Raw genomic sequence first — 65,004 nt, 5'->3', positions numbered from 1 at the left:
AGCACCGCCCAGAACCGCAAAGCCCTGCAAAAGGTGGTGCGAACTGCCAGACACATCATCGGAGGTGAGCTTCCCTCCCTCCAGGACATATATACCAGGCGGTGTGTGAAAAAAGCTCGGAGGATCATCAGAGACTCCAGCCACCCGAGCCATGTGCTGCTCTCAATGCTACCATCAGGCAGGCGGTATCGCAGCATCAGGACCCGCACCAGCTGACTACATGACAGCTTCTTCCCCCAAGCAATCAGACTTTTGAACTCTTGATCTCTCTCGATCAAAATTACAGTAAATTTCGTATCTCCTGTCGAAGCCTAATGTACAGGTTTCTGCCCTCCTCTGCATCCAATGGAGGATGAAGCTGAAGCTCCTCCATTAGCAGGCAACAAAGTTCAAACACCGTCTCATCACATGGGTACGTCATCATGTGACACTCCTCCTGGCAGTTCTGAACATCTAAAGCATCACACTGGAAAAGATAGTCATCTGATCCATAAAGATGAGTGGCCACATACATTATGGCTGGACGCCCACAAGGTGCCATCATGTTCCCTTGCGGTCGGATTCTGTGCGCGTTCCACATCTGGACAAATCTATCAAGTACATCCTTAAAAACAATGACAAAGGCACATACGAATAGATTGCTTTTAAAGTCCTCCCATAAAATTCGTCCAAATACATCATTGTACAAATACATGACTTCTACAGATAACATTTCTTGCTAATATTTTAGCGAATAAATGTATGATATATCCAACCCAGTACAGCATATCAGCCACCGCTGAAAGATGAATAGGTGGATAAACATGCTTACCTGTACAAGTGCTGTAAAGCAGAACTGCACGATTGATTTGTCAAGGAAGTCCCCGTTGAAATGGTCTTCTTTTAAAGCCTAAAAAAAGTTCAGTCAAAACTGAATATTTTCTTTCCGAAGTATGCTCCAAAAGCTTTCGATTCTTTGGTTGTGATTGCTTGAACCATATAAGAAACTCTGGTGAAACGCAAATTTATCAGTAGCGTCTCGTCGAAGAAAGATCTGCATCTGCTCCAGAGCAACGTTTTCAGTACCACGATCAGCATGGATCCTTCTAGGACAGCCACCTCTATTTTTTACTGTCTCAATAAAATATGCTGCAATGATTTTCGGGTCACTATTGGTGAAATACACTTTCAACCACATCACATTACGTGAGAATCCATCAACACACCCATTAATGCAGAGGCCATATGGTTTAAGCATGTCGTATGAGTCAACGTGCCACATGAAGTTTGGACCGGGATTGTGGTATCTTCTCCGGCGAAGCCTTCGTGCCCGTCTATATGCAACACCATCAGGGTCGAGAACACTTAAGAGTAGCCGTACGGTCTCTCTCTTCACCGTAAATCCTTCATGGATACATTTTAAATGCATCATTCTGTATCCAATCATTTGGCCGGATGCCACGATTTCTTGATATATAAAGATGGCTACCTCCACTCAGTCTGAAAAGTGTTTTCACCTGTAAAGTTTATTCCGGCCAAGTATATTTTGTAACGTTCTAAGACAAACCGTATTGCCATGTTGGCAGGTTAGCGCCTGTAGAATTTCTTTCTGTTGAAAGGCCAGATAAAAGTAAAAAGATACTATGATGTTTAGATCAGATAATTTAGACATCAGATAATGAGCGTCGTCTTCCTCTGTTAAACTACGGAAGCTCTGTGGGCTTGCGTCTCACTGTTTTAAGCGTCTCGGATCGCCATGTCATGACACCGTGTCACGCTAAATGATTTTAAACTTTTTAAAACGTCTCACGAGACACACGTATTCTGTTCTATTTGTTGCGCTGTGTCTAGCTTTTTTAACGTATACGAATGCGTTCAGTCTTAACTTGCCATAGACAACATTTTATCTGACCTGTTAGTCATGATCTTGCCATAATTAAAATTTTATTTTTTCATGATCACGATTTATTTATTAATTTTCTTGAGATAAAAGCCATTGTCCCTTTCATAAGGCACTTCATTGTAAATAACTGATGTATTTATTATTTATGTGTTTTGCGCTTATAGCCTAATGGTTATTTTAAAGATATTTTTGTTTGTTTGTTTGTTTATCGTGTAGTCTGATTTATATTATCATAAAATTCTTCTATATACGTCCCGTCACAAAACTATACACGGATAAATCAGATCATGAAACAAATACAGTACATTCGTGAGTAGTGAAGGGTTTCTTGCACAATGATATGGTATTGAAAAGAAGAATATGTTTAAAACAAAACACCACTGTTTAGTATGATCTCAGTATGTAATAATGATAATAAAACGATTCCTTACTATTTCATCGATGAATGTATGATCATGAAAGTGCGCGCACATCCCTTACAGTAAAGGACGTAATTCTATGCGTGATCATAGGCGCCAGGTAAAATACACGCTATAAATAACGTATAATCTAATTTTACATTTTGTGGTTTTAATTATTAGTAGTTTACCAACTTGATTCATTCACACAAGAAGTGACCTCAATACAATATGTAAACATCTTAATTGTTTCACCTTAAACATTTCATTTTGATAAACTGGGCGGAAAATGTATTAATGTGATACAATTATATTTAAAAACATATTTTCTTAAAAGTCTCTTTCAATCCCTGAAAGTATCTCCCGTTATATCTCCATTGCAGTCGTCCGGAACCCGGGGAGTGATACTATAGGTGATTCCTCACACCTCACCAATTTGTTTGGGATGAGTATTTTACATGGGCGTAACTGTCTAGTTCATGTTTAGACAGACCAACAATATTTGGATATTTATTTGACATTCTTCATCTGGAACTCTTCACTTCTGCAGTAGACAGTGTGTTTCAAAAGCATAGACAACTTGTTATATTAAAATATATTATTATAATTAAATTCCACCATGAAAGTCTGCACATGACATCCCCGTTCAGTCGCGAGGATTTCATTTATAAATGATCTTTTCGTTTAGAAACTAGATTACTTACAACAATATTAACATTACCATTTCAAAAGGACAGACATAATAATAATTTCCCCATGTTTCCCATTTTCTTCAATACATTCCTTCGCTTCCACCATGTAACACTGAGCAAAAGAACTCCAGTTGTTACACGACAACGAATGCCATATCAAACATATGTAACCTGATTTTGTCTTGATTAAGGTTTGCAAACCCATAAATAAATAATAAATGTATTATTCAGCTATATAGCAACAGAGAAAGCATTAAAAGCATAAGATTACATGTTTACTGATAGTGGCACCTGGTGGCCAAGGTTGATACCACATGCATTTTTTGGAAGAGAGAAAAATGTAAAAAAATTTGAAGAGAGAAAAAAAATGTAAGACTTAGGAAGGAACTGGGACACTGTTTTTCTTTTATTTATTTATTTTTTTTCACTCATATTTTTTTTTTCCACCTTGCAGTTCAGAGCTTCCATAGCTGGGGAACTCTCACTCACACCTACAGGGCAATTTAGAGTCTCCAATTCACTTAACCTTCATGTTTTTTGACTTGTGGGGGAAACCGAAGCACCCGGAGGAAACCCATACAAACACGGGAAGAAAGGCCCAGTTGAGCCAGGACTCGAACCCGGGACCTTCTCGCTGTGAGGCGACAGTGCTAGAACTTTGTAAATAACTCTGTTGGGATATATCAGAAAATATGCACATGTATCATTTTGGCTGAAGATAAAACAATTAAGAATGAAAACGTATAAACTTTTTGTCTGATATTTAGCAGTGGACGACTGATATTCTAGATGAAACCCATATAGATCAGAGTAACCAAATGGCGGGGAAAGTCAGTATACTGTATAGGAGATAATACAATATATTGATAGCTAATAAGACGTCCAAAGAAGCTGCTGAATTTAAATCAACACTTATTTTGTATCTATTATTTACTCAAATAAATTATAAATATAAATATTTAAAAACAGAAAATGTCCATTGACCAGGATGATCGTGGAAGTAAAACAAAAACACTTCTTTTAATTAGCCAATCAGGCACAGTTATTTGACAATACCAATAATCTCAAAATTGCAGAATATCAAACGATTAAGCATCCTAGTCAACTAAAACCACAGGAAATAATGACTTTTATGTTGGATAATATTATAAATCTACATTGCATTGCCTTTTTTCTTGTTTGTTTGTTTATGACACTACAGCTCCAATCTACAATTTGAAATGCATTTTTAAAATTTTTATTTTTTGCTTCAAGGATCGGCCAATTTAGACTTAAATTAAGATTTAATAATAATAATTTAAAGAAACATCTGTACATTATCCTTATATCTAACCATGGCTTTCTAGCGGATGATCCAACATTGTTTTCTTATTTTCATTTACATTTATTCATTTGGCAGACGCTTTTATCCAAAGATACTTACAAAAGTGGAATAATACATCATAAACGATTTATCTTGAGGAGACAGCAGTACGAAAAGTGCTGCGTAACACAGGTATGTGTTGTGGAGTGTTAGGCTAAGGTGCTACTCCTTGTTTATACACGTTTTAATGTTAGTTTCTCTTTTGCGTTAGCACCTGTTCATGAGTATATTGTATGTTTTCATTGTCTTCACAGAGCATCACTGAGCATTGTTGGCTGCAGCTTGTATGTTCCGACTGAGCATGGCTGAGTGCTGCCTTCCAGGTGCGTTGGGTAAATATTTGCTACATGCTGTGTTTATGCGTTTAGTTCGTTCATGTGATTTATGTTTCAGCCGATTGCGTTTGTTTGCTGATGAACTAATGACTGCGTCTCCGCATTCCAGTTGTGTGTTTCCCGACAAACTGATGACTGTGTCTCCACATTCCCGGTATGTACAACTTATTAGTAGTATTGCGATTTTGAAATGTGTGCAGTTTCAGCACTTTTTTAAAAGTTTTTTTACATGTTTGCAGGGTTGCTGATCATTATCTCCCTGCCCTTCATATTCTTATTTTGTTTGTTAATTTGATATGAGTATTTGTTATGTTTGTTTCTGTTTGAGCTCTGTGTCCCCTGTAACAGTGCCCAGAGTTCTGTTATATTATGTCATGAACATTATTTTCATTGTTTTTGGTTCTGTTGTTGATTTGAGTCTCTGTGTTTGTTTCAGAAGCTGAAGGTCCCATAGTAGGGAGGACAGCCATTTCCCCATTTTTGGTGGTGGTCTGCCCTTCATGGAGTGCTGTGTTGCTACATTCACATCTGATTCATCGTTGTGTGCGTGTGTAAATGATGCTGTGCACTTGTGGGTGATGTGTATGGTATTTTAGGAGGATCAGTGTGGCTTTGGCTAGCCTGCCCTCTACTGGTAGGCCTCAGCTCTGTGCATTTAAATGTTTATTTATTATTTCATGTGGTTGTGTTTGTGTGTGGGTTTTTTTCGTTTGTTTTTTTTTTTTTTTTTTTTTTGGGACACATAAGAACAGTTTAACTGTCCTGTAGCCTGTATCTGACATTTCTCAACCAACTGATTGTGTACTAATTGTCTTTTTAAACTGACTTTCTTACACATTGCTGTAGTTTCTATTTCTGGTTTAAGAGAGTCAGTAATCTTGAATCTTGCCCTGCTTATTGGAAACTTGAACATGTGTGCCCTTTTTGAGTTGGGTTATTTCCCTATGTATGTTTGAGGTTTGAGGGTGGCGTAGTCAGTTATTTAAAAGTCTTTAGATCTATCAAGTGACATTTGTCTCCCCTCCCCATTCTTGCTTTTGTCACAATTTATTTATTTTTATTTATTTATTTTTTTTGAGTGCATGGTTAAGTGCTCATGGAAAAGATGTGTTTTTAACTGTTTTTTGAAAACGGCAATTGAGTCCGCTTCATGGATGGAGTTGGGAAGGTCATTCCACCAATGAGGTACAGTGAAACCAAAAGTCCGGGAAAGTGTTTTGGTGCCACTTTGTGTTGGTACAACAAGGTACCGCTCATTAGCCGACCGCAGGCTTCTGGTGGGAACATAGCTCTGCAGAAATGATTATAGGTATGCTGGAGCAGACCCAGTGACTGTTCTGTATGCTAGCATCAGAGTCTTGAATTTGATACATGCATCAACCAGCAGCCAGTGAAGAGAGACAAGGAGTGGTGTAACATGCACTCTGTTTCATTAAAGACCAGATGCGCTGCTGCATTCTGGATCATTTGCAGGGGCCTAATTGCGCATGCAGGGAGGCCTGCAATGAGAGCGTTACAGTAGTCCAGTCTAGTTATGACAAGTGACTGAACAAGAAGTTGTGTGGCATGTTCAGAGAGAAAGGATATTATTTTCCTGATATTGAAGAGTGTAAATCTATATGATTGTGCTTTTCTTCTTTTTTTTCTTCTTTGTAGTCTCTTGTTCTGACGGAGTGCTGTAATAATTATTCTCTGATTCAATTCAGGATAGTACTCCTTTTGTACTCCTTGTCTACAAAAATGACTGTGACGTTTTGTCTTGGTCTTTCTGATGCCATGTTTCTTCTTGGCAGTTTTGATGGTGTGTCTCTTGCCAACTGCCTGTTATCGTGTGAATAAATAAGTACCTTGCGTTGATGGACTGTGAAGTTTTTTGGATTGATCAGTTTCTCTACCACAGGAGCAGAAATGTTGTAGTGGTAATGAGAGCATTAAACGACAAACTCTCAGCCTGGCTTCCTGCTGATTTGTCTTTCGCCATAGAGATGTACAGTGGCAAGAAAAAGTATTTGAACCATTTGGAATTACCTGCATTTATGTATAAATTTGTCTAAAATCTAGTTTAATCTAAGTAAAAAATAATGTAAAACAAACCTGGCATCCAATTAATGAAACAAGATTGGAGGTGTGGGTTAGAGCTACTTTGACTGTACTGTCCTCCAATTGGTGTTCTTAACCAAAATTAGACAGCCAGCCAAACTCCAGTCATGAATGACATGGGATTCAGGAAATAGCGTTCTAACTCCATTTTAATAAAGACTCTTGTAGAGCATGTAGACATGAGCAGGGAGTGAAAACTGAAAATATAAACACACATCAATACACAACCGTGAGATCGAAGCTCAGACATAGATATATAAATATCAGCAATCAAATAAACTCAAATTGCAATATAAAGAATTGTTCTTGTACTCATTAATTCACAATTAAAGTTTAGTGTGTTTACAGCTTTAAATCAACATGAATTCGACATAAGTTTTATAATAACAAGTCTACAACAATTACTGAAACAAATAACTTACAGGCAATGATTACAAAGGGCAAATCAAGTGAGGACAGAGGATTTTGGCACAGCTGAAGCAAACTCTCATGTGTTTCTACTCCCATACATAAACTACTTCCTGTATGAAAGGCTGCAATGCCTAACTTAACCACTAGATGTCCTCAGCACTGTATTAAGAATAAATGTCCAAAGAACGGAACACTCCCCACTTGGTGTTAACAACACCACTATATTTGTACTCTTTTCTTTAACTTTGAATGACCTTTTTATTACTTTGAGGTAGGAGAGTAACAACTTCTGTAATAGGTCTAGAGAATGTCTTTGGGGTACCTTGAGCAGTGGATCTTATGACAACTGTCTCATCCTGACTAGGAATGGCAGAAGTGACTACTGCCATAGACCACATATTACGGGCAGCTTGATTGTCCTTCATTAGAACAACATCACCTTCTACTAAGTTTTGGCGTCTTTCATTCCATTTTTTATGACTCTGTAGTATGGGTAGGTACTCCATTTTCCATCTGAGCCAGAAATTGTTTGCGAGGGCCACTGACTGAGAAGAAGATCCCTGTCTCCAAACTCCCCTGGAGGAGGCGGAACTCCTCCCTTCTGAGTAAGTAGCTTTGCTGGAGTTAGGATGAATGGGAACTGTGGGTCACTTGATACAGGGATGAGAGGCCTGGCGTTAATGATAGCAGAAATTTCTGCCATAAGGGTACACAGAACTTCATGTGTGAGGGGTGCATGCTCTTTTAGCAGGATGTAATCAAGGATTCTATGAGCCACTCCAATCATTTGTTCCCAGGAACCTCCCACGTGCAAAGAATGAGGTGGGTTAAACTCCCACGAACAGCCCTGCTCGCTTAAGTATCTAAGAATCCTATCTTCCTGTTGAAGCTTGTTCACTCCAAGCTCTTTGCTTGCTCCCATAAAATTTGTACTACAATCAGACCTTAGTTGCTTTGCAGGTCCTCTTATGGCGAAGAATCTCCTCAGAGCGTTGATGCAACTAGAAGCATCCATCAATTAGATAATCTCAATATGCACTGCTCTTGTGCTCATACAAGTAAAAAAGATAGCCCAGCGCTTGCTCTCAGCATGCCCACCTCTTGTGCGTCTTGCTGTGACTGTCCAAGGCCCAAAGACATCTAACCCCACGTAAGTAAAAGGGGGACTTACACTTAGACGTCCGGGAGGCAGGTCTGCCATAATTTGTTCCTCCATTTTTCCATGGAGTTTTATGGCAGGTGACACAATTGTGCAAGACAGAACTGATCTGTCTTATCCCCCGATGATCCAGAGGCCAGCACTCCTCAGGGCTCCCTCCGTAATATAACGGCCTTGATGCTTCACTTGCTGGTGGTAGTGATGCACTAACAACGTAGTGATGTGGTTGTGTTTGGGTAGAACCAAGGGGTTCTTTTCACTCAAGATTAATGGAGCATTACTAAGTCTTTCTCCGATTCTGATAAGCCCTTCATTAACTACAGGACCTAGTCTGAAAATGGGACTGTTCTTTGGTAAGGCTTTCCTTTCAGGGAGAGCTGAGTATTCCACTGGGAAACTTTCTTGTTGGGCCGCCCTCACAATGACGTTCTAGGCTGCTGAATACTCATGAGGGGTAAGCAGCTTAGTGCACTGATACCGTCTTTTACATTCCTTACGACTTTCCTTAGATTTGAATGATCAAGCTATATGAATGAGGAAGGCAACAGCTCTTAACAGAGACTTCCATGTGGATAAGCACTTGAACCTTTCTGTGCTTAGGCCAATTAGTTCAATTTGAGCATGATAACTTGTGACCTTGTGCCTTATTTCGACATCATGTTCTGGACAGATAAGATCAAAGGAGTCAATCTCCTCGTGTGAGCTCATGTATGGTTTGTAGAGGAACGCTGGTCCTTTCAGCCATATTGTGCTTTAAGGCAGGACGCAGCAACTGCTCGAGAGGCATGATCAGCTGGATTACACTGAAAGGACATAGAACCATTGCTCTGGCGTGGTGGACTGACCAATTCTTTGAACCCTATTATGTACATACACATAGAAGCATCTTGTCTCATTGTGAATGTACCCTAAGACTACTTTGCTATCACAATAGAACTTCACAGCATGCAGTTCAAGGTCTATCTCTTGGAGAATTAGATTGGCCACCTCCATTGCCAACACTGCGGTGCAAAGTTAGAGTCGTGGAATGGTTGGCTCATTTTTTGGAGCTAGCTTGGCTTTACCCAAGACAAATCCAACATTGCTGTTTCCATTATCTTCAATGGATCTGAGGTAAGCCACAGCACTGATTACCTTAGTGGAGGTGTCTTGAGAACATACATAGTTCTAAAAGCTTGGCTTTAGAGAGAGAGACTGAGGTATAGGTTCTAGGGATGTGCAGCTGTTTCAAGTCTTGGAGAGAATCTTACCAGACTTTCCACTCAACTTGTTTTTCCTCAGGAAGAGGAGCATCCCATTTGGTGGTGCAATTGGTGAGCTCTTGTAGTAAAGCCCTACCTTGTATGGTGACAGGAGATACCATTCCAAGTGGGTCAAAAAGGCTGTTCACAGTGGACAACACCCCACGTTTTGTGAATGGGTTGTTGACGGATGACACATCGTAAGTGAAGGTGTCGCCTGCTACCTCCCAAAACAATCCAAGACTGTGTTGTACAGACGGGATTTCCTCATTAAGATCCAGATACTTTATGCCTTTAGCATGTTCATCTGGAGGAAAGGCCTGCATAACAGCTGGACTATTTGAAGCAATCTTGTGCAGGTGAAGGTTTGACTCAGCTAAAGAAGCTTGTGTTCTCTGAAGAAGACGGATCGCTTTTAGGCAAGGAAGAAGAAATGCCTTTCCACAAATTGTAGAGTATCAGAGCCATGTTCCTTTTCACCCTCTTTAGCAGCTCGCCTTAGCCAATAGATGGTGACGGCAGGCGAAGGGCTATTGCCAAACACATGTACGTTCATTCGGTACTCAATGACATCTTTTTTCGGGTCGTTGTCTCTGAACCAGAGGAATCTAAGAAAATTGCGATGGTCCTCTCTTACTTTGAAACAATGAAACATTTGTTCAATGTCAGCCGTGACTGCTGTCAATTCTTTACGGAAATGAAGGAGAACTCCCAGCAAGCTATTATTCGAATCTGGACCTTTCATCAAGACATTGTTGAGGGAAATGCCATACTGTTGTGCGCTGGAATCAAAAACCGTTCTGATTTGATCAGGCTTTTTTGGATGATAGACTCCAAAGACTGGCAGGAACCAACATTCCTCTCCATCCATAAGTGGTGCTGCAGGTTCCGCATGGTCTTTCTCTAGGATCTTTTCCATGAAAAAGACAAACTGCTTTTTCATCTCTGTTTTTATATTGAGGGTGTTTTGCAGAGAATGAAACCGATTGAGAGCTTGCTCATAGTTATTTGGAAGTTGCTGTCTTGACACTCTGAAGGGCAATGGTGCAACCCAGCTGTTCCCCTCATCTTTGTAGACATTGGAATCCATCATCTTTAAGAATGCTATGTCTTCGATTGATGGAGCGAGACCGTTGTCACTCTCAATTCTCTGGAACACATTGCAGCCAAGATTGAGTTCCGTATTCTTATACATGCTATCTTTGCATTTTTTAGGGGTGCAATCTTGAGGCTCCCTGCTGTGAAGGGCTTTCTCTTTCAGGTCTATGAAACTGGTGCAGGGTGAAAGGAAAGTGGTGTGACCATTTTCTAGCATAGTGGTCTTGAAGGTGCTCACACTTGGAATATGGGTGTTCCCCAAGCACACCTCTCCGATTACGACCCAGCCAAAGTCTAACCTTTGAGCAAAGGGAGCGTCATGCGGGCCATTAATTTGTTGTCTGACTTTATGCACACAAACAATGTCTCTCCCTAGTAGGAGGAGAATCTGGGCATTGGGGTCCAGCTTGGGAATATAGCTTGCGAATGACTTTAAGTGAGGGTAATTCAGAGCTACCTTTGGAGTGGGTATACTCTATGAGTGGTGGGAGAGTGAAGGAAATTCCTCCATCAGCTGGTTCGATCAGAAAGCCTTCAGCTTTCCTACCAGACATGTTGACAACTCCAGCACATGTTCAAAGTGAATAAGGGGTGGAGTTGCTCTCTACGTCGAATAGTTTGAAGAAATCTGACTTTGCCAATGAGCAATTACTCTGATCATCTAACACAGCATACATTTTGACAGCCTTGTCAGGCCGATTACACACACTAAACATATCTTGGCATCATCGCCACCTTCTTCTCCACAATCCACTTGAAGAATGGTTGTTTTGGACATTTGGGGAGGTGGACCGGGATGCATGCTGTAATGTGCCAATTGCTTTTACACTTGTTGCAGGTGACAGCTACTTTAAAATCCTTGGCTAAATGTGTTATAGATATGCAACATTTGTAGCAATTCCATTCTCGCAAAGAAAGGCTTCCCTGTCTTGAATGGTTATAACTCTGAAAATGCTGCATTTCCTTAAAGAGTGAGGACTGTTGTGTATTGGACAGTTCTTTCCTGGATTTTCTACACTCCTTTGGGAGGTGTTTGTATTGAGATTAGTGTCACTGGAAACATCTGTCTTGCGAGCTAACAATGGAATTTTCGCCATTCTGGGAATTGGTCTTTCTCTATAAGGAGCGTCGCTGCTGCGGGAAAGCGAGAAACTAGGGTCATTTCTGATTAGCGCCTCATAGCAAATTAACTCCACGAAGAATGAGAAAGGGGGAAAGAGGCCGTTATGTTCTACTTTGAACCTGGAGCCCTGATTGATCCATTTCTCTTGTAGACAGTGTGGAAGTTTGGCTACAATAGGATTAATACCCTGAGCAGTGTCCAGAAAAGCCAACCCAGGCAAGTATCCATCCTCTTTTGCAGATAGAATTTCTATAAGGAGATCTCCCAGCTCCCTAAGTCTCACCGAGTCATTATTGTAAATTTTGATGAACATGTCCAACTTCTTGAACAGAGCATCCTCGATAACCTTGGGTGAATTATAACATATGGTCAGCCTTTCCCATGCTTTCCTGAGGGCTACTTGGGGTTTTTTAATGTGCATCAGGCGTACTGTTGACGTAATGGCTCGATTCTTTGCCTAGCCACTTGGTTAGGAGAGCCAACTCCTCACTAGCTGACATCTAGACTTCTGATAGCATTTTGGAATGAAGACTGCCAAGCTCTGAAACTTTCTGGTCTGTCATCGAATTGACTGAGCCCCATTGTCACCAGTTTGCGACGTGCTAAGAATTTCACAAATTCTGTCATAGGAGGACTTTTATTTGCATCCTCAGTAATATATTGCTGGGCAAAATAAGGTTGAGCCATAGGATTTGTTGTATGGGCCCCTATATGAGTGTGTGACCACTGTTCGCTACAAGGACTTAATTTGAGAGGCAAATAGGAATCAGACACTGTGGTGTATTCTTCGGGCAGTATGACATTTCCTTGAGGATGGAGGATGAGTGGTTACAGTTCAAATGGTGTGTCCCATGTGATTAAGCTTTGCTGTTCCTTGGTATGTGTGATGTCGTTATAGTGAAAATTGTTTTGTAACTCGGCCAGCTGAATGACATAGTCACTTGTACGTTGTGCACTTTCTCCATTTAACGACGATTTAATACTTCTGTCGTCAGGAATTTTCATCTGTTCCTCAGTTGCCTCTAATATCTCTGCCTGTGCTATGGCTGCAGCAGCCTCCCTTTGCAGAGTCAACGCACCCAATTCAGCTGTGAGTCTTGCTTTCTCTAGAAGCGCTTTTGCTTCCCCTTTTGCTTGCTCAATTTTTAATTTAGTCTCTTTTTCAGCGAAGGATGCACAAACTTTTGCTGCTTCTGCCCTTGCACGGTCTCTAGCCGCTGCACTGGCCGATGATGCTGACGTGTGGTTACTACTTGAGCTTGACTGAGAGGCTCTGTCACTTTCTTTGTGTTTGTCCATGATACTGATTCAAACTTTGTGCTTAATCTATGTCGTAGTTGATGTTGCTCCAACCAATCTGCCTTTTTCACTGTACTGTCCTCCAATTGGTGTTCTTAACCAAAATTAGACAGCCAGCCAAACTCCAGTCATGAATGACACGAGAGTCTGGAAATAGCATTCTAACTCCATTTTAATAAAGACTCTTGTAGAGCATGTAGACATGAGCACGGAGTGAAAACTGAAAATATAAACACACATTGATACACAAATGTGAGATCGAAGCTCAAACATAGTTATATAAATATCAGCAATCAAATAAGCTCAAATTGCAATATAAAGCATTGTTCTTGTACTCATTAATTCACAATTAAATTTAGTGTGTTTACAGCTTTAAATCCACATGAATTTGACATAAGTTTTATAATAATAAGTCTACAACAATTACTGAAACAAATAACTTACAAGCAATGCTTGTAAAGGGGCAAATCAAGTGAGGACGGAGGATTTTGGCACAGCTGAAGCAAACTCTCATGTGCTTCTACTCCCATACATAAACTACTTCCTGTATGAAAGGCTGCAATACCTAATTTAACCACTAGATGTCCTCTGCTATATAAAGAATAAATGTCCAAAGAACGGAACATTGACCACATAAGAAGCATCTGCTGACATGGACCATGCCTCACAAAAAAGAGATTTTAGAGGACCTAGGATGAATAATTGTTGCTATGCATAAAGCTGGAAAGGGTTACAAAGTTATCTTATTCATCTGTCCACAGTTAGACAAATTGTCTGTTAATGGAGATGATTTTGTACTGTGGATACGCTCCCCAGAAGTGGCCGTCCAGCCAAGATGACTCAAAGGGCACACCGCAGAATGCTCAATGAGGTAAAAATGAACCCTAGAGTGACAGCTAAATACTTGAAGGAATCGTGGGAGCTTGTTAACATACTTTCCTTGCCACTGTATTTGTAATTCGAACTTGTGCATCAACACAGCTTTTTTGTGGAGGCCTCTCTCAGATACAGGCTCTGGGAGGTTTTGTCACAGTTCTGGTGAGCCCGCGGGTTTGTTTTGTTTGTTTTGTCATTTTCTGTCCCTTGTGTTTCGCAGGCATGCTCGACTGGCATGATCGTTTTTTCCACGGGAACTTTCATTGTTCTGAGGGTGGCGCTGATCCTGCCACTGATTAGCTTGTCGAGCAACACCTGTTCCAGCCTGATTTCACTCCCTACATATGCCCTCATGCTTCTCTGTTTCTTTGCCAGATTGTTATACTAAGTTGAGGACTAACCTCGCTCTCCTTGTTTAGCTAGTCCTGTCTTGTCACTTTGTTGGTTGCCCGCGTTGTTCAGGTTGTGGTTTGCCTTCCAGTCTTAGCTGAGTTCAGCCTGGTAATCCATGAAGGAATTCCGGTCTATGCCCGTGTGCCGGGAATCTACACTTCTGCTGTTGCTCGCATTGTTCGCTTGACATCTCTCTCAATGCCTAGCTTCTATGGAGGATTCTGCCAAGTTTCTCCTGACTTCCACGACTCACACACTCCACTGACGCACACACTAATCTCTACTCTGCATGGTGGCACATTACTGACTTTGTGAATAAATATTTTGGACCTGTTACCTCTGCTCCTGGGTCATTCTGTCCAGCACCTACATGTTACAGGTTTTCTCTGAGTTTTCAGCAGAATATGAGTCAGAGCAGAGAGGAGAGTAAAGGATGCAGCGACAGTAACTGGAACACTGAAGTAAACCCTACTGTATGTAACTGAATTTTAATGGCTGTACAGACTAAAAATCCATGTGAACTGGATGGATCTATCTTGTAGTGACTCTATTATGACATCATAAAGTCACCATTTATGACACCATATAGGCCCCATTATGACATCATAGATCCACCGTTATGACATTATAAGGACCCCATTATGACCTCATTGAGGCCCAGTATGATATCATAGAATCATCATTATGCCATCATAAGGAACCCAAAATGACATCATTAAGACTGTGTTATGACCTGATTCAGATATCATAGAGGCACCTTTATGACATCGTAGATCCCCCATTATGACATCATAACAGTAACAGTTCTGTGTTCATGGGAATAAAGAAGCATGTATTTTTGAAAGTTGAGTTCTTTGAAAAATTATCTTGAAGCTTACCAAGACAGTAACAGATTTGCTTTATTTGCTGACTATACTAAAGTATCTGGTTTGTTCACCTGAAAAAAAAAAAAAAACTCTCATTTATTCACCCACATGCCATCCCAGATGTGTATGACTTTCTTCTGCTGAACACAAACGAAGAATATTTCATCTCTGTAGGTCGTCACAATGCAAGTGAATGGGTAACAAATCTTTTAAGCTCCAAAAGGACATAAAAGCAGCATAAAAGTAATCCATAAGACTCCAGTGGTTAAATCTACTGTCAGAAGCGATTTGCATTCTTTGTGCATATTGCCACCTACTGGGCAAGGAGGAGAATTTATAGTAAAAAAGGACTTAAATATTGATCTGTTTCTCACCCACACCTGTCATATAACATCTGAAGACATATTTTAAACCACTAGAGTCTTCTGGATTAATTTTATGTTGCCTTAATGTGCATTTTAGAGCTCCAAAATTTTGGTACCCATTCACTTGCATTGTGAGGACCTACAGAGATGAAATATTCTTCTAAACATTTTCATTTGTGTTCAGCAAAAGAAAGAAAGTCATACACATCTGGGATGGCATGAGGGTGAGTAAATTATGAGAGAATTACATTTTTGGGTAAACTATCTCTTTAAACAATGCCTTGATTTTGAGATTGTCAGCCTCCTTAATCCTTAAATGCATGGTCATTTTTCCAAACACACTTACATATTCGGGTCTTTAGAGACCCGGCACTAATATCTATAAAAATTGGATGTACAAAATGCCCAGACAGTGTCAAATTTTCTAAGACAATTAGAAAATAATAAAAATAAAATATATATTTTGATGTTTTATTTTTCTTAAATCAAAGAGATAATGCAACAAATCAGGACAAATATAGAACAGGATTCATTATTTTCACACTGAAATTTCATGAGATGCAACTGGCTGTCAAACACATATTGAGCTACACATAATCTACACATAAGATACACATCAATTACACCTAAGTTACACATACGTTACAGATATGTATTTTCTAAGGCACTTACTAAGTCTAAATAGATGAACAACTTACATTATTTCAGTAGTACACCCAAATTACAACAGTCATATCATACTGTTCATGTGTTACACTGGCTATAGTTTATTCAGTATTGTTTCTACGTCAGCTTGCAATGTCAAATGTAAATCAAATCAATCACTGAAGCATCAGCAACACCTTGAGTAATAAAGTAGCCGATGTACAGTATGTGTACAAGCATAGGGGATACTAAATCACAATTATTGATAACTCCTTGCACAAAAAAATGAACGTGATTTAGTATTTATTTGTATGAGTACTAATTTATCTTGTAATAAACAAAGAAACAGATATGCTGTCATAGTAAACTTAAACAGATTTAAAATTATTATAAAAATATTATTTATGGAAACTTTTTTTGTGTTACGTTATTTATAAGAGATAGAATGAGGAATACTAAAGAGTTTTGGGCACAACTTAAAAAAATGGAGGAAAAGACCCGAGGTAGGCTCTGCGTTTAAGGGTTAAAAGCCGCCTTTTCACTGCATCCGACAAATGACAGACGATAGACCGGAAATCATTCATTTCCAATGGAGAGTAGCACGGGGGCTGCATGAGGTTCCGAACGTCCCTGGATAAGACATTTTCGGATCCGATTTGAACCTTGGCTGCGTTAAAATATTTCAACACGTGCGACTAGACCGTATATGCTACCGCCCGACCGGAAGTGATGTATTCATTGCAAAACTACCAGCGCGAAGTGAGAAATATCAATAGATTTTGTCCTGAACTTTTTTCTAAACGCCTGCTACTTCTGAATTATTAATGTAGAAGTCAGAAATTATTTTGGAATTACAGTAAATGTGTGATTAAATGTGTACAGGTGTCATTTATTTTTGCACACGCAAAACATACATATTTAAAATCACATCTATGAATTTGATTAATATTTGCTGAATTAGGGTTGTTGTTGCTGTTAAATGTCATAATATTAACTGTAAAAACAGTAATAATGATAAATAATACTATTAATAATAAATACTGAGTGAATATTAGTCCTGAATTTTATTGAATTAATTCATCTGCTCAACAAAATCACACACAGTAATGTCATTCTGAGGTAAACTTTTGGTAGCTTCTCCTTCAATGAACAAAATCCATTGCGAGCAAAATGACAGTTCATCTCGACTGCCACTAGAGGGAGAAATATGACAGTCAATATGCGAATGTCAGAGACAGTGAAAAGGCGGCTAAAGGGTTAACACATCCACACACACACACACACACACACACACACACACACACACACACACACACACACACACAAAATTCTGTCTTCATTGAATCACCTTCATATTGTTCCAAACCTGTATGACTTTAATGCGTGGAACACAAAAGGAGATTTTGGACAGAATGTTAGCCTCAGTCACCATTCATTTTTATTTTATGGAAAAATAAAAGAAAGATGCAATAAAAGCGAATGTGACTGAGCATGTCAATTGCTAACGTCCTTTTGTGTTCCATGGATGGAAGAAACTCGTGAAACCTAAAAGAGTTAACTTAACAGTCATTCTGTCTTCTTCTGTTATAGATAAAAAAAAAACAGGAGAAGAATTTAGGTAAACAGAACAAAACCTCACTTTATTAACATTATCACAACCAAAAAAGATTTTTACATTTTCTGGGTGACTATCAGGGTGTTCCTTTGCATTTTCTATGGTGTTGTCAGTGTTATTCAGCACATTGCTATGTGGTTGCTAGAGTGTTCTGGCCTGGGAGGTTGCCAGGGCATTGCTATGTAGTTGCCAAGGTGCTCTGTGTTTTTTGTTTTTTTTTACCTCATTGGTTGTTAGTGTTTGCTTACTGGCCCAAGTGAAAAGAGCTCACCCCAAAGTCTCTGTGACATTCTGGTCACTAAATATGGCTCAGGTCTCTTCTTCAATATTCCATTGTGTTGTGGACTTGTTTAGCTGATTTGTGTGTGTGTGTGTGTGTGTGTGTGTGTGTGTGTGCATTCACAACATTACCAGACAATATCAAAACCACATACACACATTAACAGTAGCCTAATACTATACTATTTCAGGTCTGTTGTGGCTCAGTTCATTTTCTTGGCTTTATTTATTTTGTTTTGTGCACCAGATGGCCACTGACTACTTGAGTCAATTTGTCCACAAAAAAAGTAAAGCTGGAAACTTTCGCATGATATTCGATAGTCAAATGATAGAAAGGACATGACATGTAGGCTACTTTTTACCACAAAGTAGGCTACTTATAACAAACTCCATAACAGAAGTGAATTAGCCCAGAACAGTAGTTACACAGTTATAGTTATGCAACTTTACAGCTCAAATAAAACATTTTCGCTAGTAAACCTAATATAAGAGCTTAAACAATTCTGATTTTAAACCTTAAATTAAACCCTCTAATAAAGTATTTTTATTTATATTATAGGCTATGTTTAGGCAGCATGTGTTACTAACTTGTACTGAACACAGAACACAAAGTTTCTTAGGAACAATGCCGTCCTGTCTTAGAGCGCCCACTTGTGGTCATATTTCGTAGATAAATTCAACCCTCTCTCTCTCTTCTCTCTCTCTCTCTCTCTCTTTCTCATTTTCCTTTAAATTACTAAACTAACATCATTTGTTATGACATATCCTGATTTATTCTTGGATGAATGAAAAACAACTAACTCCAGCAGCAGCTTGTTATATTGTCTTGTCCACTTTCCTAATGCTCAGTGAAAACTGATTCCATGAAGGTGTGCTTCTGTGAAAGCCCACCTGATACAGCCACTCAATGATACTAATATAAGATGACTGCTAATTGTGTTTGTCAGATAATCCTTGTTTAGTGCTAGATGCGTGCCTTTTTATTAGTCCGCTTGAGTGATTGGGGGAGCGCGCAGGTGTGAGCGCGCTCATTCACTGTCTGCGGGTTGATGGAACAGCTGGACGGACGCGCGTTCCCTCTCCACGATACTGAATGATATCCTGCACCTAGTGCTGTCTTCCACCTCTCCACATTTCGGTATCTTCTTCTTTTTTCTTTCTTTTTTTTTCTTTTTTGTGCATTTCCTGCCATTTACCGGGTTTTGGCATTTTCAAATGTGAATTCTGAGAGGATATTCTTTATTCACGAAAAAAATGGAAAAGCGAGCATTAATAGAAGTCGAAGGAAAGGGAGATTCAAAAGACATTTCAGAGACAGTGAAAAAAGATTTTATTTGACTGATTATTAAGGATATAACACAAAAAAACTTTTTTTTCCCCCCACTGTGTCAAATAAATACTGCTCAGGATTCCACACTAAAGGAATATGCTGAAACACCTTGCAGTCCTTTCAAATTGAAAATTCTCATTAATATCGAGTGGAATATCGTTTTTGGAGATGGATACGATGAAGGATCGAGTTTTGGCCCCTGGGAAGGAGAGACTGAGGAATCTGGCAGGGAAAACCCTGGGACACATGCACAGGTATCGAGAAAATCAGACAGAAAATTACAAATTAAATTATTATAACATTGACATAAATATGTATTATTCGATTATTATTTCGATGTCAATGTATGATATAAAGGTCCCCTGGAATTCACATCATGTTTTTCCCCCTTCAAATAAATCCATAAGGAAACATAATATATTATTTATATGGATCACTTTGAATTATATATTATAATTATTTTCAGTATTTTTCGTTACGAGTATAGATAGATCTGGGGATAGAAGAATTCCTCGAGGATCGTTTCCTCTGCCCACATTGGCAGTAACGTAATTAATAATTCATGAAAAGAAAGTCGTGACACTACGAGCTGAGAATATATAGCTTACTTTTAATTAAATTATTATTATCGAATACGTGATTTGTACGTTTTTTGCTTGTCTTTAATGAAAATAGCTAAAAACTGTAATTATTTTACTGTCACAATTAGGACCGTGATTTTTCGCAGCTTTTTCCGTTTCTTTGAATGTTTTCGTTATATATATATATATATAATGTCTGATTAATCTTAATTGTTATTTTTGTAAGATAAATTTATTAAAAAATGAGTTGAAAAATATTGCACGCAGTTAAATAAAAGAATCCCATTTGTATATTGTATTTTGGGTCAGAGATTATGAAACGTCCAGAGTGGATGTGTATTACAGTGGAAAAATAAAATCTTTACTGCTATTCGATACTAGCCTATAGGCTATAACAGTCACTAGCTGTCACAAAATTATAGTGACAATGCGTGTATTTCGTTTCGTTTATACTATTTAGTTGTTTTAATATTTTATTATGGGATATGTAGCCTAATTGTTAAGGTACTGTACAAAAATAAAATAAAAAATGATTCCGACGCAACGCAGAAATATATATATATATATATATATATATATATATAGCCTAGTCTTATCGAGATATATTTCTGTCTGCATTTCTAGGTTATATGTAGGCATATTTCGATGATCATGTAAGAGATAGAAATGCTGCAATGCGGTGCAAATTACTCAAGTCGTGATCAGACAGATCAGAGATATATCTAATGCTGGATAAAAAACTCCTGTCCTCTTCTGATGCTGAATGCTTGATGGATTTCATTATTAAATCAAATAAACCACTTATATTAACGTGTTCTCAATCGAGTGTGTTATTAATGTGTCAGTAAAAAGGGGGGAAATAACTCACTCTCTAAACACACAATTAGCAAGCACAGAACGTTGCCCTAACGTTAGGTACAATTTGGACATTCTATGAAGAAAACCTATATAGTTCCCAGAACGTTACTGGGTCGTTTATGCGTGATAACTTAATAGCAACGCACAAAGGACGTTTTCTAAATGTTTTATTATTATTATTAAAAACCCTAAAGTTGTATTTTTCATAACCCTATAATAAAGTTCACAGACCGCCACGGAACCTAAAATTGATAGCTTGATATAAGCAGATCATAAAATGAGAGCTGCTGTATCTTCACAGGGTGATGGAGAAGAAGCAGAAAACGGGTGAGGTTATCGAGCTGACTGAAGATGGGCGGCCCGCGCAGATACAGGAGAAAAAACCTCCTCTGTGCGACTGCACGTGCTTCGGGCTCCCGCGCCGGTATATCATCGCCATCATGAGCGGCCTCGGCTTCTGTATTTCGTTCGGGATCCGCTGTAACCTCGGAGTCGCGATCGTCGGCATGGTCAACAACAGCACCATTCACAAGGGTGGCAAGATCATCATTAAAGAGGTGTGTGTGTGTGTGTGTGTGTGAGAGAGAGAGAGAGAGAGAGAGAGAGAGAGAGAGCCAGATAACCTACAAGTACCCACCTCTCAGAGTGAATGCCCCTCCCTCATGTTCCCCTGTCAATCAGATCTTCTTCACTATCTGATTCATTACAATAAATAAATACATTATTCTTCCAGATTTTATCATCGGGAAAAATGTTATTCTGATTTATGGGGAAAAAAGCATTCACAGCTTTTGAAGTTAAACAATTATCCCTTTATGGATGGGCAGTTGAATTAACAGTGTGTTGTTGTTGTTTTTATAATTTTTTTATAAGAAAGCCAAGTTTAACTGGGACCCTGAGACGGTGGGAATGATCCATGGCTCGTTTTTCTGGGGATATATAGTGACACAGATTCCAGGAGGTTATATATCCTCACGACTGGCGGCCAACAGGTAATTCACAGCACACATTTATCTGGTTATTAAAAAATAGCCCTTATAGATCAAATAAATACATTTAAATTCAATTTAGTTTATTTAATGATACGTTTAAATAAACAAATTACTTAAATTAAGTGTATTTTTTTATTAGTAAATTGATTGATTTATTAGGTCTATATCTAAAAATAACAGCCTGTTTCGGTCAAAGGCAGTTTTGTTAAATCAGTTTTGGTCTTGTAGAGAAAAGACACCGGGGTGTCGGTGGGGCACATGAGCCTGTCTGCTATCATTAATGAGGAAAGCGTGTCTTCTCTTCTGCATTCAGGGTTCATGGCAACCAAATAATGCACAGAAAAGTCTGTCTTTAAAACCTTTACAAATGCCTGCCACAAATATATAGTATAGCAAATAAATCTATGTACAATGACAAAATGACTTTTATTCTCAAAGGAGTCATAAAATATTGATTTATTAGTAGGCCTACTTCACTCCAAAAATGAAGTCATAACCATACTTAACTGAATTTGCGAAAGTTTTTACAAGCAATTTACATTTTTTCATTCAAATTAAGTCATTTTCATTCAGCCAAAATATTTTAGTTGGATTAGGTCAAATGAATGTACTATAGTAGTTTTAACTCAACTTTATTAGGTTCGTTAAACTAAATTTACTAATGTTTAATTTAATTTATTTTCTTATGTTTGTCCAACTTAATTTACTTTATTAATAATTAGTATATGCCAGGTGAGCAAAGCACAGTGAATTTGTTGCACTGTCAATTTGATGGCAACTGTTTAAGAAGAGAGCTAAAAGCTTAGCAGCACTTGAATCAAACATCACTAGAGTGTGAAAGTCCATCCTCAACCTAAGCACAAGTACCAATCTTCATCACAAGGGTAACCCCCAACACTCCAGCCTAACAGACACTTTTCTCCACCTTTTCTCATCTTGCACAAAAATGCATAAAATAACACTTAATTTCAACATTTGTTCACCCCATCCAGTCCCACACAAGGCATGCTAGGAAATGGAAAGCCCCTGCCCAGTTTCATCAATGCTACAACAAGTATTCATGTAATCCAAACTCAAATTAATTAACCCCCTTAAACTCTGGTGTATTTTTAAGCTGCCGCCACCATTTTTCACACTCAAATTTAAAAGCTCACCAATCACACGAACTGGACAATGTTTTTTTAAAGTTGGTCTTATTTTTCAGATCATTTAATATCTCGGCCTCTGAGTGGACTAGAAGCTCAATCAAGGTGTCATTAGAAAGCTGAGATCCTCCCCTTTTGCTTTGACAGCCAAACATATTTTTTGATGATTTGTTTTGCATGCTTTTCCTACTGGATGGCATATGTTGTTCTGGACATCTAAGATATAACATTGGATTATTCAGCCAAGCAAGCTCACAGACAAGTCTTTTTAGAGAACTTCCTAAGGTAAAAGTAGATATAAAGTTTTTAGCTATTTGGGGCTTTCAGCAGCAGTTATCAGAGCATAAAAGAGACATTTTTATTTGATGAATTACAGAAATCATATTTTCTTTTGAAAATCTTTTGAACTGTGATATTAGGGCAACAAAATGAACTGTATAATCACATTCCTTAGAATAAAAGCTTTCATTTGATATATGACTTCTCCTTTTATGTGCTATGTGAAGAAATTTTATATATAAATATTTCCACCCCATTACCTCTGGGGGGGGTGCTAATATTCAACGCAAATGTTTTGAGGCCATCTTTTATTATTTTAAGCAACATAAATGCAGAAGTGATTGTAAGCTTTCAAATGATACCTCATATGCCTGACTTATGTATACAGAGACTTTCACGTTTTAAACGAAAACTTTTTTCATGGTATAGCGCCCCCCTTTGGACCCACTGGTGGGTAATTGGATAGAACGCAGTTAAATCAAGTTGTGACAAAGTGTTCTAGAATTGTGTTGCTTTAGTTCATTTTAATGAAGTAAACTGAACAACCTGCAAAAATCCCTTTTTTAGTGTTTTACTCAAGAAAAATTATAAGCAGACAAAGTTCTCGGAATTGTCACTATTCTTAAAAAATGGGGGTAAATTAAGGTTACCATGAAAATAAATGATGTTTAAAGCTAACTTGTGTCATTTTTACAGTGCTAAAATACTTCCCAGCAAACACAATGTTCCCCTAATATTAGAGTGTGTGTCCCATTTAGTTATTTTTTAAACTCCTAATGTTCTATGGGTTTTTATTTTTTATATAATCATAAACTAACACTCCAAGAACATGCCGGGAGGTTTTTGTGTGACACCCTAATAAGAAGTTATAAAGAAAATATAATGGATCAGGACAAGGCATGGTTTATAGACTGATTATTGATGTAATATTTCAGTTTGGTTGGGAGAACCATTATGCACAACCTAATACAAACATTCTATTTCCGTAACAAAAAAAAAAAATATCCTGATTAACCAAAGAAGAACCTTAAATCTCTGTGCTGGGAACGTTCGGGAACAAAAATGTGTTAACTGTGTTTGTTAAAAGCAGAGACAACTATAAGAAACAGTTCATAGGTTGATTTCCTCGAAAACTGCAAACACTGTCTCTGTGGCGCTGTCTATCATTGGTTTGTTTATTTGAGTGGCCCATCCAGTCCAGCACAGCAACATTGACTCAACCTATGGTATGAATTGTGGGCGGGATTATCTGTTTGTTTGACCAATTATGGCAGACGGAGGGTGCATTCATAAAATCTGTTTGAAAAAAATTCTGTTTGGTGACCCTAAAATTACCCACTTCATCTATAAGGAAATTATGTTTTGTTGACTGTTGTAAATGGTGTAGTAGTGGATAAAACTGCCATCTTAAAATGTAGCCTGTCTGCATCAGAATGAAATTAATAAGTTAATGTAGTTTTTAGATTTAGTTGTTTGCATGTCTTAGCATTGAGAATGTTGAAATGTATGCCTCATTAACATAAATTTGATTCAGTGTGAAAACAGATGGCTGTAACCTGTAAATTAGATTAATAAAATATGTCTACCTTTGAGAATGCCTAATTATTTCTCGGTTAAACAGTGACACCTTTGGGTAATATTACCTTTATAAATATTCTTTACTATGAAATTTTTAATTTTTTTTTGTTGCTTTTTTTGCTGAATCCAAAACATGCTTTAAAGATTCAGTATGACATTTGAACAATGCTGGCCATTTGATCTATTTAATGGTTCTAAACAATCAGAAATGACTGGTAAATGCTGTTTCTCAATACTTTGATTTGCAGGGTGTTTGGTGCTGCTATCGTGCTTACATCAACACTCAACATGTTCATCCCGTCGGCTGCGCGTGTGCACTATGGCTGCGTCATGTTTGTGAGAATTCTGCAGGGCCTTGTTGAAGTAAGTACATTAAATGACTAATTCCCCAGTAGTTACCAGTGGTTAAAGGAATGACTTCAGATCTATTGACAGCATTTGTGGCATAATGTTGTTTACCAAAGACAATAATTTTGACTAATTCATCAGTTTGTTAGGAAGTTTAGTTGACAGTAATGCACTTAACATGGAAGTCTATGGGGCAAGATATTGTTAAAACACACAGTTTTAAAAGTAAAGCCACAAGACTTAAACACTAATACTAAAAAAGTATGTGGTTTGTGAAGGGTTTAAAAAGGGGTTTATTTATGACTAATAAGTCATTTACAAATACTTTATAAATCATTGATATGCAGTTATAACAACATAAATAAAAAGGGTGACTTTCATGCAATACTTGCTAAACAGTGAGCATTTTAACTTATATGATATAAATGCTCAATAAATACACTTATTATTACTATATTAATCAAAAACATAAAAATACCTTAACTTATGATTTGTGTCACAACGCTGCAAAACTAAACTATAATAGTGAGATTAAAAAGTGGGATTATGCCATTTTGCTACAGTCTTTGTGTTTATATTCATTACTGTAATCATTGCTGAGTAGTAACGGATTACATGTAACCTGGATTAAAAAATCAAGTACTTGTCATTTGATTAAATTACGTTTTTAAATACTTGTAATCAGACGACAGTTAATTTTTTATGGATTACATGATTACATATTAATTAGACAACAGCAGTAAATTGTTCATAATTTATTGATCACCGTAATTTTTCTCTTTTTAAAATCTACATTTCACTCTAAATCAGCCTACCTACAATATACTTTCAGTAACTCTTCCAGTGCTTCCGGAAGAGAGGGAGAGGGGGAGGGTTGTGAAATTGCACAGAGAGGTGATACTCTGCATTAGCCAGGTGAAGATGAAGAGTCTAAATCAGCATTTGACCACTAGGTGTGAAGAGATAATTTCACTTTTAAGACGACATGTGACAAAAACATCATTGTGCAGTAAGAACAAAGGGTTAAAAGTACATATTTCACTGTTTTAAGATGAAAGCTTTGACTAAGCAACATCATTGCAATTGATTTTATGATAGTTGATTTTCATTCATTTCCAGTTGATTTTACGTTCATTACTGTTCGTAATGTTGCAACTGATGCAAAACTTGATGTCTCAGTGTAGTGTTTAATGCACTTTTAAACAATTTCATAAGGAGCTGTTTTTGTGAGGTTTAACTCTTTTTGATAGCAATAAAAATGGAATATATTTTCCTTCCTCTTTGTATTTTTATGTTGGAATGTTACAGGATTATCCTTCTCAAATGCAAGTGACATCAAATAAAAGAGTTAGGTTGCAAGTAATCCAAAAATAATCCAAATGTAATCAGATTATATCACACCAAAAATGTAATCTGCTAAAATACCTTATGGATTGCAATTGTTTAATGTAATTTTTAATCAGGACCTGATTAACATTCATAAGTTATCTATCCGGTACTGACTGTAATGTCTTGACTCATTTGTGTTGTCATTTTCCTTGTCACACTGATGTCAAAAGAATGATTTTACCTAGCCCTAGTTACCTAAAGTCCTCTACGAAAACACTTTTCAGGTCTTCATGCTTATTCACAGCATATATCATATAATAAAGCATTATGACCATTAAACCATACTGAAGTTTCTGTACATAGGTTTATAATATTGGCAACTCCTTAATAAATGCTTCACATCTGTCCACTTTACATTAAGGTGCACTTTCATAGGTTACTAATGTTAAATGAGTATCATTAAGCATTTATAGCATGTTAGGTGAAATGGCTCACTATTTGGCAAGTACTGTATGAAAGTCGCCTTTTTTATACATGTTGTTATAATTGCATATAAGTGATTAAGAATGCTTTTGTGAATTCAAAATTAATCATTAATAAAGCACTTTATAAACACTTAACAAAGGGAACGTCAACATAAAGTAGTACCAAAATTTAAATTGTACTTACATTCTGTTAATTTATCACACTAGAATGTCAAATGGAAGGTCAAGTTGAGTGCATGCATTGTGAGGCACAGTATTCATAATATTGCAATAAGTAATTTGGGTATTCCATAAATACATAACATTAGCATATTGTGAACATTCAGTATACATTCTCTTAGCTACAGGAATAGTAAGAATAGTGCTTGTAAACTTTTCCGAACATACTGTAGCATATTTTCCTATTAGAACCCGTGTAATCTTTTGATATGTCTCTTATGACTTTAAAAAAGCAGATGTTACTTGTTAAGGTACCAGGATAGTTAAACAAGGTCCTTAAAACAAGCCTGAAATAGCAAAGCAAACACACTGAAAGCACAGGAGTGACAAGAGAACAAACACATAAATGAAACGCTTGAAAAGGGGAGTGCGGGCTTGTGATGTCATCTCTTAATCAAACAACACTCAAAATGATGAACATTGAAAGAGTATTAGCAGCTGCCCTCTTTGACTTTCTGATGCTTGTCTACTATTCTATGCAACTGTTAGGACAAGAGAGTGTTTATTGTAGAATCTACAATGTAGATAAATTGCAACCCATTTGAGGTTTTATTGTAACCGCAGCCGCTCGTGTTGTGTGTATTGACATTAGCTCTCATTCGCTGGCTCCAGCAATTTGTGTCTATCAGTGACTGATTGTGTGACAATTAGCTACTAATGAAGATTTAATGGGAGGCATTAGTGTGTTTGTGGTGAATCAGATTGGGTCCGCTTGAGTTTGCAGAAGTCTGCATGGGTCATTAATCCTTATTTGAAATGCTATTGTATGTATTAATGTTAATTTGTTAAATGACTGAGGTTAGATTTGTGTGTTTTTATGCCCCCTTTGTAAGCCATTACTTAAATATTCAAGAGTAGAATTCCTTGAGCAAAAATAATTTATTTGAATTACAACAACAACAACAATAGCATAATAGTAATAATACTAATACTACTACTACTAATAATGTTTTTTTATTTTTTATTATTATTAGCCAATAATATAACCAAATAAACAAGATTGGGGAACCAAATGTAAAAGTTGCATTATCTGCCATTGAAAAACTCATATTGATTGACCAATAAATTGAATATTGTAAAATAACAATTTCATACTGTTTTTGATTTAGGAGATGGTTTCAAATGTTTCTTTGTGTGTTCAGGGTGTGACCTATCCAGCATGCCATGGGATTTGGAGCAAGTGGGCTCCACCCCTGGAGAGAAGTCGCTTAGCAACCACCTCTTTTTGTGGTAAATGTACATCTCAATTTATTACACAGAATTATTCAGGTTGCCTCTGTAAACCTTTTAAAACACCCTGTTTCAGGTTCATATGCTGGTGCTGTGATAGCCATGCCATTGGCTGGAATATTAGTGCAGTACTCAGGCTGGTCTTCTGTCTTCTATATATACGGTACATTTTTATTTTTATTTTTTATCTTTGTTATTTGATTATGTGGATATGTACCCAATTTTAAGGAATAGTCCAGCCAAAAATAAAATTTCTGTCATCATTTATTCATTCATGTCATTCCAAACCCATATGGTAGAACTACAAAACCATATGACTTTCTTTCTTACGTGAAACATTAAATGAAAAGTTAAGCAGAATGTCGAACTGCTTTTTTTCCATACAATGTATGGAAAGTATGAAAATATATGGGGATTAGAGGTCTCGACCTGAACCCAACCTAAATGTGAAATCACCCACTCTCTTTATAATTTCTTTTGAAAAGATAACATAAAATAAAATTGACCTAAAAAAGCCCATTACTCATCTGTGTTCCATTAAGATAATATATGAATAATTTGCACTGCACATACTGTATTACTGTAATCGGTAAAAACGTCATACTCATCAAATGAAATGGAAAAAAATGCTGCACACTGTCCTGGCTTGCAAAGAATATAAAAATGTATTAAGCAATGTTTCAAGCCAGGATAGTGTGTGAGATTTTTTCCATTTAATTAACCTTTTTACTCACAGACAAAAATATTGCGAGTTATAGCTAAGTATATGTCTTCGACATACAGTTGAAGTCAGAAGTTTACATACACCTTAACCAAATACATTTAAACTCAGTTTCCTGTCTGTCACTCACTTGATGTTGTGTCGATGTAGTGACACTAGGGGTTCGATCTTGAGAGCCCCAATCACCTTTGCTTAAAACAGAAAAGGCCAATGAAAACTGGCGAGTGGAATTTGCATGCCACTCTCCGCCCCGGACATACAGGTATAAAAGGAGATGGCGTGCATCACTCATTAAGATTTTTTCTTCGGAGCTGAATGCTTGTGTGTTCGTCCTCCCACCCTTTGCTACGCTGCTGGATTCTTACGCCGCATATCAGTGGTCACCCTCACACGGTTGAGTGCTGTGTTTCCCCTGGGCACTTCAGCAGCCTGAGTCTGCAAGCGCTAAAAGAGTATATTAGAAAGAGTATATTTCCTTCTAAAAGAGCTTGCGCAAACGCTTTCCGTCTTTTTAAAAATGTCCTTCCGCGTTTGCGCTACTGGATGTGGCTGTTATCTCTCCTCTCCGCACACCCATGAAATCTGCCTCGAGTGTCTGGGGCGCCAGCACGCCGAGGCAGCTTTCGCGGAAGGGTTGTGTTCTCATTGCTAGAACATGCCCATGAGAACGTTGCGGTCACGGCTCACTTCCTTCTTTATGAAGCAAGGAGCCACCGCGGCTGCTCCCCAACCCGGTCTGTCCTGGGCTGACGCTCAGCCGGACGGGCCGGCAAGCACCGCGGGCGATCTGGATGTGGACATAGGAGCGTTTCCGCCGGCTCAGCCCCCGCGGACCTCCCATCCCCCAGCACGCTTGTTCTGTTCGGGTGAGCTGTCGAGCGATGCAGGTGGTCTGCCTCAGGCGGGTTTAATGTGTCATTCGCGGCTCGTGACGAGGATGAGCTTTCGGTCGCGGCATCGGAGGGTGGGCTTCTGCTAACGGAAGCGGACGAATCTTCTGAGCTCCCGCCCATGGATGGTAGAGCACAGGATGAGGCGGACGCTGAGATGGCAGTCGTGCTTGCCTGGGCAGCTGCGAACATCGGGCTGAAGTGGAACCCTCCACCCTGCCCTGAGCGTTCGCGGCTGGATGATTGGTTTCTGGCTCAGAGCGCGACTCACGGCCGTGCTCCGACCCAGTGCCTTTCTTCCCGGAAGTGCACGAGGAGCTAACGAAAGTTTGGAAGGCAGCTTTTACTGCCCATACACTCTTCGCGGGCTCGTCCACTCTGACTACCCTCGATGGTGGAGTGGCTAAGGGATATGTCGAGCTTCCCCAGGTAGAGCACACCGTAGACCAAGGCTCCCTTCCAAGGCCTGTAAGTTCTCTTCCTCTTTAATGACGAAGGCTTACAAGGTCACGGGTCAGGCCGCTTCCGCCCTGCATGCCATGGCCATCCTGCAGGTCCACCAGGCCAAGGCACTAAAAGACCTGCACGAGGGTAGGACCGACCCAGGGCTGATGCAGGAACTGCGCACTGCGACCAACCTCGGGTCACTCAGGCCAGGGCCCCCTCTCTGAAGCGGCTGTATGCCTTGAAGTGGCATCTTTTCATTAACTGGTGTTCTTCCCGTGGGGAAAACCCACAGAGATGTGCCGTCGGTTCTGTGCTGTCTTTTCTTCAGGAAGGGCTGGAGAGACAGCTGTCTCCCTGTACCCTGAAAGTGTACGTGGCTGCCATAGCAGCTCACCACGATACACTGGATGGCAAACCCTCACGACAGCGCGACCTGATCAACAGGTTCCTCAAAGGCGCGAGGAGATTGAATCCTCATAGACCGCGCCTGATTCCCTCTTGGGATCTCTCTGTGGTCCTACCTGCCCTACAGAGAGCCACGTTTGAGCACCTGGAGATGGCCCTCCTGTTGGCGCTCACTTCCATCAAGAGGGTGGGGGACCTGCAGGCGCTCTCTGTTACCAGTGAATGCCTGGAGTTCGGGCCGGCACACTCTCATGTGATCTTGAGACTTGAGAATCAAAGTTTCCACCACTCCTTTTCGGGACCAGGTGGTGAACCTGCAAGCGCTCCCTTCAGAGGAGGAAGGCCCGGCCTTGTCATTGCTTTCTGGACCGCATGCACAGCTTTAGACGCTCGGAGCAGCTCTTTGTCTATTTTGGAGGACAGCAGAAGGGGAAAGTTGTCTCCAAACAGATTGGCCCATTGGATTGTGGATGCCATTTTCTCTCACATACCAGTCTCAGGACTTACCGTGCCCCTTGGGAGTCTGGGCGCACTCCACTAAAGGCGTTGCGTCCTCCTGGGCACTGGCAAGGGGGGCCTCTCTAGCAGACATATGCAGAGCTGCGGGTTGGGCTATGCCCAATACCTTTGCGAGGTTTTATAACCTATGCATAGACCCGGTTTCGACCCGAGTGTTACACGGTAACAGCAGGAAGACCGGGTGGCCGGTTGGGTGTACTGCTTGCATTGCACCTTTCCCCTTTTTCAAAGGTGATAATGTGTGCATTTTGTCCACAACAGTTCCCCGTACCGGTGAACTCCGGACGCCTCTTTAATTCTTTAGCACTGGCCGGTGACGAACTCGGAGGAGGAGTAATGCCATCAGGCCTCGTGGTATTCCCCTTTTCAGGTGAGCCCATGTGCTTGGGCTCAGTGCTCCATGTGTGGTGATTTCTCTTTGGTAATCCCGTCTGATGAGTTTCCATTATTTGGTTTCCCCCTTAGGTGAAACCTGTGTTTCCCCTCATCAGAGCTTTCTCTGTCTCAGCCACTGTGCTGCGTACCCTCTCTGTAGATAGGGTCCTCCTGCGGTATCATTCCATATGTGTACTTCCCTGTTGGTAAGTCCATGTGAGGTATGCCCCACATGTTAACCTCCCTCCAGCAGGATGTGGTCTCCGTAGTGCTCTCCTTCCTGGAGAGGAAAGAGCACTTCCCAGCGCTATTCTAGTAAATGCTCAGTGGGAGATTGCTTAACAGCAAATTAAGAAAGGCACCAACGGTAGCCTACTTGGGTGAGTGCCCTCTCCCCCCTTAATGGGACTAGGGAGATGCCTTACCTAACTCGCTGGAAGGTCACCACATGGTTGAGTGCTCGCTGCGAGGCACGCAGCAGCTTGCCCGTGTCCACTCTTCCATGCCTCGTGACATGGTTCAGTGCCTGCGGCGTTTCCTATAGGAACCCCTAGTGTCATTACATCGATACAACGTCGAGTGAGTGACAGACAGGGAACGTCTTGGTTATTGATGTAACCTCTGTTCCCTGATGGAGGGAACAAGACGTTGTGTCCCTCCTGCCGCGGTGCTGAACCGGCCGCTGAAATGGCCGGGACTCTCTATCGGCTCCTCAGCATAAATCTGAATGAGTGATGCACGCCATATCCTTTTATACCCGTATGTCCGGGGCAGAGAATGGCATGCAAATTCCACTTGTCAATTTTCATTGGCCTTTTCTATTTTAAGCAAAGGTGATTGGGGCTCTCAAGATTGAACCCCTAGTGTCACTACATCGACACAACGTCTCATTCCCTCCATCAGGGAACAGAGTTTACATCAGTAACCAAGACATTTTTCACAATTCCTGACATTTAATCGTAGAAAACATTCCCTGTCTTAGGTCAGTTAGGATCACTACTTTATTTTAAGAATGTGAAATGTCAGAATAATAGTTGAGAGAATTATTTATTTCAGATTTCATTTCTTTCAACACATTTCCAGGGGGTCAGAGGTTTACATGCAATTTGTTAGTATTTGGTAGCATTGCTTTAAATTGTTTAACTTGGGTCAAACGTTTTGGGTAGCCTTCCACAAGCTTCTCACAATAAGTTGCTGGAATTTTGGCCCATTCCTCCACACAGAACTGGTACAACTAAGTTAGGTTTGTAGGCCTCCTTGCTCGCACATGCATTTTCAATTCTGCTCACAAATTTTCTGTCAGATTGAGGTAAGGGCTTTGTGATGGCCACTCCAATTCCTTGAATTTGTTGTCCTTAAGCCATTTTGCCACAACTTTGGAAATATGCTTGGGGTCATTGTCCATTTGAAAGACCCATTTGTGACCGAGCTTTAACTTCATGGCTGATGTCTTGAGATGTTGCTTCAATATATCCACATCATTTTCCTTCCTCATGATGCCATCTATTTTGTGAAGTGCACCAGTCCCTTCTGCAGCAAAGCACCCCCACAACATGATGCTGCCACCCCCATGCTTCACAGTTGGGATGGTGGTCTTCGGCTTGCAAGCCTCACCCTTTTTCCCCCAAACATAATGATGGTCATTATGGCCAAACAGTAAAATTTTTGTTTCATCAGACCAGAGGACATTTCTCCTAAAAGTAGGATCTTTGTCCCCATGTGCACTTGCAAACTGTAGTCTGACTTTTTTATGCACTTTTGAAGCAGTGGCTTCTTCCTTGCTGAGCAGCCTTTCAGGTTGTGTCAATATAGGACTCGTTTTACTGTGGAAATAGATACTTGTCTACTGTTTCCTCCAGCATCTTCACAAGGTCCTTTGCTGTTGTTCTGGGATTGATTTGCACTGTTCGCACCAAACTATGTTCATCTCTATGAGACAGAATGTGTCTCCTTCCTGAGCAGTATGATTGCTGCGTGGTCCCATGGTGTTTATACTTGCATACTGTTGTTTGTACAGAGGAACATGGTACCTTCAGGCATTTGGAAATTGCTCCCATGGATGAACCAGACTTGTGGAGGTCCACAATTTTTTTTTCTGAGGTCTTGGCTGATTTCTTTTGATTTTCCCATCATGTCAAGCAAAGAGGCACTGAGTTTGAAGGTAGGCCTTAAAATACATCCACAGGTACACCTCCAATTCAGTACACCTATCAGAAGCTAATTGGCTAATAGTCTAAAGGCTTGACATCATTTTCTGGAATTTTCCAAGCTGCTTAAAGGCACAGTTAACTTAGTGTTTGTAAACTTCTGACCCACTGGAATTGTGATATAGTCAATTAAAGGTGAAACAATCTGTCTGCAAACAATTGTTGGAAAAATTACTTGTGTCATGCACAAACGACTTGACAAAACTATAGTTTGCTAATATAAAATCTGTGGAGTGGTTAAAAAATGAATTTTAATGACTTCAACCTAAGTATATGTAAACTTCTGACTTCAACTGTACATGTTACTTGTAAACAGGTGCTGCTTATGTGCAGCATTTTTGCTTATAACTTCATGAAAAGAGGATCATTCACTCTAATTACATATGGCCACCAGGAGATGGCGCCAAGTACATGACACAGACAAAATGATGACTCAAATGACACAGAATTAAACTGAATGAGATCTCGTTACTCATGCCTGCATGTTTTGGAGAGAGAGTATACTTTTAGTCATTGTTGTATTTGCATGTGTAATTACTTATGTACAATTATTATGTTTTATTTGTTTGGAAAGGCTTTTGGACACTTGGAGTTGTTTTCAGACACTAGGATAAATAATTTTTGTAATGCTATAACTTTTGATTGCTTTGTCGTATCAACACAAATTTTTACTCAGTTACATTTGACATGATTGGGAACAAAACAAAAGCAGTTTTTTCAGAGCCACCTTATTTACACCCAGAGATATATAATGTCAAATCAGAAAAATAAGAAAAAAGTACATTTTTGGCTCAAGTTTTTTTGTGATTTTTCAGCAGTTTCTTAGGCTGAGAATCTCAGAATTTTTCTATAAAATGGTACCTAACACTTGACCCTCCTTGTTTTTTGATGAGTTATAAGCCTTTAATACCAATGAAGCATGGAATCTTTATATATATATATATATATATATATATATATATATATATATATATATATATATATATATATATATATATATACAGTTGTGCTCAAAAGTTTGCATACCCTGGCAGAAATTGTGAAAGTTTGGCATTGATTTTGAAAATATGACTGATGTCTTTTATTTAAGGATAGTGATCATATGAAGCCATTTATTATCACATAGTTGTTTGGCTCCTTTTTTAATCATAATGATAACAGAAATCACCCAAATGGCCCTGATAAAAAATTTACATACCCTTGAATGTTTGGCCTTGTTACAGACACACAAGGTGACACACACAGGTTTAAATGGCAATTAAAGGTTAATTTCCCACACCTTTGGCTTTTTAAATTGCAATTAGTGTATAAAAGTCAATGAGTTTGTTAGCTCTCACGTGGATGCACTGAGCAGGCTAGATACTGAGCCATGGGGAGCAGAAAAGAACTGTCAAAAGACCTGCGTAACAAGGTAATGGAACTTTAGAAAGATGGAAAAGGATATAAAAAGATATCCAAAGCCTTGAAAATGTCAGTCAGTATTGTTCAATCACTTATTAAGAAGTGGAAAATTCAGGGATCTCTTGATACCAAGTCAAGGTCAGGTAGACCAAGAAATATTTCAGCCACAACTGCCAGAAGAATTGTTCGGGATACAAAGAAAAACCCACAGGTAACCTCAGGAGAAATACAGGCTGCTCTGGAAAAAGACAGTGTGGTTGTTTCAAGGAGCACAATACGACGATACTTGAACAAAAATGAGCTGCATGGTCGAGTGGCCAGAAAGAAGCCTTTACTGTGCCAATGCCACAAAAAAGCCCGGATACAATATGCCCGACAACACCTTGACACGCCTCACAGCTTCTGGCACACTGTAATTTGGAGTGACGAGACCAAAATAGAGCTTTATGGTCACAACCATAAGCGCTATGTTTGGAGAGGGGTCAACAAGGCCTATAGTGAAAAGAATACCATCCCCACTGTGAAGCATGGTGGTGGCTCACTGATGTTTTGGGGGTGTGTGAGCTCTAAAGGCATGGGGAATCTTGTGAAAATTGATGGCAAGATGAATGCAGCATGTTATCAGAAAATACTCTTGGACAATGGGATGCTCTTGGACTTTCCAGCACGACCCTAAGCACAAGGCCAAGTTGACCCTACAGTGGTTACAGCAAAAAAAGGTGAAGGTTCTGGAGTGGCCATCACAGTCTCCTGACCTTAATATCATCGAGCCACTCTGGGGAGATCTCAAACGTGTGGTTCATGCAAGATGACCAAAGACTTTGCATGACCTGGAGGCATTTTGCCAAGACAAATGGGCAGCTATACCACCTGCAAGAATTTGGGGCCTCATAGACAACTATTACAAAAGACTGCACGCTGTCATTGATGCTAAAGGTGGCAATACACAGTATTAAGAACTAAGGGTATGCAGACTTTTGAACAGGGGTCATTTCATATTTTTCTTTGTTGCCATGTTTTGTTTTATGATTGTGCCATTCTGTTATAACCTACAGCTGAATATGAATCCCATAAGAAATAAAAGAAATGTGTTTTGCCTGTTCACTCATGTTTTCTTTAAAAATGGTACATATATTACCAATTCTCCAAGGGTATGCAAACTTTTGAGCACAACTGTATATATATAAAATGCTATCAAAATATGTATAATAGTAATAATTTTATTTTCCCATTAATTACAAACTTGAACCCAAAGTTATAATTGAAAAACTGACCCGAGCCCATCAGGTAGCAGACCTCTAATGGGGACTGAAGCTGTAAAGCTAAAAAAAAAAAAATGATAAAAAAGCACCGTAAAAGCATATATTTTTGAGGAACAAACTGATATTTAAGGTGTTACTTGATGAAAATCCCCTCTGTCATAGCTCTTAACTAATTCGTGCACACACCTATTTAAACTGTCATCGACATCAAACCTGCCGCAGCTCAAGTTTTATTGATGCACCAAATCTTGCGTTAACACTTCACCTTGTGTGTTCCATGGAAGAAAGAAAGTAATACAGGTTTGGAACAACATGAGGGTAAGTAAATGATAACAAAATTTTTGGGTGCACAACCCTTGACTCTTCTTGTTCTCCCTGACTCTCGGTTCATTGGACTTTAGGTTGTTTTGGGATCCTCTGGTACATGTTTTGGATTCTGGTGTCGTATGAGAGTCCTGCAGATCATCCCACCATTACAGATGAAGAGAGAACTTACATAGAGGAGAGTATTGGAGAAAGTGCCAAACTACTTGGGGCAACTGAGGTATGTATGTTCCCTGTGTGGTTTCTGCTGATGAAATTTATGCAGAGAACATCAAGCCCTGTAGGCAATGGGAAATTTCCACAGCATACAGAAACAAACAAACAAAAAAAGACACTTTTCACAGGCAGTGTGACATGTTTATGTTCATTTTTGTATTCCTGCAGAAATATAAGACGCCCTGGAGGAAGTTCTTCACCTCTATGCCGGTCTATGCAATCATTGTGGCCAATTTCTGCAGGAGCTGGACCTTCTATCTGCTGCTCATTAGTCAGCCAGCATACTTTGAGGAAGTGTTTGGCTTTGAAATCAGTAAGGTATGAGAACAAGTTAAACGGATTTAGGAGATGAATGCATTGCAGTAAATAGAGCGCAAAAGTCGGGTTCCAGAACTAGAAATTCCATTCATTTGTTTCATAGGGTAATTGAACTTTTAAACCTTTAAATGCAGACCGATCTGCAGAATGGCAGGTGCTACAAACAGCACGAAATAGAACATGATTTGATGGACTTTTATAAAACCATCAAATTCTGTGACTTTATTAAAAGGAATGTTCTGGGTTAAATTCAAATTAAAGAAATTGTTCACCCAAAAATGAAAATTCTCTTATCATTTTCTCACCCTCATTTCATCCCAGATGTGCATAACTTTCTTTCTTCTGCAGAATACAAAGATCTTTAGAAGAATATTTCAGCACTGTAGGTCTATACAATGCAAGTGAATGGTGACCAAAACCTTGATGCTTCAAAAAGCACATAAAGGCAGCATAAAAGTAATCCATAAGACTCCAGTAGTTAAATCTATGTCTTCTGAAGCAATCCAATTGTTTTTTGGTGAAAACGGAACAAAATATAATTCCCTTTTCACTATAAATCTGGACATCTGCAGTCTCCTTGGCGATCATAATTTCAAGCTTGATTATACTTCCTAGTGCCATCTAGCGCTCTGCGCATGCATCAAGCACTAGGAAGTGTAATTGAGCTTGAAATCATGATCGTATATAGAGACTGCAATGGCAAGATGGATAGTAAAAAATGAGTTACATTTTGGTCTTTTCCCACCCAAAACAGATTGGATTGCTTCACAAGACATGGATTAAACCTCTGGAGTCATATGGATTACTTTTATGCTGCCTTTATGTGTTTTTTGGAGCTTCAAATTTTTTGCCACCGTTCACTTGCATTGTCTGGACCAACAGAGCTGAGATATTCTTCCAAAAATGTTCGTTTGAGCTCTGCAGAATAAAGAAAGTCATACACATCTGGGATGGCATGAGGGTGAGTAAATGACGAGAGAATTTTCATTTTTGGGTGAACTATTCATTTAACATGTATTTAACACGGAACTTTCCTTCTAATCATGAAGTCATATCAGTCATATCAGAATTTGACAGTTTTTAAAAGCCTGGCTTGTTGCTAGTATTTGCATATATGCTTCAAGTCCATGCTTGTGTACTTCCTGTTTGAATTAGTCTCAGATACAGTCAGGCTTCAGTTTGAATCATTACTTTGTGCTGTGTTTGAACTCTCATTCACTACTGTCACTGCTCATGGATTGAGTTGCCTAGATTGGATTGTGTTTCTCTTGTTGGGCATTCAGAGATGTGTGCTGTACATAAATAAACCTGACATTGTTATTGATCTTCAGTCCCTGAGCAGAGAGAGTGATATAAATCCTGTAAGGCTGACAGGTGTAATTGAACCTCTGCTTTGATTCTGCTGCTCATAACTGCCACATACATGCAGCATGGCAGATTGGAGGATATGGAAATTAGTGTTTTATCAGACAGGTCAGGCTCAGGATTTGTAACTTTTACTACTACATTTGATCTATTTGATTCTTGAGGCACATACTGTATGTTGTTACAGTATTTAGGAGGCAAAATTGCATATTAGTGATATACAATTTTTTCTTTGATAGGAGAATTTGACAATTATACTCCCTGTTAGAAATAATTTTTATTTTAACAGGACCAATTTCACTTTTGGTGATGTATTAAAGTTACATTAAAGGGGTCATGAAATGCTCTTTTTTATATATAATTTTATTATCTTCCCTGAGGTCCACTGATAATGTTATAAAGATTTTTTAGTCATAATCATAAGTCATAATTTAGTAATATATGATAAATTCCCACCCTGTTTTTGGCCCTTTGACTGAAACGCTCTGTTTTGGCCTAAGCACCTCCTTAAAACTTTAACATAAATGCCCACTGTTATGATTGGCTAACATCGTGCAGCCCCTCGAAATAGCCATATTTGAAATTCAATTGGAAGAGAATGAACAAGCTCCACAACATTATAAATGTGAAAAACATTTGAGCCGAAACGCACAATCCACGCTGAAATTCGATGAAGACACATCCACTTGACGCACACACATAGTCCAAAAGCACGGTGTGAACTAGACACACACACATACAGCATCACATCATTGGAAATGTATCAAAACGGTCAAAGACGTCCATCTAGCAAAGTTTTCTTACACCAACAATTAAAAGTAGCGCAGATGGGCGAAAGTATGCGCCCATGATGTGTTTGTTCTCAGAACAACAAGAGGCACAGCAGCTGAATGAAACCAAATGGAGTCTCCTCTTCAGAGTTTTAAAAGCGGCCTGAGATATGTATCAAGCAGTCAAAGATGTCGGTCTAGTGCATGAATATATACAAAAATAATCAAAAATAGTCCAGATGGGTCCCCTTTGGTGTTCAGGAATAGTGAGGCCACAGTAGGTCCTGCTCTCACTCTAAGTACGAACTGAGCACCAGTGGGCAGGGCCAAGGGTGCGATGATGTAAAAGTAGGATGAAATGAGACTTTTCCAAGTGAGGTAGAGTGAACAGAACCAGAATTACATGTTTACAAATTAAAAAAATAAATAAAAATAAATTCAAAAAAATAAAAAAATAAAAATCTATTTATCATAAGATTATAAACACAATATTGTTTATGAATAATGAAAAATTAGACCAATTTTTTGCAATTAGTCCACAGTATGTGTGAATAGTGAGGTGATGTCATGAGCACTTATGGGTTGTATGTGTATGTTGTCAGGTTGGTATGCTCTCTGCTCTACCCCATCTGGTTATGACCATCATTGTGCCAATCGGTGGTCAATTGGCCGACTTCCTCCGCAGTAAAAACATCTTGTCAACCACCACCGTCAGGAAAATCATGAACTGCGGAGGTAAGAGTGATCATATTTCTTTCTGATTGGTCATTATTTCAATTTCAAAAGCAATTTTTTGTTGATTTTACATTAAACTCATACAAATATTGTAGGGTTTGGGATGGAAGCCACTCTGCTGTTGGTGGTTGGTTTCTCTCACAGTAAAGGGATGGCCATCTCATTTCTGGTGCTAGCGGTTGGGTTTAGCGGCTTTGCTATATCAGGTGAGACGCATCATCATGCTGTTACACTCTGACCTGTTATTGACATTATATGGATATTGACCCTAAATTCTCTAAAAATCCCTTTTGATTTCTAAAGTCTCCCAACATTTCTGAATTTCTTCTTTTATCTCTCTTTAAGGTTTTAATGTCAACCACCTTGATATTGCGCCCAGGTATGCCAGTATACTGATGGGCATTTCTAATGGAGTGGGCACACTCTCTGGAATGGTGTGCCCTCTCATTGTAGGTGCCATGACAAAACACAAGGTGAGAAATGGAATCATGAAGTTCCCTATCTGTCACTCACTCGACGTTGTGTCGATGTAGTGACACTAGGGGTCACTCTTGGGAGCCCGAGACACCTCTGGTCTTTGATAAAAGGCCAATGAAATTTGCATGCCACTCCCCCGGACATACAGGTATAAAAGTAGCTGGTATGCAACCACTCACTCAGATTTTCTCTTCGGAGCCGAACGGTCATGCTCACTGAGCTGAATTCCCACGACTGTTCATTCACCTCTGCTGGATTTGACGGCGCATTTCAGCGGCTTCTCCCCCCTCTGCACTTATGCACTGCAGAGAATGCCCCTGGGCGCTTTGGCAGAAATAAGAGTATATTTCTCTAAAAGAGTATATTTCTCTAAAAGAGCGGCACACAAGGAACGTCTTTTTAAAGACGCGTCTTTTTAAAGATGCCTTTCCGATTGTGTGTTATTCCTGGTTGTGCTTGTTATCTCTCGCCTTCTGACGGTCACGATCACTGTCTTTCGTGTCTGGGCACTGCTCACGCGGAGACAGCGTTCGTGGATGGTCATGTTCTCATTGCGAGGACATGTCCATGGCAACGATGCGGTCGTGGCTCGCCTTCGTAAGAAAGCAAGCCACCCCAGAGGCTCCCCACCTCAGTCCTTTTACCCGCAGGTATGAGGCCAGCGTGTCTAGCACTGGGGTGATTTGGGGACCCCAATGGGACCGCCTCCGCCGGGTATCCCCCCACAGACCTCCCATTCCCCAGCATGCTCGTCTGCCTCGATCGGCTTTCCGGATGAGTCCGCCGGCTCGTCTCAGGGCGAGTTCGACCTCTTTTTCGGAGCCCGCGAAAGTGATGAGCTCTCGAGCGCAGCATCGGAGAGTGGGCTCGTCCAGTCGGACGCGGAAGCCTCAGCTGGGCTCCTCCCTTCGGGGACGATTGCCCAGTCACAGACTGACGCAGAGATGACGACATGCTTTCCCGGGCAGCCGCGAGCGTCGGCTAGAGTGGAACCCTCTGCTCTTCCCTGAGACCTCGCAGCTCAATGATTGGTTCCTGGGCTTGCTGAGCCACTCAAAGCCACGCCCCGCCCATGTTCCTTTCTTCTCAGAAGTGCATGAAGAGCTGACAAGGTCGTGGGAGGCACTTTTTACTGCCCGGTCCCAATCTTTTCAGCTTCCCCGCCCTCACTACCCTTAATGGTGGGGCGGCCAAGGGCTATTTGGCAATCCCCCGGTGGATAAAGGCACTCGCGGTGCACCTATGCCCACAGAGCGCCGCCACCTGGCTGGCCTATTCGGCAGCACAGTCAAGGACTTTGCCCAGCAGTTCTCGGTGGTGGAGCATCAGACGAAGGCTGATCCCCCTTCTTTTTTAGGGAGTGGAAAAAAAGAAGGGAAAAAGAGGCCACGACTGGTTTAGCCTGTCTCTATCTTTTGGGTAGTCGACTTGTCCCCAAAGGGCCGTTGACACTCATTACTATGTTGGGGGAGGTTACGTGTTGACCTGGTGTGCTGGCTATGAGGCACACAGTAGTCTGCCCACCACACACCGCCAGTTCATGTAACACAGTTCAGCCAATTGTGGCGTTTCGTATAGGGACCCCTAGTGTCACTACATTGACACAATGTCGAGTGAGTGACAGATAGGGAACGTCACGGTTACTTGTGTAACCTCCGTTCCCTGATGAAGGGAACGAGACGTTGTGTCCCTCCTGCCACAACGCTGAACTACCCGCTGAAATGGCCGGACCTTAATCGGCTCCTCAGCATAAAACCTGAATGAGTGGTTGCATACCAGCTCCTTTTATACCCATATGTCCGGGGGAGTGGCATGCAAATACCACTCGCCAATTTTCATTGGCCTTTTATCAAAGACCAGAGGTGTCTCGGGCTCCCAAGAGTGACCCCTAGTGTCACTACATCGACACAACGTCTCGTTCCCTCCATCAGGGAATGGAGGTTACACAAGTAACCATGACGTTTCCTAGTTTTTGTTATAAAATCTTGACTATGTTCAGAATCACGTTACTATAACTACATTTTTGCAAAATGGTTTTTACGTGTCTTGCTAGTTAAATTGCAGTTTTCAGGAGAAATGAACACTAGAGGTGCTAGAACAATAATGACTTTTATCAGAGGTGGGTAGTAACATGCTACATTTACTTGAGTAACTTTTGGGGGAAAAATTACTTTTAGAGTAAGTTTAAAAGTGGGTAATTTTTACTCTCAAGTAAATTTCGAATGAAAGATTTTTACTTCTTTACAATGGGCGGCGATCCTGTCATTACATTACTGGGTTTAATTTTAATTAATGTGTAATTTATTGAGAAATTATTGAATAGAACATTTACGACAGCAGAAGTTCAGCTGCGCACACTGTCACAGACTGTCACTCAAGCCGAGTCCATCAATGCTGCAGCATCAAGCTCTTCAAACTAAGTGAAACACTTTCTTCGCTCTGCACAGTAAAAAAATGATAGTTTCATCATGCAGTGCCTTTGTTTAACACCAAGACAAACTGGTATTTCAAGATTAAAATCTCAGCTTCAATTTAAGGCAGCATGCTGGGGTAAGTTTTGGCTCTAATGCTAACACGGGCTTTTCTGTGTAATGTAATGATAATTTTCAGGGTGATTCTGTAACTGGGCTCTTATGACATCAGTTTTTAAATGTACATTTTTAAAAAAGTGCAGCAATATATCAGTGCGCTTTGTCCCGCGTCCCGCATGTCATGAGCAGTATTTACGCATTTACTGGAAACTATTGCAGCTACTTTGGGCTGATTAGCTGTATAAATCCATTTAAACATCCAAGTTAAGTAAAGGCAAATAAATGCCTTTTGCTCTGCCGTTTGCGTAATTGACAACTGGAGCGCAAACAGACAGCATTTCTGCGCGTGTACAGCGAGGGGCGCGAGGCACGCGTGTACAGCGAGGGGCGCGAGGCGCGCGTGTGAGAGATGTGCAAGCGCGAGGCGATCGTATGGCGAAGAGAGTGGCTGTGTCCGAAATCGTTCACTCATTCATTATTTCCTATATAGTGAATAGCAGTTAGTGCACTATATCTCAGCAGTGAGTGAACAAAATGTGTGAGTGAATTCGGATGCTGACGTATACACCGAGCATATGACGGAAACAACGTCACATATGAACTTTTAAAATACTTGTGCCTTACTTGTTATTCTTATTAAATTATATATATTAATACAATAAATCTTCATTCTGTTTGTTATATATGTTAATATAAAGAGTAAACACATTTTATCAAATGTACGTTATTGTATTTATTTGTTATACTTTAGTATCTTTAAACTCCAGTTTTGTTTCTGGGCGTATAGTGCCCTCAGCCGACCATAAACAGCACCAAAGTTATCATAACCTACATGTTATAACCGAATATTAAAATCATCCACAGAATTATAATTTCCTACACATTGTGTGCAGTCTCCTGAGTTAAAATAACATCACCTCAGAGAATTCTTCAGCATAATGGCAAAATTCTGTATAAATATAAATAAAGAGTACATTTTAAAATGTATCTGTATGTTTTGCCTCTCTATATGTTATTATGTTATTTTTTTATCAAGTAATATTTTGTCAAAAAGTAAACTCCCAGCTCGTATGTCTTCCCCGCGGTGGATTATGTGCAATTAATCATCGTCGAGTGTAAAACAAATATAAACTCGAAATTAGAGTGCATTGTGGGTAAGAATGAGTGAACCAAAGTTACTCACTACTTGAGTACTCTTTTAAATGGATACTTTCTTACTCTTACTCAAGTAATTGCTTATGTTAGTACTTTTACTTCTACTTGAGTCATTTTTTTTTTAAAGTAATTGTACTTTTACTTGAGTTCAGTTTTTGGCTACTCTACCCACCTCTGACTTTTATTTACTTTCACACAAATCACAGGTAAAACGGAAGATTATCAGCTTCACTTTCTTTTCGCCCTATTCCTCACAATGCTATCTTATGATATCTAAACACTTTTACTGTAGGCAATATTTTGACTTGTTAGGCAATACATTTAATTGTTTTCAATACATAACCAACTGCATTTACAAGCTTGTTTGAGTGTAATCAAATTGAACACAAGCTCAACTTATGGAGCGTTGCACTTGCAATGCAAAGGACTGGGGCATGAGTCCTTAAGAGCATGCGAGTTGACACTTGAGCCGAAAGTGTGATAGAAACACCACAAAATGACGTGGTTGCTTCAGCTCACATGTTTTTCATCTCACATTTGCTTTTTATAACACTATCACTTAGGTTTAGGTTTAAGGTTTAGGGTAGGGAGGTCGGTTTTGTTGATTTAAAATTTGATAGAGCATTAACCTTAAAAACCTCATCTGTTTGGAAAACATTTAACTCTCTTTTAACACCACACAGTGGACATTTCACCTCGGAACTGCCACACTGACACAAAGGATAACACAGAAAGACTAAGATTGCATTCTTAAATGATCCTTTATGCTCTTTAGACACGTGAGGAGTGGCAGAACGTGTTCCTGATCGCTGCGCTGGTGCATTACGGTGGCGTGGTGTTCTACGGGATTTTTGCTTCGGGAGAGAAGCAGCCGTGGGCTGATCCAGAGGAGACCAGCGAGGAGAAGTGTGGCTTCATCGATGAAGATGAGTTAGCGGAGGAGACCGGTGACATTACATTGAGTCACGCTCCTTTTGGAGGCCAGAGTGCTATTGGGGGTCCCGCCAAAACATATGGGGCCACAACACAGCTGAACGGGGGATGGGCAAAAGGCTGGGAGAAAACTGAAGAATACATCCAGGAGGAAGCTGAGCAGAGATATAAAGGAGACCGGTATTCGTAGATAACCATTCAGAATGATTCATCACATAAAATATTTTAAAAAATTAAAAAAATAAAGCAGAGATATTGAGTTGGAATAGTGGTAATGTTGCAATACCCTAATAGAATAACTGTGGGAGCGAGAGACATCTTTGTATGGAGTACACAATGTATTCAGAGAGCAAAATATTAATAAGAAAATACTCCTAATTATAAAGAAATCATATTAAGGAGTATAGTAAGAATATAAAGACTATGTAAATGTTTCTTTAAAAAGAAAATATATTTATGTTCAAATATTACAGCATTTAAGCAACTGACAATATTTAATAGCACAGACATATCTGTAATCAAAGCACAGGTCTTGGCATGTTTCCAGGTTTAGACCAGTTTTGCTTTAGTTTAGTGTAGTCTACTGTATTAATTCAGTAGATGAGTACTTATAGGGTTTAAAAGGTCAAAACCAATTAGAGTAGATGAGTAGATTGTAGTATTGTTCAAAAGAAACAAATGTTTCACATGGACGTTTTTTGCTCCTCTGGTTTACAGAGCTCATGCCATTGACCTTACAGAAAATATGCAAATTTGGGTTATGTAACTATACTATATAAATGTAAAACTACAAAGAGTGCTGTTTAACATGAGGTACTTGTACTATATTATGAACCTGTCCCTTTATTTGGGACAAAAAAAAAAAAAAACCTAGAAGATAGAGCAAATAGAAGTTAACCAACTACTGTAAATGGTACAGAGAGAATCTAAAATAGCACAAACATAACATAACTGATATATCTGAATATTGATGTGTATTTAAAAAAGTGTGAAATATATTGATACCTTTAAATGTCCTAAAACTACACTTGAGAACTTTTAAAAGTGCCATCTTGAATAAATTGTGGCACAAAGCAAATTTAATTCAGCTATTTACATCGACAATACATTTAAGTGTGTGATACTTTATTGCTTGGCAATACAGTCGTGTATTTTCAATGGTATTAAGCTGGTCTTCATCTAAAACGTTCCATTTTAGCCAACATACTGTATAATGACAAACCTGACATTTTCTAATATACTTTGAATGCACTGACATGTTGTTATTCTGAAAAAAGTTGTTTCTATCTTAAGTACGTGTTTTGACATAGATTTATCGTTTCTGTGAGACAGTCAGTGATTTCTGTGCTTATTGTTCTTATTGGGCCATATTTATCAAAGATTGTCAGTGTGGATGTCCATTTAGGACGTATATTGTGATATCAGAGAGGACATTCCATATTTATGGTTGAATCCTGCATAAGGATTTGTTGATCACTGCAACGTATTTAACTGTTGCCATGCAAATTTTATGTAATGTGTTTGAAAATGTTGATGGTTGAATCTCACGCAACCTTTCAAGAAAATGCCTAGGTCAGACTTCAACACAAAATCAAAAGAAAGAACTAAGAAATTATATTTTGTATAAACATTAAACCTTCTCTTTATTCTCAGTACCTTAATGCAAAAAAAGTCTCATTCTAGTCACTGAAATCTAAAGGAAACAATTATGTTATTTAAATCGTTAAAGGAATAGTTCACCCAAAAATAAAAATTCAGTCATTGTTTACTCACCCCTGTGTTGTTATAACCCTATATGACTTTCTTTCTTTTTCTTAACACAAAGGGAGAAATTGTGAAAAACTTTGGGCTCAGTGATGTCATACAGTGGCAGTTTATGGTGAACATCTCTTCAAGCTTAATTTTTTTTTTTTTTTTCAGAAGTCTATTAAATTATTCCATGAGAAAAATTCTGATTACAGTACAAAATATACCTTTTATCACGTGTCGTTTGCCATCAGTTTAGGACACGGTGTGACTGTGGCTGTCTGTAGCCACCACTATGTTTCTATGTTCTGATTTCAGAGTACTCCGTTAAAAATAAATAAGGCTGGGCATAGAAATGCATCAATTCTTTGAATACAAACTCTTCAGACATGTTTAGTAAGTTCTGTTCTTTGTTTTGTGCAGCTGTGCTATGTTCTTTTTACACCATCGCTGTGGCAGACCTGTTTTTAGATAAACAAAACGAGTTTTCGCTTGAACGCCCCAATGTCGCGAAGGGGCTGCGTGAACTGTTGCTCTCATGCCCTATCATGAACGTGCACAGGAGTTCAAAGGTCAGTGAACATTTTCACTAAATAATACATTAGATTTCAGTTTGTTTCTCGCCAAACCTTCGTATGATTCCATAACAATCATGAGTCTCATGGAGTAATTTATTAGACTTCTGAATTATACTTTCACATTCTTTTAAAGCTTGAAGAGGTGGTTACCATAAACTGCCATTGTATGACATTACTGAGCACAACATTTTTTCACAATTTCTCTCTTAATAATATAGGGTTATAACAACACAAGTGTGAGCAATATTGACTGAATTTTCTTTTTTGGGTGAACTAATCCTTTAAGTATTTATACATCATGGTTGTATTATTTGTTCTGTGTAGATTAATAAAAAGGTCTTGATTAATAATGCTGAAAAAAAGCATTGTATTACAGTCATTTTAACTGTTATACAAAAAATACATAAAAATAATGTAAATTTGCATTACGGTAATGAGAATCACCACTGAAAATAATGAGAATGATAAAAAAAACCTCATGAAAAACATCCAGATGCATTACGATAATGACAATTTGATTTGATTTGACTGTAATACAATAAAAAAAGAAATGTATTACAGTTATGAGAATCACAATTGAGAATAATAAGAATTAAAAAAGAAAAAACTCAAGTAAAACATCCGGATGCATTACAGTAATGACAATTTGATTTGATGGTAATGAAACTTATTTGGATAAAGTACATGAAGCCTGTTTTTTTTTTTCCTCTCATTACAATAATTGTTATTATCGTGATGAAAAAGAAATCTTATTCCTGTCTGTAACTAAAAGAAAATAATAATTTTATTTAAATAGTTAAGTATTTATACATCATAGTTGTATTTTTTTGTACTGTCTTTATTAATTTAATTATGCTGAAAAAACGAAAATTTGAGATAATAATGAGAATTTGATTTGATGGTAAGTAAACTTGAATATCATGAATATTATCATGTCACAATGCAAAACAAATTTATTTTCCTAAAAACAGACTTCATTTACTTTAAACAAAATATAATTTCTTATTTATTTATTTATTTTTATTTTGGGGTGAGATGTGACGTATTTTTTGTTATTTACCCTGATACGATTCACGCCTGACACAAACCAGCGCATTGTGTTTAGTTAACGAGCACTTATCTAAGACGATGTCTTCAAAGTCTTAAACGGTTACTGGAACAAACTGAAAAACACTTATTACAAACATGTTCTGCAATAATTTACTGGTAATTGTTTTGCTATAATCAACATCTGAATTATTCACAAAATCTTAACTGTGTCTAGATGTTTACAGAATGTTTGCAAAAGTCTTATTGAAACATCAGATTCAGCTTAAACCCAAGTTTAATGTTTGTTCTTCATGGATTAAAAGATACATAGACATTTTCAGAAGTTGGAATCTGAGCCATGTTTTAAGCTGTTCCAAAACTAAACTAGATGTATAGATGTTTTCTAGATTTGTGTATTTTGTGATGAATGTATCACAAACTGAAGCTCTATTCATAGCCTCTTGCCTAAGACTGAAGTGCACAAGTGATTGTTATATTCTATTGTTGTGTCAAACAGAGAGATTTGTTGATGTCAAAAGTGTTATACTGTCTGAATTGCTCACTGTCATTTTATATCAAATTAATGAATTTAAGACATTACAGTATGTCTTACCTTTGATTTTCAGACTGATGGACCAAACATTTAGAGGCAATTTTCTGGTTTTGAAAAGATAAGAGTTGATGTTCTTTGTAGAGTGTGATGCATGATATAGTCATTAAACCATCCTGGGCATCGATTTGAAATGGTTGTGTCTCTGTTGTGTATTTCCAATTCTCTCTGATTTTTCAGACACTGTTGTCTCTGAAACAAAGGAAAGTCTTTTTTTTTCTTACTGTTTAGACGACATCCTTGTTAAAGCTTTATATGTGGCCAGAGTCGATAGGTTTGACTCGATACACTGGTGGATCACATTAAGGTTAATGACCTTTTTACAAAGGACAAATTATCAGCAGCAAATTGGATGGTAACAAATCGTCAATCGATTCCATTTAAAAGGCTTGCATCAGACTGCTGACAATACTAGTCTTAAGTTATTAGTCATGTGAGCATGGAACATTACCAGAGCCCCAAAGATACAGACCAATTAAAGACCCCCAAGACCCAGACCAATATCAAACCCCATAAGAACCAGATGAAACCAGATCCCCTGAGACGCAGACCAATATTAGACCCTCCATGTCCTAGACCAATACGAGACCCGCTAATGCCCAGGTCAATACCAGACCCCAAAAGACCCAGACCAATACCAGATCCCCTAAGACACAGACCAATACTAGACCCCTTAAGACCCAGACCAACACCAGACCCCTTGTACACAGACCAACACAAGACCTTCTAAAATCAAGCCCAATACCAGACCCCATAAGTACCAGACCAAGGCCTAGACCAAAACCAGACCTCCTAAGACCTAGACCAATACCAGACCCCCTAGACCCAGACTGTGATGAGGAGGAGGGCGTGGCCGGGCCGTGATAGAGCATGGCTGGCGCTGAATCAACAGATCAGCGGGAGAGCGAGATAAAGAGGTGGCCGGAGATGCCGGTTCAAGAGAGAGAGAGACGCACGCGGCTGCGCTGCACGTTTGTTTATGTTGGTTTTAAGTTTACCATTAAAGTTTATGTTTACTTTTCAGCTGGTTCCCGTCTCCTCCTTGCCCGTCCTTATACTGTTACAGTGGTGCTGAAACCCAGGAGGGAGGAGGGATGCGCTGTCGCCCGGTCCTCAACCGCTCCTCCGCCCTCTAGTGGACGCCAGCTTGCGCCTCCCCCGGCAGACGGCAGCGAGTCCTCCGGCCCCTGGTGGACGGAACTGCTCCTCCCCTCGGATCGGCTGCGGATCATCAGGCTCTCGGCGGCTGGCAGCGACCCCTCCGTCCCCAGGCAGACGGCCGGGGCTGCTCCCCTGGCTGATGGCAGCGGCGAGGACTCCTCGACAGCACATCTCTCCTCCCTCCCGGATTTCGGCACCACTGTAACAGTATAAGGACAGGCAAGGAGGAGGCGGGAACCGGCTGAACAGTAAACATAAACTTTAAGGGTAAACTTAAAACCAACATAAACAAACGTGCAGCACGGCCGCATGCGTTTCTCTCTCTCGAAGTGGCGTCTCCAGCTGGCCCTTTATCTCGCTCTCCTGCTGATCAGCTGCTCCATCACGGCCCGAACCCACTCTCCTCCTCGTCACACAGACCAATACCAAAGCCCATAAGGACCAGACGAAACCAGACTCCAAGAAACCCAGACCAATACCAGAATCCCAAAGACCCAGGTCAATGCCAAACTCTGTAAGTACCACACCAAGACCCAGACCAACACCAGACACCCTAAGTCTCAGACCAATACCAGAGCCTCAAAGACACAGACTGATACCAGACCCCTTAAGATCTAGATCAACACCAGACCCCCAAAACCCAGACCAGTTCCAGACCCCATAAGACCCAGACCAATACGAGAATCCCAAATACCCAGGCCAATACCAAACTCTGTAAGTACCAGAACAATACCAGACCCCCTAAGACCCAGACCAACATCAGACCCCTAAAGAACCAGACCAATACTAGACCTCGAAGACCTATACCCAGCCTAGACCCCTCAAAGTCCAGATCCAGACCTAGACCTGTTGGTCCAAAAACCAATAGAGAAAATGTTGCATTTTTTGCTTATTTAAAACATTCATTCTGTAGAGCAGATAATTAGCCTATCAGACCCTTGGAATTCTTGTGAATCCTTGGAATGGTGAAGATACCATGACGACATGTGTTTGAGGAATTTGTGTTACACAGAAGAAAGCAAGTCAAAAAGGTCTGAAACAACTTGAAGGTAATTAATGACAGATTTTTCTATTTTTGGGTGAAATATTCCTTTAATCATCTTTAGTATGTTGTAAATAGATTGCGGTCTTCTCTGACACCATAAGCTGAGACCAAATGCCAATTTTTTGTGGTCTTAAGAGGCCTTATGACCAAGATCAAAAGAGAAAGACTCCAAAACTGTCACGAAAGTCTGAGAATGCATGTTACTTTAAGCAATTAGCATATGCTAAATTCAGCATCATTTTTTAAAGTCAGATATACAGGTCAAAATATTCTTAAAACTATCCTTTTACCATTTACCTCCAACTCTCTTGACTAGACGATGTTAAGCAGACCTGCTTTGTTAAAGCTAAAGGACGGGCCGTCACACTCTAATGACCTGGGCTGCTTCCTCTGTGCCATTTGTTAATTTGACAGGACACACAATGCTGTCACCAGCCAACCGGAACGTGTTTTCCCACAACCCACCAATGACACGCGTCATGCCAATTGCCTCTGTGACATGATATCCGCCCATCGGCTTAAAAACTCGAGATGCGTCATATGTTATTCCATTTGTGATGGTGTATAGCAGTGGTAGAAATTATTGTTTCACTAAGGGCCAATATTTGCCCCTTGGAACGAATTTTAAGAAATTGAAATAAATTCTCAATCTGAGCAATTGTGGCTGTTACTTATGAAATCAAATCAACATAAAATCACATTCTTTATTTATCATTTTTCAGAATGAATAAAGAGCGCTAGATTTTTTATTTTATTTATTTATTTATTTATTTATTTTTGGTGTGTAGTGAATTCGTTTGATCCAGTGCTGTGCTCAGGGCAGCAGGTGTGGAAGTGTATCCCAGCCTCTCTAGGGGCCGCAGAGCCCTAATCAGCATCCAGAATGAGTATGTAATGACCAAACCCCTGCAGGACTCAGGGGACATGAGGATCCAAACAGAATTATTCAGCTCAACGCCTCCCAACACACACAAACACCATTCAACCCTCCCTAAACAGTCAGGGGTTCATCAGATGGGTTTAGTCAAGAATTGAGGTTTTCTCAAGCAATCTGTGTGCTAATATGATGCTCTCGACTAAATCTGCAGTCATGTATGACTAAACACGATGAGTCAATGGTGACTCACGTCACATTCTGTCCTTCTGCTTCCTTAAAAACAATTTCTGGCTTATTAGTGGTGTTTCCTAAGTCAGGCACCATTACTATTGCTCATAGGGTTAGTGATTCGAACAAACCCCTAATCCTTAATATATAACTTTCAGCATGTGACATTCATGAATGCAAAAAAATTCCCATAGACTTACAATGTAGGAAACACTCAAAGCCATATCTAGAAACCGGAATACTGTATCATTGAGACTTAGGGTGGACTCTTTTTACCACCTATCAATGCTCTAGCAATCAAAAAGTGCCTGTGCAAATTGCATCCACAAAATAAACAGCATAGCAATGTCTGGTATCCACCCAGAACACAACAGCAACCTCATAGCAACATGCTAACAATCACTCAGAACACCTTAGCAGCCAGACTGCAACACACTGTCACCTATGCACAACATCCTAGCAACCACATTAGGAATGTGCAAAACTACCAGTTTTTTGAACGACTAGTCAACTAGTTATGGTCACGTAACCCAACTTAATATATGAATACATGGTTCAGGGCATCACTAGTTCATAAGCACGATGTAACAAGTGTATCAAGTTACTTTATAAATCACTTAGCAATTTTAATGAAATTCTCAATGCCAATGGGCCCGTGCAACTAGTTTCAGTTAAGGAGGTGGAGGTGTTTGTCAGAAACCACTCAGACTACTGTTCTAGAGAATATTTATGCCGGCTTTACTGAAAATGAATAAAATGTAGAACAATATACACTTTGTTCATATTTATCACCATTTCAATAAAAAAAATAAAATAAAATAAAACAGTCTCTTGCTGTCACTTTAGTCTTTAAAATATTTTCTTCCTTTTCTGAAGAAAATGAGAAGAATGTTCAGTCCTCAATCAGTTAACCAAGTTAAGAATAATCCTACCACATTGGTTGGTTATGAAAAATCTAATCCGTTGTCCTGGACAGTGAAATCTTCAGCATGCTCTGTTCAAGGTTTCTCTATGGGGTTGTCTCACCATCAATGAATTCAACTCAGAACTTCACTCAGTCAAACAATTCGAAATAAAAAGACCTGACCTTTTAATATAAAACAGGTTCGGTCAGATTAAATGTTAATAAACCATGACATTTTCATCAGTGTGTGACAAATTTTACCTTACATATACACTGAATCCAGATGCTGGGTTACAATGACAAAGAAGCACAACTGGGCAGCACATTCATAAGATGAAAACTTCCTTTGCAAATGAAAGCAATCCACAGACATCTGTCAAGTAATTAAGACATTTATGTAAATAAGATTTAACCCATTAAGATTGTTACAGTGATACACTTCCCTTGCAACTGGAAGAATCTTCAGAGAAATAAATAGAATGCCTAAAGAAGGTCTTTCACCGAAACGCTATAAGCTACGACTATAAGCTTTGGTAAACATGTGTTTATTTAGCTTTAACAGCATTAATATTGTCCATACATTATCAACTGAACGCGATATATTGATGCCTATACTAAATTAGTGAAACCTAAATTAAAGAGTTCATATCAAATGATATGAATCAGAATTTACATCAGAACGGCTTTACGAATGATTTCTGCAAAAATTTGTTCTGCTTGTGTTTCATGAATGACACGCTTCAAGTAACAGGAGTGCTTCAGGGCGATCCTTGCTGCACATTCAAAAGTGCAGATTATATGGCGGGTACACATCTAGTTCACAACATGATGCAGTTTAAACCTTTTTTACTGCAACTATTTATTTAAGTAGTGTCAGACAGAATGAGCATTGAAGAGACTAAACTTCTTGCAGAAGTTTTTACTGTGCTGACTGTTATTCACTGTAGAGCACAGCAAGTTATCATCACGCAAAAACACTAAGAAGTTGCATCCCATTTAATATGAGAATTGCGTCTCCCATTAAAACCACCACCACTAAAAATATTAATATCAGTAGTCGCCCCTACTAATTGATTAGTCAGTTGTAAGAAGACTAGTTGATTAGTTGACCACCCTGGCACATCCTTAAACCACATGCAGTACTAACACACTCAGAACACCTTAGCAATTGCATAGCACACCCTGACATCCACCCAGAACACCCTAGCAACCTCATAGCAACATGCTAACAACCCCTCAGAACACCTTAGCAGCCACGTAGCAATGCCCTTGCAAACACGCACAACATCCTAGCAACCATTTAGCAACACGCTAAAATTCACTCAGAACACCATAGCAATTGCATAGCAATGTCCTAACAACCAACTAGAACACTTAGCAACTGCTTAGTACTGCAACTAGGGATGGACTGGCCATCAGGAGCACTGAGACTTTTCCCAGTGGGCCGGTCAAATAGTCGGCCAATCAGCAAACCGATCAAATGCTGCCTTTTACTGCTGCGCATGGGAAACACTAAAAGCAATATACTCCAAAAGTGTTATGAAACGGCGCTGCCTGATTAAACTGTGCAGCACAACCACCGGCCGCAGCACGAGAGCAGAGCAGGACTGGTCTCTCTTTAAACCAACCCGATTTCATGACAAAAGTTGGGGAAATCTAATGAAATTGTAAGAGTTCGTTCATATGAATTCACATGAAATCTAAATGTGCAAATACCCGGATGTTTAATGCGAAGTAAGTGAAAGTTCTGCATGTGACTTTGTGTACATGTTTATGAATTTTATGCCCAAACCCCACATGCAAACCTAACCATAGAGTAGAGTCTGTAAGATTGATTTGAAGTGTAAAGAGTATGTTTTGTTTGATGAAAGAAAGTAATTTTCGTGTTTTAGAAAGAGATGAGGGAGAGTCACCTGATTGGCTGTTGGAAAAGTCATAAGAATTCGTACGACCCAACTCATACAATTTCATATAAAATAGCCAACTTTAGCCAACTTTTGACCAACGATTTCTCCGTGAGAGTGTGTTGGGTAAACACAGCGCAGCGCATTTAAATTCAAGACAGAAACTCTTTGCTATACTCTTGTTGATGTGAGAACCTTGAAGGGTCTGTGCTGAAGCTAGCTGAAACCAGACAGCCCCGATATTCTAAACAGCAGTGATGAGGTAAACAGGAACACTGTGCCATGCACAAAAATAATTAAAAGGCTTTTCAATCCACACATCACCACCCTTAGAAATGTACCTTGCAGTTACTGTAGTAAGACTAACTTTAGAAACTATGATGGTTTGGCAGAAATGTTGTATATGTTTATCATAAATGTAACTATTATTATAATCATATTAAATATTTTATATATTGGGAATATAAGTCACTTTTTGGAGGTTGTTTTTAGAGTTTCTAAATGTGTTTTGGATATTGTTTTTCAATACAAATTCAATAGTTCATTTTTGTTTTTTTTAGAAACCATACTTGTATCTAACCATGGTAATCAGGACAGGGTTGGGAGGGTTACTTTTGAAATGTATTCCACTACAGATTACAGAATACATGCTGTAAAATGTAATTTGTAACTAATTCTGTTAGATTACTCAAGGTCAGTAACATATTCTAAATACTTTGGATTACTTCTTCAGCACTGGTAGATTTTTTCACTTGTTTTGACTATAAAAACTCTCTAAAAATATCTGTAATATAAACCAAGATAAAGCAAATTGATCTTGTTTTAAGGATTTTTAGATATTTTTATAAACAAACAATACAAAAATTCTCATTAAGAATAAGATTTTTGCCCTAACATCAAAGGACTTACTAGAGAGAAAAAAATAATGATCTAACATGGATTATCTTGATAAAAAATATGATCGTGCCTGTTAACAGGTATATGTGAACTGGCTAGAATTAGCATTTTAGATTAGCATAAAGCTAAATGTTCACATGACAATTTACACAAGGTTTATTTCTATTTCTTCTGCTCCAAACTTACAAACTTTCCCTGTCTGCTCGTATGAATGTAACACATCTAAGTGTTTCACTGCTTTTCAAATGCTCTTTGGGTCGTATCATTTATGTAGATAAATGTTTTCCAATTGAATAGACTAAATATTAAATGAAACAAATGACAATGCAATGCAAAATTGTCTCTTAAGTTTTCAAAATACTTTTTAAATGTGACTGTTTTTGATTACCAATGATTTAAACTCTAACCGTAGTGGAATACTTTTTTTTTTTATTTTTTTATAAAGGAATGTTCCAGGTTCAATACAAGTTAAGCTCAATTGACAGCATTTGTGGCATAATATTTAACACCACAAAAATCAGTGTCGACTCGTCCCTCCTTTTCTTAAAAAAAAAACCCAAAAGGGTTACAGTGAGGCACTTACAATGGAAGTGAATGGGGTCAAAGAAAGTGAATATGGCCAATTTTTGGAGGGTTTAAACAGAATATGTGAATCTTATAATTTTATAAAAATCCTTGCAGTAATTCTTCTGTTAAAACTTGTGTATTATTTGAGCCCTAAAGTTGTTTAAATTGTAATTTTTAGTCGTTTTAGGTTTTTTTTTGACATTACAGTCATGGTAACGAAGTTGTAAAATTGGCTATAACTTCACACAGAAAAGGTTAGTAAGTGATTTTATCACACTAAAATAATTTATACAGCATATGCTTTGTCTTGAGGCTATACTTTTGAAACAGTGAGTGTTTTAATGTTAAAAAATGTTATCCATTCACTTCCATTATAAGTGCCTCACTGGAACCAAGATGTTTTTGATAATCAGTATTATGCCACAAATGCTGTCGATTGAGCTCAACTTGTATTGAACCTGGAGGCAGTGGTAGCTCGGCGGTTAAGGCTCTGGGTTACTGACCAGAAGGTTGGGGGTTCAAGCCCCAGCACTGCCAAGATGCCACTGTTGGGCCCTTGAGCAAGGCCCTTGACCCTATCTACTCCAAGGGTGCTGTATCATGGCTGACCCTGCACTCTGACCCCAGCCTAGCTGGGATATGTGAAAAAGAAGAATTTCACTGTATATGTGCAGATGTATAATGTGTGATAAATAAAGAAAGTTTTTTAAAAAAAAATTACATTCTTTTAAATATCCCTTTGCATGTATTCCATTACTCCCCAACCCTGAATAAGCAGAATGGTTTACCTGTGACCATCTTACTAATACCACAGTTAAACTCTGAATACCATGCAAGAACTATGGCACATTTTCATAAGGGCAACCACAAAGGAGAATTTAACAAAAGTGCTTTAAAGCCTGGACCTCCATGAATCAAGGACAAAGCTATGAGATTTTTTTCTTCCCTTTTGTAAATATGTTCAGTTCTAATTAACTTTAATTGAAGGAAATGGTTTATTCAATGATTAAGAGCCCGATGAAAGATCAAGACAAAGATCAAATGACTGGCGTCCTGTTGCTCTGACCCCCATCATCAGCAAATGCTTTGAGAGACTAATCAGAGATTACATCTGCTCTGTGCTGCCTCTCATCACTGGACCCACTGCAGTTTGCTTACCGCAACAACCGCTCCACTGATGATGCCATTGCATCTACACTACACACTGCTCTCTCCCACCTGGAAAAAAGGAACACGTATGTGAGAATGCTGTTTGTACACTACAGCTCAGCATTCAACACCATAGTGCCCTCCAAGCTTGATGTGAAACTCCAGGCTCTGGGCTTAAACAGCTCTCTGTGCAGCTGGATCCTGGACTTCCTGTCAAGCAGACACCAGGTGGTTAGAATGGGCAGTAACATCTCCTCATCACTGACCCTCAACACTGGAGCCCCACAGGGCTGTGTTCTCAGCCCACTCCTGTATTCCCTGTACACACATGACTGTGTGGCAACACATAGCTCCAATGCCATCATTAAGTTTGCTGATGATATAATGGTGGTAGGTCTGATCACTGACAATGATGAAACAGCCTACAGAGAGGAGGTGCACACTCTGATACGCTGGTGTCAGGAGCACAACCTCTCCCTCAACATCAGTAAGACAAAGGAGCTTGTGGTGGACTCCAGGAGAAAAGACAGAGAACACAGCACCATCACCATCAATGGAGCACCAGTGGAGAGAGTCAGCAGCTTCAAGTTCCTGGGTGTCCACATCACTGAGGAACTCACATGGTCTGTCCACACTGAGGCTGTTGTGAAGAAGGCTCATCAGCGCCTCTTCTTCCTGAGATGGCTGAGGAAGTTTGGAATGAACCGCCACATCCTCACACGGTTCTACACCAGCACTGTAGAGAGCATCCTGACTGGCTGCATCTCCGCCTGGTACAGCAATTGCACCGCCCACAAACGCAAAGCCCTGCAAAGGGTGGTGTGAACTGCTAGACACATCATCGGAGGTGAGCTTCCCTCCCTCCAGGACATATATACCAGGCGGTGTGTGAAAAAAGCTCGGAGGATCATCAGAGACTCCAGCCACCCGAGCCATGAGCTGTTCTCACTGCTACCTTCAGGCAGGCGGTATCGCAGCATCAGGACCCGCACCAGCCGACTTCATGATAGCTTCTTCCCCCAAGCAATCAGACTTTTGAACTCTTGATCTCTCATGATCAATATACATCTGCACTGCACTTTATTAATCTTATTATCTCACACTGGACTGTCATAATTTATATTCTCTCTTAACAACACACTGGCAACTGACTATCAACCGACAGCCTGAATGTCAATACAGTACAATACAACCTACTGTACATTTTATAAATACTATATATAAAAAATGTTTATTGTATAATGTGTATTATATATTGTGTGTATGTGTATTCTATATTGTGTATATTGTATGATGTATATTGTATGTTATTATTTGTATATTGTGTTGTGTGTAATTATGTGTTTATTAGATATGTAAGTTGTGATGTGTAAATCTGATGTTTATTGTAAATTGGTATATGTCTAATCACTGTCATGACTGCTATGTTGCTCGGAACTGCACCCAAGAATTTCACACACTATTGCACTTGTGTATATGGTTGTGTGACAATAAAAGTGATTTGATTTGATTTGATTACTGTCAGAATGTTTGAGCATGGCTGGCATCTCTTTGTGGCAATAAAAGTGATTTTATTTGATTACTGTCAGAATGTTTGAGCATTCTACATAAATTAGGTGTTAGTTTACTTTTTACAGATTTTATTGTTGTTAATGTCAGTAAATTTACTTTTGAATTCCAACTCAAAATCAATGCTTTACTGTCAAATGTGCATTTCTATGTGACCAAACAATATGCAATATTAACATTGTTAACTGCATCTGTGATTCATATTTACTATTATTATTTATTATTAAATCTATTATTATTTAAAGACCCCACCCCTTGGCAGATGGTGAAACATTCACGGGGAAACACGTGGGCCGGATGGGCTGTATTTTTCCAGGGCCTAATTTAAGTCCATGTCAAGCCCTGACTGCGACATGCTAACAACCACCCACAGCACCCTAGCATCATGGTAGTGAGTTTTGCACATGCACACACCTCACATTTTCTTTAGAAAACGTAATAAATCTAGTTAAAAAATTTATAACTTATTCATGTGTGTAGATTGCGTTCATTTGCAAAGGAAGTTTCCAGAGAATTCAAGGCTGATTCCCATCTTATGAATGTGCTGCCCAGTCGTGCTTCCTTGTCATGCTTATGAACTAGTGATGCCCTGAAGCATGTATTCATGTAATTAATCTTTAAATTACTCTCAGTACACACAGGCACACAAGCTTCAGTGTCTCTGCGGCACAAATGACACAAATAATGGCTGGCATCTCTTTGTTAGAAACCTGACATGTTTTCAGGTGAAAGACGGCAAAAAATGAAGAAAGAACTGCACTATTATGATAAAAATCATAACTGATAGTTTGGATTATTTATAAACATAATTATTTCCTGTGATATTGTAATCATGATTATTAATGTCAATTAATAGAATTTAAATTAAAATACATATTTCATAAATGGCAACTGCATGCCATATTCCTTATGAGGCTACACATCTAAAACAAGCTGGGAACTGTATTCCTGAATTACACCGATGAGCCAAAAAATTATGACCACCTGCCTAATATGCTGTTGGTCCTCCACGTGCCGCCAAAACAGCACCGACCCGCCGAGGCATGGACTCTACAAGACCCCTGAAGGTGTCCTGTGGTATCTGGCACCAAGACATTAGCAGCAGATCCTTCAAGTCCTGTAAGTTGCGACGTGGAGGCGCCGTGGATCAGACTTGTTGGTCCAGCACATCCCACAGACACTCAATTGGATTGAGATCTGGGGAATTTGAAGACCAGGGCAACACCTTGAACTCTTCATCATGTTCCTCAAACCATTCCCGAACAATGTGTGGCAGAGTGCATTATCCTGCTGAAAGAGGCCACTGCCATCAGGGAATACCATTGCCATGAAGGGGTGTACCTGGTCTGCAACGATGTTTAGGTAGGTGGCATGTGTCAAATTGACATCCACATGAATGGCCGGACCATGGTTTCCCAGCAGAACATTGCCCAGAGCATCATACTCCCTCCACCTGCTTGCCGTCTTCTCACAGTGCATCCTGGCGCCATCAATTCCCCAGGTATACGGCATACATGCACATACATGGCCGTCCAAGTGATGTAAAAGAAAATGGGACTCATCAAACCAGGCGACCTTCTTCCACTTCTCCAAGGTCCTGTTCCGACGCTCACGTTCCCATTGTAGGTGCTTTTGACTGTGAACAGGGGTCATAATGGGCACTCTGACCGGTCTGCAGCTACTCAGCCCCATAAGCAGCTGGGTGTGATGCACTGTGTGTTGTGACACATTCCTCCTGTCAGAGTTTTTTTGCTTTAATGTTATATTTTGGCCACTAGAGGCCCTCATTGTGTTTCATTTCAGTTTCCCGCCATTTTATCATGTGTTATTGTTTTCACATGTGCCTCGTTCTGGGCTGTGTATTTAAGTTGATCGCTTCCTTTTGTTTCTTTGCTTGGTTATTGATGTTCCTAGCCAGTTGCTGCCGTAAGTCTGGTCTAGTTCTAAGTACTAAACCTTGAAAGCCTTTTGGATTGTTTTTGCCCTGTGTTTATTTTTGCTGTTTTTTGGTGTTTTTTCCCTGAGTTCTTTGGAGATTATTTCTTCCTCCTTTTTGGATCCTTTATGGACTAAAGATTTTTCTGTTTTGTGGTTGTCAGTAAGAAGTTGCTTTTTGTACCCTTTTTTCTATTTTTGTTAATAAACTCTTCTGAGTTCATTTAAGATCGCATCTGACTATTGGGTTCAGCTCCCTTCTGTGGCTCAGTGGTTGAAATTAAGACTCTTGCGCCAGAGACCCAAGTTTGAATATTGGCTCTGACAGAATGTTTTGCTTGGTTATTCTGTTTTTTGCTTGGAGACTGTGATGGCTAAACACTCACAAGTGCTGTCTGATCTCAGGATTTCTGTCCGTCAGATCCTGGACTGGCTGCTCTCTACTTCAGCTACTGCTTCTCCTGCTGCCTCGGTACCCCTTCCGGATTCTCGAGTGCTCTCTCCTCTGAGTGAACCTCGCCTACCTCCACCACAACATTTCTCAGGTGATCCCAGTGCGTGTGATGGGTTCCTGACTCAATGCTCTCTCACATTTGAATTACAACCATCTTCCTTCCCCTCAGATTGGGCCAAGATCGCATATGTTATTACCCTCCTTTCTGGCAAGGCTCTTTCTTGGGCAACAGCGGTCTGGAAGGCACAGGCACCCTTCTGTTCCAGTTATTCTGTGTTTGAAAAGGAGTTCAAGCGAGCCTTTGACTACCCCCTCAGTGGCCGGCAAGACTCTAAGAGACTTCTCACCCTCCAACACCCTCCAAGCTTGACTTGCGCAATGCCTACCATCTTGTGTGCATCAGACAAGGAGATGAATGGAAGACCACCTTCAACACGCCCACTGGGCACTATGAATATTTAGTTATGCCCTTCGGTCTCACTAATGCTCCTGCAGTATTTCAAGCTCTCATCAATGATGTTCTCAGAGAAATGCTCAACCAATTTGTGTTTGTCTACTTGGACGATATCCTCATCTTCTCGAGTTCCCTCCAAGAGCATGTAAAACATGTCAGTAAGGTTCTCAGACGTCTTCTTGATAACCATCTTTATGTTAAACCTGAGAAATGTGAGTTCCACGTGACCAAAGTCCAGTTCCTGGGATTCATTATCAAGCCTGGCCAGATACAAATGGACCCTCAAAAGGTTCAAGCAGTTGTGGATTGGCCCTCCCCCTCATCGGTAAAGGAAGTACAGCGTTTCCTTGGCTTCGCCAATTTTTATCGCAAGTTCATCCGGAACTTCAGTACTGTGGCGGCTCCTTTATCTGCCCTCACCAAGGGGAACACAACCAGCTTTAATTGGGGACATGAAGCAGAGTTGGCCTTCAGCAAACTCAAAAGCCATTTTACCTCTGCACCTATTCTCATTCTCCCTAACCCAGATAAACCCTTCATCGTGGAGGTCGATGCTTCGGATGTAGGGGTTGGAGCTGTGCTGTCCCAAAGGGGGGAGGACAACAAGTTGCATCCATGTGCATTCCTTTCCCACTGCCTTACACCGACTGAGATGAACTATCATGTAGGGGATCGAGAGTTACTGGCAGTTAAGCTAGCGCTTGAAGAGTGGAGGCATTGGCTTGAGGGGGCCAAACACCCATTCCAAGTATTCACGGACCACAAAAATCTGGAATACATTCAGCAGGCAAAGCGACTCAACCCCTGCCAGGCACGTTGGTCCTTATTCTTCAACCAATTCAAGTTCATCTTATCCTACCGTCCCGGCTCTAAGAACCTAAAACCTGATGCTTTGTCCCGAGTATATGTAAACACTCCTCTGGAAGATTCTATTGCATCGATTATCTCTAGTTCCAAGGTAATAGCTCCTATCAGGTGGGATCTGGAAAATACTGTAAAACAAGCCCAAGCCCGAGAACCTGACCCAGGAGGGGGGCCAACCCACTGCCTGTTTGTCCCTAAAGCTGTCTGCTCCCAGATCCTACAGTGGGGACACTGCTCTCGTCTCACTTGTGATCGTGGTACCTCTCGCACTCTTGAGTTCCTCCAAAGATGATTTTGGTGGCCAACTATCAAGGAGGATGTAACAACATTTGTAAACGCATGTCCCACGTGCAACCAAAGTAAGGTCCATCACCGTTCTCCTCAGGGGCTATTGCATTCTCTCTCCATACCTCATAGACCTTGGTCTCATCTTTCCATGGATTTTATCACTGGACTTCCGCTATCACAAGGCAACACCACTATCATGGTCATAGTTGATAGATTCTCCAAGGCTGCCCGATTTATTCCTCTGCCCAAACTACCCACCGCTAAAGAAACTGCTGAATTGGTTATAAACCACGTCTTCCGAGTCTTTGGTATCCCACAAGACATCGTCTCTGATCGAGGACCCCAATTTTCCTCCCGATTCTGGCGGGCATTTTGTCAATCTCTGGGGGCTACAGTGAGTCTATCTTCTGGGTTCCACCCGGAGTCCAATGGGCAAACAGAGAGGCTTAACCAAGACCTTGAGACTACACTGAGGTGTATGGCAGCTAACAACCCATCCTCTTGGTCTTCCTTCATCATGTGGGCAGAATACGCTCACAATACCCTCGCTCCTCTGCTACAGGAATGTCCCCTTTCGAGTGCCAGTTGGGATATACCCCTCCACTATTCCCTGAGCAAGAAGTGGAGGTTGCAGTTCCCTCTGCTCAACAGTTCGTTAAACGTTGCCGCCAGACATGGAAAAAAGCCCGACTCAAGCTCTTGAAGGTCTCTCAGCAGTATCAGCACCAGGCCAATCGCAGACGCAGACCTGCCCCCACTCTGCGCCCCGGCCAAAGAGTCTGGCTGTCCACTAAGAATATTCCCTTGCGGGTGGAATCCCGTAAACTTTCCCAGAGGTTCATTGGCCCTTCAAGATTGCCAGGAAAGTAAACCCAGTTACTTATCGCTTATACTTGCCTAAGTCTTTGAAGATAAATCCCACATTTCATGTCTCACTGTTAAAACCTGTTTTGTCTTTTCCTTTTCTTGCGACAGGTAAACCTCCCCCTCCTCGTATCATTGGTGGCCAGCCAGCTTACACAGTCCGCAGAATACTGGATGCCCGTCGAGTACGTGGGTCCCGGCAGTATCATGTGGACTGGGAAGGCTATGGCCCTGAGGAGCGCTCCTGGGTTCCCGCCAAGGACATCTTGGACCCCAAACTAATTCAAGAATTTCATGCTCACAAGTCCAGTCATCC

The 65,004-nt window shown here is 39.7% G+C and overlaps 1 protein-coding gene across 1 annotated transcript; it reads left to right on the top strand.

The window, feature by feature from the left end:
- The first annotated feature begins 19,197 nt into the window (after positions 1-19,197).
- LOC127436295 (vesicular glutamate transporter 2.2) lies at positions 19,198-49,644 on the top strand. Its single transcript, XM_051690368.1, has 12 exons — positions 19,198-19,724; positions 21,211-21,466; positions 21,783-21,901; positions 25,152-25,266; positions 28,427-28,514; positions 28,591-28,677; positions 37,143-37,285; positions 37,450-37,599; positions 40,337-40,469; positions 40,565-40,675; positions 40,815-40,942; positions 45,408-49,644. The coding sequence occupies exons 1-12, from the start codon at positions 19,639-19,641 to the stop codon at positions 45,753-45,755; spliced, it is 1,764 nt and encodes a 587-aa protein (XP_051546328.1). The 5' UTR covers positions 19,198-19,638; the 3' UTR covers positions 45,756-49,644.
- The last annotated feature ends 15,360 nt before the right edge of the window (positions 49,645-65,004 follow it).

Source organism: Myxocyprinus asiaticus, chromosome 46 (assembly GCF_019703515.2).
Source record: "Myxocyprinus asiaticus isolate MX2 ecotype Aquarium Trade chromosome 46, UBuf_Myxa_2, whole genome shotgun sequence".
Classification (NCBI taxonomy): Eukaryota; Metazoa; Chordata; class Actinopteri; order Cypriniformes; family Catostomidae; genus Myxocyprinus; species Myxocyprinus asiaticus.
The sequence above is the reverse complement of the archived record's forward strand: the minus strand, read 5'-3'. Positions and strand labels throughout refer to the sequence as shown.

Bases quoted from the DNA above. Each gene is read 5' to 3' on its own strand.
- LOC127436295 (XM_051690368.1), top strand. From the start codon at position 19,639: ATGGATACGATGAAGGATCGAGTTTTGGCCCCTGGGAAGGAGAGACTG. The intron at 28,678-37,142 runs GTACATTTTTAT...ATTGGACTTTAG, and splicing joins TTCTGTCTTCTATATATACG to GTTGTTTTGGGATCCTCTGG. The intron at 37,600-40,336 runs GTATGAGAACAA...GTATGTTGTCAG, and splicing joins TTGGCTTTGAAATCAGTAAG to GTTGGTATGCTCTCTGCTCT.